This window comes from Antechinus flavipes, chromosome 5 (assembly GCF_016432865.1).
Source record: "Antechinus flavipes isolate AdamAnt ecotype Samford, QLD, Australia chromosome 5, AdamAnt_v2, whole genome shotgun sequence".
In the NCBI taxonomy this organism is placed as follows: Eukaryota; Metazoa; Chordata; class Mammalia; order Dasyuromorphia; family Dasyuridae; genus Antechinus; species Antechinus flavipes.
The window spans coordinates 224,942,192-225,013,817 of record NC_067402.1 but is presented as its reverse complement, the minus strand read 5'-3'; the positions used below and the strand labels follow the sequence as shown (position 1 = coordinate 225,013,817).

The 71,626-nt window shown below is 37.5% G+C and overlaps 3 protein-coding genes across 3 annotated transcripts; all 3 read right to left on the bottom strand.

Annotated features, from left to right (window-relative positions):
- Positions 1–11,624: 11,624 nt before the first annotated feature.
- Positions 11,625–23,205, bottom strand: KRT82 (keratin 82). The gene is made up of 9 exons (XM_052000444.1): positions 22,801–23,205; positions 19,444–19,652; positions 17,458–17,518; positions 16,415–16,510; positions 15,581–15,745; positions 14,242–14,367; positions 13,131–13,351; positions 12,854–12,885; positions 11,625–11,963 (listed from the first exon to the last, which is right to left on the bottom strand). Exons 1-9 carry the CDS (start codon positions 23,203–23,205, stop codon positions 11,716–11,718), a joined length of 1,563 nt encoding a protein of 520 aa, XP_051856404.1. The 3' UTR covers positions 11,625–11,715.
- A 3,274-nt stretch (positions 23,206–26,479) lies between these two features.
- On the bottom strand, positions 26,480–46,565 carry LOC127538711 (keratin, type II cytoskeletal cochleal-like). Its single transcript, XM_051962463.1, has 10 exons — positions 46,551–46,565; positions 45,632–46,072; positions 43,025–43,233; positions 38,100–38,160; positions 37,135–37,230; positions 34,623–34,787; positions 33,425–33,550; positions 32,323–32,543; positions 30,835–30,869; positions 26,480–28,412 (listed from the first exon to the last, which is right to left on the bottom strand). The coding sequence occupies exons 1-10, from the start codon at positions 46,563–46,565 to the stop codon at positions 28,210–28,212; spliced, it is 1,572 nt and encodes a 523-aa protein (XP_051818423.1). The 3' UTR covers positions 26,480–28,209.
- Positions 46,566–47,745: 1,180 nt separating this feature from the next.
- Positions 47,746–58,962, bottom strand: LOC127564893 (keratin, type II cytoskeletal 75-like). The gene is made up of 9 exons (XM_052001718.1): positions 58,401–58,962; positions 57,505–57,719; positions 55,450–55,510; positions 54,960–55,055; positions 53,103–53,267; positions 51,772–51,897; positions 50,842–51,062; positions 49,564–49,598; positions 47,746–48,645 (listed from the first exon to the last, which is right to left on the bottom strand). Exons 1-9 carry the CDS (start codon positions 58,905–58,907, stop codon positions 48,404–48,406), a joined length of 1,668 nt encoding a protein of 555 aa, XP_051857678.1. The 5' UTR covers positions 58,908–58,962; the 3' UTR covers positions 47,746–48,403.
- Positions 58,963–71,626: the final 12,664 nt, after the last annotated feature.

Below are 71,626 nucleotides of genomic sequence, written 5' to 3'. Positions count from 1 at the left end.
AAGTCCAGGGGTGTGTGTGTGTGTGTGTGTGTGTGTGTGTGTGTGTGTTTAAGCATAGGAGAGTATCCCCTATTCTTTCTATTTATGCTTAGCTTCTATTATTCCTTATCTCCCAACTCCATACCATACCTCTAGCTGTATCCCCCAGTGCCTCCTTACACAATCTCTCTCTCCTAATGATTCTTGACCTAACTCTAGTATTTTTATCATTTTATTTCCTAACCTTTATTTCTCTTCCTTATTTCTTAGTTGGAGAAGAGATTCTTCCAATCCCCTATCTGTCAAAATGTCCATTCACTTTCATTAAAATCTCATATGTCAATCTCTTAAATAAATATATATATATATATATATAATGTATATGTTTATGTATAAATATATATTGTACATAATTATTAAATAAATACAAAATATGTAAAATCTCATATAAATACAAACAAAAAAATCAAAAAGTTTTTTATTCTTTTTTGAATGATGAGAGAGACCAGATCTTTCCAGTTAGGACTATCTCTCATTTCTAATTATCTTTAATTTATTTTTGAAAGGATGTGTGTGTGTGTGTGTGTGTGTGTGTGTGTGTGTGTGTAAGTATGTTTCTATTCTAAGTCTCTTGGGGGAAGTATACTGGCTTTCAGGATTTCCAAGTTCAAAGTTCTCAGCTCCACACTGAAGCACTTCAAAACCTGGCTCGTTCCTTGTTTGCCAATTTTACACTTTATTCTCCTCTACTCATTCTAAGATCTAGTTATACTAATCTACTTTCTACTCCTTGCAATAAGGAAACTACTCTTTTAGTAAGATGAAATCAGAGAAGTCTGATTACAAGGCTGATGTGCCATCTTCTCGATTGTGTGAGGCTCATGATGGGTGAAACTTGCAAAACTGAGGTCTGGGCATCAATCTACTATGATAAGTTTATAATGAAGCATACATGTCACTTTGATAGACATGAAATGTTGGAAGTGGTGATAGGAGAAGGGAATAAGATACCCAATGGGAGGCTGAGAAACAAGCCCTTGTTAAGCACCTACTATGTACCAGGGTATTGTACTAAGTGCTTTAGAATTATCTCATTTGATCCTTACAACTATCCTTAGAGATAGGCATTATTCTAAATTTTTTATAGTATTTTATTTTTTCAATTACATGTAATAACTGTTTTCAACATACAATTTTTTGAAAGATTTTGGGTTCCAAATTTTTCTCCCTTTTCTTTCTCTTTCTCCAAGATGACAAGCAGTACATGTGCAATCATGGAAAACATATTTCCATATCAGTCATTTTGTGAAAGAAGAAACAGAAGGAAAAAAATTTAGTTGTAAGCCCAATTCATTGATGTTCTCTTTCTCTATTTTATACAAATAGGCCTCTAGAGATATGAAATCTCCCTTTATTACTACTTTGGCTGCATTCCATACATTTTGGTATGATGTCTCATTATTATCATTTTCTTGGGTGAAGTTATTAATTATGTCTATGATTTGCTGTTTCACCCAATCATTCTTTAGTATGAGATTATTTAGTTTCCAATTATTTTTTGGTCTACTTTCCCCTGGCTTTTTGTTGAATGTAATTTTCATTGCATCGTGGTCTGAAAAGGATGCATTTACTATTTTTGCCATACTGCATTTGAGTTTGAGGTTTTTATGTCCTAATATATGGTCAATTTTTGTGTAGATTCCATGAACTACTAAAAAGAAAGTGTATTCCTTTCTGTCTCCGTTACATTTTCTCCAGAGATTTATCATATCTAATTTTTCTAGTATTCTATTTACCTCTTTGACGTCTTTCTTATTTATTTTGTGGTTTGATTTATCTAATTCTGAGAGTGCAAGGTTGAGATCTCCCATTATTATAGTTTTGCTGTCTATTTCTTCTTTCAGCTCTCTTAATTTCTCTTTTAAGAATTTAGATGCTACACCACTTGGTGCATATATGTTTAATATTGATATTGCTTCATTATCCATGCTACCCTTTAGTAAGATATAGTGCCCTTCCTTATCTCTTTTAATTAGATCAATTTTTGCTTTTGCTTGATCTGAGATCAGGATGGCTTCCCCTGCTTTTTTGACTTCACCTGAAGCATAATAGATTTTGCTCCAACCTTTTACATTTAACCTGCATGTATCTCCCTGCTTCAGGTGTGTTTCCTGTAAACAACATACTGTAGGATTCTGGCATTTAATCCATTCTGCTAACCGCTTCCTCTTTATGGGGGAGTTTACCCCGTTCACATTTATGGTTAAAATGACCAATTCTGTATTACTTGCCATCTTGTTAAAAGTTTATGCTTTTCTCCCTTCTTTCCCCCTTTCCCCCTTCCCAGTATTAAGCTTGTGAGCACCACTTACTTCTCACAGCCCTCCCTTTTTAGTATTTCTCCCCCTGCCTTAGAGTTCCTCCCCCATCTTACCCTTTTCCCTCACAGTTTCCATATTCCCTTCCGCTTAGCTTATTCCTTCCCTTTTCACTTTTCCCTTCTCATTTTTCAATGAGGTGGGAGAAGTTTCACCATAAATTGAATATGTCTAAAATTTTTCTCTTAAAGCCAATTCTGAAGGCAGTAAGATACTCACTATATTCATCCCCCTCCATTCTTTCTCTCAGATATAATAGGTTGGAAGGAAAAAAAATTAATGAAATTCATATACTTCAATCTGCGTTCAGATTCCATCAATTATTTCTCTGGATGTGGATAGCATTTTCCATCATGAATCTTTTAGAATTGTCTTGGATTATTATATTGCTGAGAAGAACTAAGTCTATCATAATTGGTTCTGCTCACTTCACTCAGCATCAGTTCATGTAAGTCTTTCCAGGTTTTTCTGAAATATGCCTGCTTATCATAGTATTCCATCACATTCATATACGACAACTTATTTAACAATTCCTCAACTTGCTAAGAACTTTACTATCCCTATTTTACAGACAAGGAAACTAAGGAAGAAAAAAATAGGTTAGTGTTTTACTCACAATCATATTAATAACTTCCCATCTCTTAGCCTTTGCCAATGGCTGTTTCCCATATCTGATATATTCTCTTCCTTCGCCTCTTAGCTTCCTTGCCTTCCTTCAAAACATCTCAAGTTCTATCTTCTGCAGATATCCCCTAATCCATCTTAACTGTTAATGTCTTCTCCTTTAAGATTACTTTTCTATGCTCTGTGTGTGTGTGTATAATGTTGTTATCTTACCATTAGAGTGTGAGTTTTTTTGAGGGCAGAGACCTATAGCAGCAATTAGCATTGTGCTTAAATGACAAGCCCCTAATAAATATTTGCTGATTGTCTCACTACATTTCTCAGAAGCATGTGTGAGGCTTAGTAGCTTTCAGCACATCAATTTCAGAAGGGAAAAGGAATGAATGTCTTTTGATGAGATGGATAGTAGAGCCAGAAAGGGAGATGGAAGGAAGTGGCAGCTGAGGTCTGATCCTGATTTCCCATTTTGTCTCTTTAGTGTAATAGGAAAGCCACATTCCCCTCCGGGAAGACCTCCCTGTTAGAGTGCTAAGACCCACTGTAAATGTTTTTAGCCACAATCTATATTGTGATTCCCAGTACAAACAACACTGCTGTTGCTACAGACATTCACTGGCCATTTTGCCATGGGGAACTTGATGTTGTGCAATGTAAAACTGGGAGGAGAGTTTGAGAATTGAGCAGTTTTTGTCAAATAGTGAATTCTTATCCCCAAAGCTGAGGTCTTTAGGTTTGTCAACACCAAATTATTATAGTCTGACCATTTTGCCCTGTGAACCTAACCTTTTCCACTGATCAACTATCCTATTTCTTAGCCAATACCAAATAGTTTTGATGAACCGCTGCTTTATAATATAGTTTTAGGTCTGGTATAGCTAGGCCACCTTTATTTGCTTTTTTTTTTTTCATTAATTCTCTTGAATTCCAGATGAATTTTGTTGTTATTTTTTTCTAGGTCAGTAAGATAGTTTCTTGGGAGTTTGATTGGTATAGCACTAAATAAATAGATTAGTTTAGGTAGTATTGTCACCTGTATTACATTTGCTTGACCTATCCAAGAGCATTGATATTTTTCCAATTGTTTAGAACTGACTTTATTTGTGTGGAAAGTGTTTTGTAGTTTTGTTCATATAGTTTCTGACTTTCCTTTGGCAGACAGATTCCTAGATATTTTATGCTATTGACAATCATTTTATATGGAATTTCTCTTTGTACCTTTTGTTGTTGGATTTTGTTAGTGATGTATAAAAATGCTGATGATTTATGTAGATTTATTTTGTATCCTGCAACTTTGCTGAAGTTGTGAATTATTTCTAATAGTTTGTTAGTTGATTCTCTATAGTTCTGTAAGTATACCATCATATCATCTGCAAAGATTGATAATTTGATTTCCTCATGGCCTACTCTGATTCCTTTAATTTCTTTTTCTTCTCTTGTTGCCAGAGCTAACATTTCTAATAGAATATTGAATAGTAATGGTGATGGTGGGCAGCTTTGTTTCACTCCTGATCTTATTGGGAATGGTTCCAGATTATTCCCATTACATATGCTGCTTACTGATGGTTTTTAATAGATGCTACTGATTATTTTAAGGAAAAGTCCATTTGTTTCTTTGCTCTCTACTGTTTTTTAATAGGAATGGGTGTTGGATTTCATCAAATGCTTTTTCTGCATCTATTGAGATAATCATATGATTTTTGTTAGTTTGGTTATTGATATAGCCAATTATGTTAATAGTTTTCCTAATATTGAACCAGCCCTGCATTCCTGGTATAAATCCTATTTGGTCATAGTGTATTATCTTGGTCATGACTTTCTGTAATCTCATTGCTAATATTTTATTTAAGATTTTTGCATCAATATTCATTAGGGAAATTGGTCTATAATTTTCTTCCTCTGTTTTCATAATAGGGTTCTTTAAGTAATTACATTTAAAACATTTAGCATAATTTTTGGCACATAGTAGCTACTTAAAAGATTCTTCTTCCCCTTTCTTTCTCCCTTTCCCCCTTCCTCTATCTCTCTCTGTCTCTGTCTTTGTCTCTCTCTGTGTCTCAGTCTCTGTCTCTTTCTTTCTCTGTCTGTCTCTCTCTGTCTTTCTCCCCACCTCCTCTCTCTCCTCTCTCTCTGCCTCTATTTTATCTGTCTCTTTCCATTATATATACTCATATATGCATATATATATATATATATATACACACACACACACACACACACACACACACATATATATATGTATCTACATATAGATGTAGATAGATAGATAGATAATCAACCACATTCTCTTTAAAAAGTTAGATCCTTAAGCATCCTAAATTCTTAGGGAGCTTTCCCATTTATTTTAAGACTCACAATCCCAGAAATTCATCTAACTCCCACAGTGGGAACAGGAGGCACATCCATTGTTATTCATTCCTAACTTATAATATCATAGCCTCAGTGGGTTATCAGATAGGAATGTCCCAGGAAGGAGGCAAATATGATCCCTGATTTATTTCTTTTGGCTTTCTTCTGGCAACTTTTCACCCTTCTATGTATGAGTAGTGTCCAGAAGCATAGAGAAAGAAGCATGGCCTGGAATGTTCTCTTTTCTTCATATCCATCTCCTGGCTTCCCTCAAGACAATGGAAAGCCCCACCTTTTGCAAGATGTCTTTCCAACTGTTTGTATCTTCTTTGAAATCATCTCCAATTTACTTTGTAGTTCTTGTATATACATAGTTTTCTTTCCTGTTGTTTTCTCCATTAAAATATGAGCTTCATGAAATCAGAAGTCATGATTTGTTGTCATTGTTGTTTTGGTTCTTAGCCATTTTTTGTATCCCTAGGATTTAGTGCACTGCCTGGTACATAGTAATGTAATGTAATGCAGGAGAAACTGAGACAAGATAGAGATTAGAGAGTTTTTAATATTTTATTTGTGAGGGAGAGATTGTGCTGGGGGCATGTTTCCCCCAGGACTGATGTCTCAAAGCATCTAGCAGGGAATGTGAGGGTCCTGCGAAATATATAAATGCCCTTCCAAGCTCGGGTAGACAAAGGTGGGGTGGAATCCAAACTCTGGTGAGCGGGAATCTCCAAAAAGGGGACCATCAATCCAGTTCTGACAGATTGGGGGTAGGACCATAAATTCTTACAAATTGGGAGGACTTAGGAGGTGTCCAGCTAGAGTCAGAAAGTTTGAAACTTAGAGATATAGACAATGCAAATTAAGTATCTGAGATGGGACATCTAGAGTCTTATCTTTTGTAATGCCAGATCTCCACAACCCTAATTATCTCAGTTCTAAAGAGCAGAAAAGGGCATTGCTACCAGAGGACTGAGGCAGAACAATTCAAGGAACTGAGGCAGAACAATTTAGTTAAACTGAGGCAGGACCAGTTAGGGAAACTGAGTCAGGGCAATTCAGGGAAACTGAGACAGATCAATAAAAGGGAATTTTGGCACAACATTCCACAATCTCTCTTCTGAATATTCAAATCATTGAATTACCTTCCTCTAGATACCTGGAAGGTCTTAGCACCATAATTTTGACCAACCCTATGTGAAGCAAATAAACCTAGAAAAATGCAAGGACTTATGGCAAGGACAAGTCTCTCCCTGACAACCCCAGAGTTAATAGCAATACAAAGGCTCCCTGTTGAAAGCATGTCAGGTCCTCTGCAGTCCTGGCCAAGCAGTCCAGTTTGGGATGGACAATTCTATCTGAGTTAAATCTGTGGTTACTTGTGCCTCAACTCAGCCTCTACTTATAGAGGAAGGGCTGTCAGAAGTTCTGAGGGGGAAGGTTGAGTCCTCGAGTAGCTCCACCTATCCCAACTCAGAACAGACAGGTGCTACTACTAAGATACAGAAAGGATCCAGATTTCTGAGCAGAGTTATCAGAGAACGCAGTTAGACATCAAGGCAGGCAAACCCTGAACTTTAGAGGTCTTATATCAAAACTGCAATGTCCTTTGAGAATGATGAAATGCTAATTAAGGAACTGGCGTTACAGGACTGAAGAAATGGATCAGAGATATGGTCAGTCCCAAGGGATGTTTGCTTCAGCTGGAGATTCTTCTCTCACAGAATCCAAATGGAGCTTTTCTAAGCTTCCAACCCCCAGTTTGGTGCATTTCTCTGCCTTCACAGAGAATACCCAGAGATAATCAAATTGTGCTAAAAGACACTCAGAATCAGATAACCAGAAACAGAACCCAATGGTATCAACAGCTGCATCCAGGGTTAGCTCCCAGAATTTTACGATTCATTAGTCTAATATCTGGGGACCTGAAGCTAGCACAGATAGAACAGACAGAAAACCACTTACCCTGCAGGGATTTAAAACCCCTGAAGGGATTGAGTCTCTCCTTTGGCCAAATGGAGACATCTGAAGTAAATTTTGGCTGAGAAACTGTTTCCTTACCTGAGACTCTAAAGAAATCCAGAGGGCTAGCGGCTAGCCTTTCCAAACAAAGAGCCCAGATCTCAGCTGATTCAAGGCCCAAGGTAGAGACCTGAAGATCTCTAATCTCTAATCCTGCTCTCATTTCTAATATCTCTCCGGGAAGCCTCCAAATGTATTGCCAGAGAAACCAAGGCAAGATAGAGATTAGAAAGTAAGTTTTTAATATTTTATTTGAGAGGAAGAAATTGTGCTGGGGGCATGTTGCCCCCAGGGTTGATGTCTGAAAGCATCCAGCAAGGAATGTGAGGTAGGACAATACATTCTTACAAATTGGGAGGATTTAGGAAGTGTCCAACTAGACTCAAGAAGTCTGAAACTTAGAGATATAGACAATGCCAATTATGTATCTGAGATAGGGCATCTAGAGGCTTATCTTTTTGAAATGCCAGATCTCCACAACCTTAATTATCTCAGTTCTAATGAGCAGAAAAGGGGGATTGCTACCAGAGAGATTGAGGCAGAACAATTTAGGAAAACTGAGACAGAACCCTTAGGGAAACTGAGGCAGGACAATTCAGGGAAACTGAGGAGAACAATAAAAGGGAATTGTGACACAACAATAAATATATATTGATTTGACTTGACCCAATATATGTTTTATAGGTACAGAGTCGTTTTATGTTGTCTCCCCCATTAAAATTGGGTTTCATGAGGTAAGGGACTATGCCTTTGCTATTTTTTTTTTATCCTCAGAAATTAGCTCAATGCCTGGTATATAGTAGATGCTTAATAAATATTTGTTGACTTGATACTGTATATATCTCATATCTACAGTATTGTTTGTTTGTTGTCTCCCCATGAGGATGGTGGGGGGGATAAGGCTTTTCTTTGTATCTTCTGCATTTAGCACAATGACAGGTACATAGTGAGAGCTTCATAAATGCTTGCTGATTGCTTCCAGAATGCAAACTTGGCTTTATCATTCCATATCCATGCTCACCAATCAGACAACCACTGAATATTATTCGTTGCTCTTGTGACTCTGACTAGGTGGACACTACTCTGTGTTGAGTAAGCTGCCTGGTAAGATGAAGTTATTTAGCAATGACATAAGGGAAAGAGCTCTGAATTTGGAGCCTGAATACCCAAATTCCTATTTGCATTGCTTCTTATTAGCTGTGCAAATTTAAGAGTTTTGCTCCACTTCTCTGGGCCTCTATTTCCTTATTTAGTCAATAAGAGGATTAAATTAGATGATTTTTACAATCCCTTCCAATTCTGTGATTTTCTAAGGCATTCAGGGATCATGAACTTGGATTTAGAACTGGAAGGGTCCTTAGAGGTTACTGAGCCCTACCCCTTTGATTCTCAGATGGAGAGACAGAAACAAGTGATTTACCCAAAGTTACACAGCTGGGGAGTATCTGAAGTGGGATTGGAATCCATGTTTTCTTGATTCTAAATCCAGTGCTCCATCTTCTAGGATAGGTCAGGTCACTGTAAAGAAACTGTTATAGATTCAGGGCTCCCATCCCTCAGTGCTCTCTTCTAGAAGGAGCATCTATTGTATCCTAAACTCTTTATGAATATTATCTCATTTGATCCTCACAATAACTTCAAGAGTTATCTCCATTTTGCCAGAGAGGAAAACAAAGGTAAGTGGTTTTCTCAGGATCAACAAGAGCAGTAAATGCCTAAGACTGTGTTTGAAGTGAGATATTCCTGACTCCAGGCTCAGTCCTCAATCCACCATACCACCTAGCTGCCTAGGTATTTCCAACAGAGAAGTCTCTGAGATGAACTAGATCTGGGCTCTGGCTCTCTAGCACAATCTATCTTCTCCATTTCCTTCTCCCAGGATGAACACTTTAATCCCATAAAGAAAAATAGTGATGAGAGGTAAAAAGGAAGAGCTGAAGAGCCAGGGGCTGGACAGCTCTCAGGCAAGGCCATGTCATACCCTTGGAGATTTCATAAAGTTTTTCCCCACACAGATGAAATAGATAAAATATCAGAAGTTTGCATGGCACACGTTCATGGATTGCAAACAACTGAGGTATTATTTATACATTTTATATAAGTTCTGCATAGATGTATAAATATTGCTCATGCAGGATGGTTGATCAAGTGATCCCTTTTATACTCTTCAGTTCACTTGATGAAATTAAATGGATCTTTGTTAGAAAGAGCTGATACTGAACTCTTATCTAATCATCTTTCTGACAAAATCAATGCTCCACCTCCTTTATTCAGTTCTTTTATCGTGTCCAGCTCTTTTGTGTGACCTCATTTGTGGTTTTCTCAGCAAAGATACTGGAATGAGTTGCCGCGTCCTTCTCCAGCTCACTTTTTTTTTTTTTTTACAGATGAAGCAAACTGAGGCAAACAAGGTCAAATCCCACAGGATCACACAGTCAGTAAATAAGTATCTAAAGCCAGATTTGAATCCAGGAAGATGAGTCTTCTTGATTCTGCTCAATCTCTATCCACTGCCATAGGACTCTTTAGGAGATTTATATATCACTGATTATCCTTCATACATCTTTAAAAATACTTCTTCATCCATCAAAACAAAGAAGTTCCCCCCTTACTTTATTTTTGGGATGAATGACCCTGATCCCTGGATCCTTTGATGTTCATTTAATGGCTTATCTGTGTCGTAGATCAGAGTACCTTTGCACCAGAGTCTGTGCTCCAGAGACCTGGTAATGTAGGCAATTACTGGAGGCAGAACTCTTGCTCCAGACCTCCCTCAAGGCCTCACGGGAACATATTCTATTCTAGTCTGCTGGGGACATTCTGTTGGAGGAGGGATGGCCACAGGCAGAGATGAAGTATGAAGAAAGAATGGAAAGATTTAGTGTAATGTCCTTGGATATGCTATTCGGCAGATTAGCCACTTTGTCACCACAGAAACTATTTGTTAGATGCTGATCAGGCTTTCCTTAGCTTTTCCTGACTGCTTCAATCATCCCCTTACCATTAGTCAGTGTGTACTCAAACCCCATACATGTAGGAATAAGAAATAATTGCTCTAAACCTTCAGCAAAGCTAACAATATCGTGTAGAGTCAACTCTACATTTTATAAACCATCAGTAGGGAGAAAATATTCTTAAAGCCCTTTTTATAACCCAATGCTTCTCCTAAACCTCCATTCCTTATTTTGACTTAACTTGATACCATTGAGTTTACTTTCCTTGGGCCGGTTGAAAGATAAGGTGTTGGGGAGCCAATTGGTTATAATATAATATAACATAATTGTGGAGTTGGGGCAGGAATAAATAGTTGTATGGATAAAGAACTGAGCAAAATACATACTTCATTGTTTAGTGAAATGATCTTGTTTTGTGATAAGATTGGAGAGGCTATCTGCTATTTTTCTATTGTCTTTTGTTTATGTAAACAGTTGTCTAGTTAGCGTCAGCTCTTTGAAGGTTGAGTCTGTGCATTAATGTTCTTCAGATCTCATCAATCCCCTCTTTTCACCTTTATCCCTACAACAATATCTAGAACAATACAGATAAATAAATACATAGCATTATATGGAGAATCGGAAGTTTTCGTTACAATGAAGAGTAGTTTCAAATGAAAACACACCAAAAATATGTTATGAAAGGGTCGGTTTCAGAGAAACTTGGGAAAATTTGTATTAACTGTATAAAATGAAGGGAGAAAAAGCAGGAGAACAACTTGTTCAATTGCAATTACAGGTGGGGGCAAAGTGGATGGAGTACTGGGACTGAAGTAAAAAAGACCTTTCTTTGTGAATTCAAATATGGCCACTAGCTGTGTGAATCTGGACAAGTCACTTAACTCTGTCTCAGTTTCTTCATCTATAAAATGAATTGGAGAAGGAAATGGCAAAGTATCCCAGGATCTTTGCCAAGAAAATCCCAAAGAGGGTCATGAAGCATCATATGTAATTGAGCAACAACAATCACATTGTTTAAAAAAAATGGCTTTGAAAGACTAAGAAACTCTTATCAAAGAAATGACCAACTGTGACTCCAGAAAATCATCGAGAAGTTTGCTACCCACTTCCTGATTTAGAGAAAATGGACTCAAGAATGAAATGCATTTTGGACAGATCTAGTGTTGGAATAGGTTTTGTTTGATTATGCATATTTGTTAAGAGAATTTTCTTTTTCTTTTGTGGTGTTGGTGGTGATGGTGCAAAAGAGAAAAAAATGCTTGTTGATTGAAAAAAAAAGACACGTTTACAATAAAAAAAACACACACAAGGGCAATGCAGAAAGGTGTTTTGGAGCTTGTAATTATGCTGAAAGCTGATTGGGAATCCAGGACTGAGAAGACTGAGGAGTTTCCTAGCCAGATCACAGTATGTTAGCATTTATGGCTAGATGAGCCACCAGACACCAGCTTGATGTTTGAGTTCCGCCCACTCCCACAACTGAACCCACCCTGAGGGGCACAGGGAACATAGAGCTCGCCAGTGCCCACCACAATGCTACTGCCCATGGCGCCTGAGCTGCAGCCCCCACTGCTCCGAATGCCGCTTGAGCCCCCAGGGCAGAATTCTGTTCTCACCATGCAGGGCTCATACAGGATGGCACCTTTAGAACTGCTGACAGCTGTGAGGAACAAAAGGAGGGAAAGAATAGAGAATATTTATCCAGAACATAAAGTAGTTCTAGTAACCTCTAATGTTAAATTAAAAGGCTTTAGTTAGAGCTACAGTTCTTTTCTTCCACAATCTCCATTCCTCTGACTTCTAATGATCCTCTAGTCAAGTACACTTGCTCCCATTCTAACCCATACCTTTTCTTCCTACCCCCTAAGTTGTGAAAAGATCATTTCCCCAGCCTGGAGCAGAATCCCTCCATGTCTATCTAGCCCTGATTCTCCTCTCCTTCCCAACATTCTTTCACATTCCTCTCCAACAAATCAGATCCACTGGCACTGCACGCCCAAATCTCTTCCCATCCCACCAGCACTGAAGAAAAGACCTCTGACAAATGCACTCCCAGCCCTAACCTTCTCAATGTCTCTGCCTGTTGCTGCCTGTATCCCATCTCCTTTGTCAGAGTGGGTAAACTTGAAGGCAAAAGCAGTTTTCTCTTCCTTAAGTATATCCTCTGAAAATTCAGAAAGTGATTCCATCCAAAGGAGTGCTAGAACATAGAGCTATTTAAAAATATATATAATATAAATAATATGTAAAATATATAATATATTGAAAAATATATTATCTAAAATTAAAAATATAAAATATATATGGATCACATTTAATTCTTCCTATTTTCTGCAATTGGGGTTAAGTGACATGCAGAGGGCCACATAGCCAGTAAGTTTTAGGTGTCTGAAGCTGAATCTGAATTCAGGTACTCTTAACTTCAGGCCTGGTGCTCTGTCTACTTTTTTTGATGGGCAAATAGCAGATCTTGGCCAGAGCTTTTTGGACTCCAGCCAATACTTCAATTCCACACAATCTCATAACTACTTAGGACACTTGACTACTTACATATATTCACGGGTCCAACACCTTCACATAGCCTGGGAATAAGAGAGAGTAGAAAGGATGAAAAGACACAAATATCACAGTGAAAGAAGATGAAGAAGATTAAAAAACATCCCACCTCTATGTTCACTTCAGATTGAAAGGATAACACAAAAAAATCTACAGTTGACTGACAATGAAAATGGCTAAAATGATAGATGGAGGGAAAGAAAGCCCAAAACAGAAACCCTGGAAAATCTACAAGCTGGGTCTTTAACTAACTGCTAATGCCTCTGCTCACCTGTGCTCCTCTCCCTCTAGCAGCCTCCTGTAGGTGGCGATCTCGATATCCAGCCCCAACTTGGAGTTCATCACCTGCTGGTACTCCTTCAGCAGGCACGCCATGTCCTGTTTGGCCTTTTGCAGAGCCTCCTCCAGCCCTGCCAGCTTGCACTTGGCATCGTTCAGGGCAGCCTCACCCTGCTGCTCCGCGTCAGTTATGGCACCTTCGAGTTTGCAGCGCTGCAGCAGGACACAGAGAAGCGCTATTGGGGGTCACCAGCATCACCAGCAAAAATGGATAGGGTTCCCTGGATTCTAGAGAGAGCCTGGCAGTCTCTAAACTTCTCACTGAACTATTCCAAGAGCGTGCTAAGATTTCCTTTTTTGGAAGTGCTAAAATACTGCTTTGCAGGAAATGGAGCATGTCTAGTGATTGGTCTTCATTGGCTTGTAAGAATGAAGTTCATTTGATTTCACAACTTGTTGGAAAATCCCTACCAAACCTATAATCATAAGATCAAAGAATCTTAGCATTGAAAGAAAACCTAGAGGCCATCTATTCTCCTCCACCATCCTCCCATTCAGTGTAACAATCTCATTTATAGCAACCCTAACCAACAATCATCCAGACTGTTTGAATATTTCTAATAATAGGGAACTCACTTTCATGGCAGTGTATCCCATTTTTTTAGCCAGTTCTTTTTTATGTTGATCTAAAAATCTGCCTCCTTGCAAATTTTGTTTCTTAGTTCTAGTTCTACCTTCTGGAACAACCCAGAATAAGTTTTTTACTCTCTCTGTGGCAGTTCTTCTAATATTCCTGTAGAATATAGGTCTAGATTTCAAAAGAATGGAGTCAGAATATAGACTAATAATTCAAAATAGAACTGCAGTCAGAGATATGTTCAATTTTCATTATGGTGTGAGTATTTATGCTTTGGACATCAGCAAACACTACAAATTGTAGTGTGATTTGTTGTTTTATTGTCTACACTTAAGAAAATGTTAATAATAGAGGTTAAATTTAATATTAACTTATACATTTATTTTTCATGGAGAGCTGGCTGAAGAGCACTTTCCTATTTACAATATAAACAGTTTAGAGTCATGGTGTTGTCCCAGAGCCTCACCTGAGCTTTAGCATTCTCAATTTCTTGCTGTAGTCTTTGGATTAGTCGATTCATTTCCAGGATCTCATTCTTGCTGTTCCGTAGGTTTTCACAATGGTTTCCAGCTGTCAGTCTTAATTCTTCATACTGCCAAAGTGCAGAAGAAGTCAGATTCTCCAGGGCCCTAAACTGGGCTAATCCTAATAGTGTTATCTACCTTATCTAACATCTTTCTCTCTAAGTATTTGTATATTCAGTGGTTGCCCCAACTCAGAATATCTACTCCATCCATGGAAACCTGGCTTCTTTCTATCTTTCATCTCAGATCATTTAATCATTTCTTTTAAAAAACAAAAACTCTACAGTTCTTCCTTTAATTTCTTAACAATTAAAAATATCTTTGTTTTCTGGATCTAATTTTGAATCATGACTTTAATAGGAAGCAGTTTTCTAAATTCACATTAACTAACTTGAAATTCAGGCCACTCTAAATTTCCTGAATTTAATGGAAGCACAGAAGATATGATAGCACAGAAGCATATATGATATCAAATAATCCTAAAGGCAATTTCTCTCTGATTCTGAAACTCAGTGCTTTCCTCTATGATAATTATTTACTTTTTTAAAAAGTATTTTTGAATGATTTACTTTTTTATTTTGTTTAGCTGAAAAGAGAATGAGTACAGAAGTGTTTGTATCCCATAAATACATCCTGACAAAGGGCAGCCTAAGGGAATAGGGAGGACCCAAATTGGAATGAAACTTAGGCTAGTATGAACCACAGAATGGATAACTGAGATGACTTTTAAGACATTTCTCAATGTCTAAACCTCCCCCTTCAATATGCTATAGGCCTCTCTGCAAATGTTTATCTCACCTCCTACCCTGTTGGCGTCTAATTACCTGATTGCACAAATTGGTAGCCATATTAATCATTATTTCTGCTTGGCCATTAGTAACCATTCTATTCTGCCAGTCTCTCCCACGCCCAGTAAGTAGCCCACTAGCAAAAGCCAAATAGCATCACTATCATTGTCAAGTGGTATTTATTGAGGGCAATTTAGAAGCGGAAACTGGACTGGGAACAACCAATGAGTCTCAAGGTAAATAAAGCTTGGGCATCCATTGCTCCCTGATAATGGGTCTAGTCTGTTGAGCCAGTCTTCCTCCCACATGTCTCTCTTGGACTCAGTCCTCTAACAGCCAAAACCAACATTGTCTGGGATTTACAGAGCACCCTGTCACTTCATGGGGGCCTTGACACCTCATCAGCAAGCTTTATAGTGCTGTTAGGGGAAGTTTGCCCTCTCTTCTGTTTCCTTTCTCCCAGAAAAGACAGAGGAACCCCTGGCTCTCTCACCCGGCATTGGTACCAGGCTTCAGCCTCAGCCTTGCTCCGGCTGGCAATGTCATCATATTGAGCCTTAATCTCGCCAATGATGCCTTCCACATCCAGGTTCCGGCTGTTGTCCATCTTCACAATGACTGAGGTTTCAGAGATCTGAGATTGGAGCAAGCAGATCTCCTGGAAAATGAGAGAGAGAATTGTAAAGTTAATGAGGTCTTCAACGAAAGGGAGTTGGAGGAAAGGAAGAGAATGAATTTTAGATACTATACTGGGAAAAAATGTTCCCTTGAATGTTTAATGACTATATTTTTGTTGTCTTCTCAATTATCCTCTTACTGATTCATCTTCTCTATTCTTCACAAATAAGCCTCAACTTTGCTTATATTTAAATAGGAAAAACAAACAAACAAACAAAAACAAACAAACTATAAGCCCAGACCCTCAGAGATCCCCTGATCTCTGGTTGAAACCAATATTGAGGCTGAGAGAAAGACTCAGGAAAATTTTTTTTTTCTAGGAAGCTTATTGCCTAATATCCATTGGTTCTAATATCAATGAAATAAAAATTTTAGAACTCTATGCATGGAAATGTCCTCACTGGCTAGAACAAGGGTTCTTAACCTTTTTGTGTGTTTCATGTCCTCCTTTGACAAACTGGTAATTCTAAGGATCCCTTCTTAAAATTATATTTTAAAATGCACAAAATATATAGATTTACAAAGAAAATAAAAAAATTAGTGACATGCCTTTTCCCCATATAAGTTCATAGATCTCCTGAAATTTTCCCATGGCAAACTCTTGAACTAGATGATGAAATCATAATCAGCATAGTATGGGCTTATTTACCTCCTCATATAAGTTTCTCAGAAAATTGATCTCCTGAACCAGGGCTTCAACATTGGTCTCCAAGTCAGCTTTAATCAGAAAGGCTGTATCTACATCCTGAAGGAAGATAAGACATGTGAAATCCTAAAGCAAGGGCACTCCCAAGAATTTCTGAGTGTCTTCAAACCCTCTCAAAACTGAAGCCCCTCCTTCACTAACCAGAGCAGGTTTTTTTTTTTCATACTGTTAAGCAAAGGGAAGAAAGGGCCCTATGGTTCCTTCGTAGTAGATGGAGGAATGAAGGAATAATATAAATGGAATAAATAATATAAAAGGAAGAATCATTATCATTAGGGGTTCCATATATCACAGCTTGTTGGCATTAGGGAGGGAAGTAGGGACACACTATACCCTGACTAGGAAAAACTTTGGCAGGAGAGGGATTTGTGTTTGTTTTGTTTCTAAGGGATACTTATACTATAGTTCCCTGAAGCTTTGATTACTCTGACCTAATTGGAACTTCCTTGCTTGAAGTGTCTCTGCATTGTTGAAAAAGTATTAAGACACTTTTTATGTCTACACACCAACCTTCAATTATCTAAGTATCTCAGACAAAATAGGTTTGGGGTGGAGGAAGGGGCCTTTAAATTGATCCTAACATTAACTCAATTGTTAGCCTTACTTTGTAGGTGGCTTAAAAACTGCTTAACGAATTGAGAAAATTAAGACATCGGAAAATCTTAACACTTTAAGAAAGTTGTTTGAATTATTTATCAAACTATAAATTCTTCATTGCTTCTCTTCATCATCCATCAGAGTGCTCCAAACATAGTTGCTGTTTAATACATATTTTCAATTTAAAGGAATTTTGTAAATGGACACTGCCCAGCCCTTCCTTCATTGTAGAATGCTCACAGGAGCAAAGGAGCATTTGTTCAGCAACTTACCTTTGCTTTTGGTAGTAGGAAATGAGAGAAGTAATGATATTATTACTGGGCACTGGTATTCTGGGGAAATCTACCTGAAGGGTTCTAGGAAATTTTCTATGCCCCACCTTTCCTCACCTTTTTCAAGGCTACAAATTCATTCTCTGCACAGGGTCGCAGGGATAATTCTTCCTCATATCTGAAAAAGAAGGGAAAGAAAATGGTTTTCTCCTGGGTTGTCCCATTTGAAAGAGATTTCTTAGGATTATGGAATTCAGAATGGGAAGAGTCCTTAGTGATTAATTCTACTTTTTTGCTTTACAGAAGAAGAACCTGAAACTCAGAGAAAAAAAGTGATTTCTTTGAGGTCACTGAGATAGCATCAGCATGAAGACTCAAACACAATTCCAAATCTAATTCTCCTTCCTCCTCTTCTCTCTCTTCCTCCCTTTCCTCTCTTCTCCTCCCAAATGTAACATCTTTTAGTTCTAGGTAGAAGGATTTCTTGATACAAGAAATCTACCTCTAACCAATGGAAGCATTTAATAAAGATATTCCCTTAGTCCAGAGCCTTGTACATAGAATGTATTTCATAAGTGTTTATGGAATTGAATATCTTAAGGGGCATTCCATTTCCCTCTCGCCTGAAATGCTCTCTGTGCTTTCTTCTATGTCTTAGAATCTTTCTTCATCACTCAGCTTAGCATTTATTTCTTTAAGAAGCCAGCACTCACCCTTATTAATATCCTTAGACTCTTTAGGAAGCATTTCCTTATATGAACCCTAAGTACTGGGCTGAGGAAGGTCTTTTCATTCTGTTCTTTCTACTGAAGAGTTGAGTGGTTGCTATTGAGGAGGGGAAATCTGGTGAATGTAATCCTCTGTGTTGAAACTAACTATATAATTCCTGATTCTTACCAGCTGCCTCTCTCTACACACAGAGGGGAGTTGAGGGGTGTCACTTATTGGACCCATGTAATAACAGGTATCATCATTGTTTTCATTTAATTGAAGATTACAGTTTATAAAATATGTGCGTCACAACAACTCAGTGGGTAGGAAACATTGCTCCCATTTTATAGATGAGGGGACTCAGGTTTTGAAAGGTTAAGGGATTTTCCAAGTCCAGTGCTGTTTCTACTGGTCCAGTAGGAGATTTGAAACCTACTCACCTTCACCTGATTTATACTGGAATAAAATGGTTGAATTTGACTTCCATGTGACTCCAAAGATTAAAACAACTTCCTATCAAAATCTTTTCTCTCCAAACCAGTCCATAAGAAACTTCAAACACTGCTTCCTGATCAAAAGTCAATTGTGACTCTCTCCCTTTCATACATGACATCTAATCCAAGCTTTATTCAAACTTAACATTCTATTCACTACTTCTCCCTTATCTAACTAATATGACTTCTTGTGGTTCTTTTTTCAGGATGCTTATCCCCATCCATTCTTTGGTGTACATTATATACCATGTTCCTTTCCACTTGGCAAACTGACCTCTCCTTTGCACCATCAATCTCTCTCTCCTTCCACAATCTGTGACAGCCTCTCTATTTTCTCCATTTCCCTTCCTTTCCTAATTCCACTCGATATCATTACTTCCTGTCCTTAGTGCTGATCTACTCAATTTTATACCCTTCTTTGGCTCTTTTTTCTGTCTTTAAGCTTAGTCTGTGAGTATCCTTTCACTCTTAGCAGCCAAATGTCAGAGTGGATAGAGAGACTTGGAATTAAAGATATCTGAGTTTGAATCCTGAATCAAATACTTCTCTAGGCAATTCAACAGCCCTCTCCTGATCTATAAAATGGATATAATAATAGTATCATAGTGCTACTGTGAAACTCATATGAGATAATGGTGTTTCACAAATCTTTAAATAATTTATTAGTAGTATGAATTCTCACAGGAGAGGGATTAGGTTTTTTCTTATCCTCCTTGCCCCTCCATTCCATACACAAAACAGGACATTCTCTACACACAAAGGGTATTCAGGACTGACTAGACAGCTAGAGGATCTAGTTTGCAGTAAACATGGTACCCTTTCCATCTTATTTTTTTTGCACAGTGTCCTGGCTTCTATTTTTTTCCTTGCCTTGAATGAATAAGGAAGGCAAACTCACTTTCTCTTGTAGCTTTCCAGCACATCCTGCAAACCATTGAGTTCTGCCTCTAGTCGTATCCGGTCACCTGCCACACAATCCAACTGCTTCTGCAAAGTGCTGATGTAGGTATCAAAGATGGGCTCGATGTTGCTTTTGCAACATTTCTGTTGCTGCAGAAAGTTCCACTTGGTCTCCAATAGCTTGTTCTGCTGTTCTAGGAAGCGCACCTATCAACCAAAAAGCTAGGATGTTCATCTGGAGGACTCCAGGGAGGTCCTGGAGGACTATACCTCTTATGAGATATAACTTTGTGCTAGGAGCTAAAGAAGATACAAAATTTAGATCAGACTCATCATGGAGCTTACAGTCTAGGAGAGTCTATCAGCATAGATAACCATAATACACACTATTATACAACAAGAACAGTTATGATTATAACAATTTAATGGGGAAATCTTCAAGCAGGTCTTCAGTTCTGATCTCCCAATGTATCTTCAAACCAATGGAGGGAATTTCAGAAGTATCCTCAACATTTATCCTGGGTTTAGGGGCACCCAGAGAAGAAGTTTAGGTCAGATGAGTTCCTCCTGAGTCTTCTGGGCCACTATAGGCATCCTAGATCCACAAGTATCAAATATAGATTAGGATGTTATGGGGTATAGAGATTAGGGATCATTTAATATAATTCCCTCATAAGAAAACATGGAAGTTACTAATGTCTGAAAGGATCACCCGCCTTGTCTCATTCTTGTAGAAACCTGAATATCTTTAAAAGTGCAACTCAAAGCATGCACAATCTCTTATTGCCTTTCTCAATCCTTCTGTTCCTCACCCTCTACTTTACTCCTATTGTTTATTATTGTCAAATTAAATAACTTGACCAACATTCAACTAAAGCAGTGTAAGAACCAGAATCCATATCTCAAACTTCCAGTCCCATGCTCTTCCTAATAAAAAAAAGCAAGGCTTGCTTCTTTTCAGTGTAGTGAGAATGATGACAAAAGCTGATCTTTAGATAGTACTTTGAGTTTTGAATTTTGTTCTCACCCCACTCTGGGCCAAGGATTATTATCTCCACTTTACAGATAGGTAGATAGAGAGATGAATAGATAGAACTAACTAGTTAGATGGATAGATAATTTATTAAGCCCTAACTTACATATCCAGGCTACATGGAGAATTAGAAGTTTTTTTCCTGGGATCAGAACCAATTTTTCTAAGATTCTTTTTATGAAGCCATGATAGCTCCAGAAATACAGAGGCAATATGGCACAGGGTCATGGCTAGAATTGTGGATTGAAAAGTGAGAAATCTTCAGCCAAAATCTTGCCTTTTACAGCTGCTAGTTGCATAAGTTTTCCCATCTATAAAATGATGTGGTTGGATTTATGTTTTCAAAAGTCTCAGGAAGTTCAAACACAAGAGGGAGAAGGAAAAGTAACTTGAAAACCCACTGACTGTAATGTCATTTATCTGACCAACTGAGAAAGAGTCATTTCTCTTGTCTATAGCATCTCATTAATTTATTCATTTATACATTCATTCATTTTTCAGTATTTATCCCTTCTTGTCTCATTCTTGTAGAAAAAATTTTAAAAGCACAACCCAAAGCATGCACAACTTCCTCTACAGGGCCTTTCTCAATCCTTCTGTTCCCCACCCCCTTCTCTACTCCCATTGTTTATTATTATCAAATTAAATAATTTAGCCAACATTCAATTAAAGCAGAGTCAGAACCAGAACCAGAGTAGTTATTATATATGTTCATGGCACTAAGCTACATGCTTAAAAATGTCTGTTAGGGGAAAATCTTCCCCAAATATGTGCAAATAATAGTAAAAAAAAAAAAAGTTGATGGTTACATAAATTTAGAGCTAGTCACTTCACTTCCAAATGCGTTGGAAATACTGACAGATTACCTAGTCTAATCCGATTTTGCAACTGAAGTAACAGATTCAGAGATGTGACTGCCCAAATTCACTTCAGTCAGTCAGTAAACAATTTTAAGTACCTACTCTATGCTAAGTGCTAAGGATATAAAGAAAGGCAAAAACAATCCCTATTCTTGAAGAACTCACAATCTAATGGGGGTAACAATATACAAACAATTCTAAGCAAACAAGCTAGATACAGGATAAATAAGAAATAATTAACAGAAGGAAGGCACTAAAAGTGAGAGGAGCTGGTAAAGGTTTCTTGTAGGACGTTAGCTGGGACTTTGAAATCCAGGAGGCAGCGATAAAAAGGGAGACCATTCCCTTAGAGTCAGAGGAAGGATTAATATTCTGTGAGAGTGAGAGTGGTGAAGGCAGTTTTAGGCTAACATACCCAAACAAATTACTTTTGTGAACAGTTCTTCTTTGGCATTAAGGTTAGGCTGAAGACATTTAATATATTGGATTATTTGTGGGGATTTTCTTTTGCTAAATGGAAATAACAATTCCTACCCGTCTCCTAGGATTGTGATACTCACATAAGAGACATTGTATACAAGTGTTTTGTCAACGAAAAATACAAGTGTGACATAATATTATCACTATCACCTTTATCCAGCTGATTCCTATATTATTCCCCATCTCTTCTAGCCCCATGATATGAATAATGGAAAGCTGTGTCTCCTAGACTGTGGTCTTGGTTTTTCAAGCCTTGGTTGGTCTATTGTTAATTTGTCAATTTGTATACCTTTAGGACTATAAAGACAACTCAGTCCAAATACATCATTTATAGAACTGAAAACTGTTTCAGAGGGGATGAGTAAACCGGAAATCAAGGAAATAGTAAATGACAATTAAATTCAACTGATATCTCCTATGGGAGGTTTTTCTTGAACCCTTCCATTGTTATTCCTTTTTCTCCTCCTTGAAATTTTGGAGAAGTATAGTTTGTATTTACTTACTTGTATATGTTATCTCCCCCTCAATAGAATATATCCCATTCTCTATTTTCTGTATATTTGTATATTTTATATATTTCCTTATTTTTTAACATGTTTCTACAACTTGACTGGCATGTAGTAGGCATTCAAATGTTTTTTGAATGAAAAATGAGCCAGGTTGAACTTAGATCTTCTGATTCCAAACATTAGGATTTCTCTCACTAAACTACAAATACTTTAATGACCACCTTTGTCTTCCCAAAGGTCTCTGTTTTCCATAGCACCCATGGAAAATGCTTGGCACATAGTAGGTGCTCAGTATATTCTGTCTAAAGCTCTGCCCTGGTTTCTTTATGAGTTGATAGGGTTGAGAGAGGAGCAATCATTGGTTATGTTTATGTGAGGATCAATCAGGCTTCTTCTAGGACCATAGCTAAGGTAGAACCTAATGAGGATTCCCCACCCAAGATATATAGCCAGCCCTACCTCAATTTTCTCACCTTATTGATGAATGAAGCAAACCGATTATTGAGACATTTGATCTGTTCCTTCTCATTCCTCTTCAGTTGCTGCACACTAGGGTCTATATCCAGCTCCAGAGGGATTAGCAGGCTCTCGTTGACCGTGACTGGGGTGATGCAGGGGGGAAGTCCACAGGCTGCTCCAACCCGGTAGCCAAAGCTGGGCAAGCTGCACCTGGAGGCAATTCGGGGCTTTCCACAACCCACGTTGCAGAGACTTCTGGAGCCAAAGCAGCCCAGCCATCGGAGGGTGCCTGTGCCCCCTACCTTGTATGGCCCCTTATTCATGGAGGAATAAGTCACTGTTCGAGGAATAACAGCAGAACAGGAACTGAAACTCCGGTTGCCACATCTGGAGCCCATTTGAAAGGAGCGGCAAGACATGGCAAGAGAGATACAAGTGACCAGGTCTAAGGTAGGAACAGTGAGACCAGATATCGGGTCAATTCAAAATCAAGTCACTATGGAGTTTTCCCCCCTTTTTATCTGAATGTGGGTTGGATCGTTGGACTAGATTAAATCCTAAATAGCTATTAAATGACTTTTATGAGCTTGGGACATTGGTAACTGCTAAATCCCAAGCTAGATAATTAAGAATGGAGAGAAGAAGCCAATGGCCAGGGTGGATGAACCTCTTCCCTATTTATGAGAGTGATGAAGGGAGCTGACTAGACAGGTGCGTTTGATGTGTGGATGCAAAGCCCCAAGGAAAGTGAGAGTTGCAGGTTTACCCCCAATTTATAGGAGGTGAAGAAGTAGGAGACTAGCTCTTTACTTGGATGATTATATGCCTCAGCTTTCTGAGACCTCAGGGAAATTAAATATATCCCAAAGTGCCCTGTCCATTTCCCTAATGAAATTGCTGAGGTCTTCTCTGTGTTTTCCCAGATCCAAGTGGTCCCAAAGAAAGTGACTTTTACCTGAGTAGGATAACTTTCCCAAAACATTCAGGTATATCCCCAGGAAACCAGTTGTCACCAAACAGTTGAGACCCAAAATATCCCTGCTAATATTACAAAGGGAACAGGTTACCTAAGAGGTCCCAGATACAGATGAGGGATATCTACCCAACTTATCTGAAGGTAGGCTGGCTAGGAATGGTCTTAGAATGAGGAGTATAGAAAGAACATTCAGGGATGTGGACAGACCTTTGGCCTATATGTCTAAAGAAAATAAAAATAATTTTGGACCATGAGCTAAATGGAAAACATATACATATGCAAACACATACATACATACAAATACACAGATATGTATGTAAATACATTTGTGTGTGTGTGTGTGTGTGTGTATGTATGTCACACAGTTTCTCTTCTCAGGATTCCCCAAATTAGGATCAACATTTGCCTATGCTTAATGATAATAATAGCTAATATTTTCTTATTAAGTGACAAAGACTAAGCTGAGCACCTTACAATTATTATCTCGACCCTCACATCAACTCTGCGAAGTGGGTGCTATTATTATCCCCATTTTACAGATGAGGAAACTGTGACAGAGATTTAAAATTTTGTCTAGCATCACACAGCTAGAAAGTATGTGAGGCTATATTTGAACTCAGACCTTCCTAATTCTAGGTCCAGAGTTCTATCTACCATGCCCGCAGCTGCCTTTACTTTGTAACTGCCATGTACTTCATAAGAGTTTCAGCTGAAAATAGAGTATCCAGTTCTCCAGTTTATAGATAAGAAAACTGTTTCAAAGAGGAAAGAGATTTGTTTCTTCAAAGCAACTGGGGATGCTACTTCTATTGTTGAATTATTTCAATCTTTTCTGACTATGACCCCATTTGGGGTTTTCTTGGCAAAAATACAGGAGTGGTCTATCATTTCCTTTTCCAGTTTATTTTATAGATAAGAAACCAAAACAAAGAAGATTGACTTTCTGAGGATCACACAGTTAATCAGTGCTTGAGGATAAATTTGAATTGTTATTTTTCTCCACATAGTGACAATATGAGTCAGAGAATCTGAGAGTTTAGGCCATAGTTGCTCCTTCCCTTGAAAAGTATAGCTCTCTCTGTAAGCCCTGGTCCTAAGGATTTCTAGGGAAACCTCACTCTATTCGTGCAGCTCAGAAATTTGGGGAGACCCTGGAACTTCCTTCAAATTTATTCTAACTAGGCCTGGCCATTTTGCTTAAGCATCTAAGGAGTGTCCTGGGCCAAGTCTATCTCTCCTAAAACTGCCTCGGGGCCATGGAAGCTCCTGGTTTCACCTAGAGACCAGGAAAGCAAATTGAGAGATTTTGCTATATCTTTATTTATAAAAACGAGCCCTGAACCTTATAATTATTGGAACTGGGAGCCATAAACTCCAGGTTTGAATTTCTCCTGGCATTGTTAATTGTTCTGTGATCTTGGGAAAGTCAATCCTTCCATACAGAACTTTGTTCACTAAGCTGTTAGTGAAAAGATTGAGTCAGTGGATTCAACTTTCTTGCTTTATGAGGAAGAAATTAAGCCATTTTCTAAGTTTCTTCCCCATATTCTTAGGTTTTTTTCCCTTTAAAAAGAAAAAAAAAAGCCTTCCCTGAACCCTGGGGAAAAAACTAAAAAGAAAAGAAATGGAAGTGATGCCTGTCCTCATGAGCTTCCACTCTAATAGGGAAGAGGAAATCGACCTTTTGTGGTCCCACACACTAATTTTGAGTTTTGAGTTGACTGAGGAGGATGGTGCAAACAATAACAAAACAATAATAGCATGCTCTCCCAAGGTAGTCCCGTGGAAGGACTCCTGGGTTTGAAGTCAGGATACGCAACTACTAGTCCTGGATTTGCTAATAACTAAATTTGTGGCTTGGATCAGGTTCTTAAAATTTTTGGCTTAAGCTTCAGTTTTCTTATATATTAAATGAGGAGAATTATCTTCTATTCCTTCAGATCAAGACTCCTGGGATTCTTTCTGAGAAAAAGCCCTGGAAATTTAACAGTTGTATAGAGGAAACCTCATTTGTTGGAGTAATCTATGTGACTTTTGGACAACTATCTATATATCTCTGGGCCTCAGTTTGCACATAGCATTCGTCTATTCCATATTTCTTAATAGCTAAAACAGGTCACATATTTCTTAAAACTTTGAATACGTTGTTATTTAACATTGTTGTTTAAAACATTGTTGGTGGAGAGAGATGTGTCAGTCAGCCTTAGAGGTATTAGCGGAATTGTGATAGTGATCAGGAGACATACAAGATGAGGGATAATTCTTCTATAGTCTAGGAAGGAACTTGCCTCTATCTAAATAAATGTTACAAAAAGGGGCCTAGTGGGTGTCAGGAATAGTGTGATAAGCCCACTCAGAGGATCTTAGTGTTCTGGTGAGTTCTGAGATACTTCAAAGGTAATTAATGAAGCATAGATAAGGTCCCTTTACAACAGGTAGAAATAGACTGGAAGAAGTTAGGTACTGGAAGAAAATGCAAAGATGAGAATTACCAGAAATCTTGAGTAATAGAAAAAAGCCTATATTAACTAACAAAGGAAAGTGTCCTCCAAAACAGGGAAACCCAGTCCCAAATTGGCAAATATATGGAGATGAAATAGCAGAAATGGTAGAAGGTATAATCTGGAGACTGACTTAGGAGATGGACTACAGATTGTGTGTTTTTCATTAGAGCACATGAAACAAAAATCAGTCTTGACCAGACAGTTTGACTGCCTTTTATTCAAGCTCTTTGAGCAAATGGATCTGGATGGGGGAGTACAGGAGAAGGACCTGAAACAAGGTAGGTTAACAGTTACCTCTGGAATCTATACTAGTGGAAGAACAGTAAATATGCAAAAATATTCATTCTTTCTGCTAGTTTTGAGAATTACATCCATCTTGTTTTGGTCTTAAACATAGACATTATGGGAATTCACAATGCAAACCAACACAATTTCATCATGAGCACCAATCACAGAAAGGCCCCATTTTCCCAATCTTTTCTTTTCTATTCTTCCTAGATTCCAATTTCTTATGAAGAATGAGAAATAAACAGCATCATCTTTCAGTGATTCCTAGCACCAGCCTATGCTGCATCCTGTTTGTTGTCCTTGTTGGACCACACCTTCCTTGTGGGGTGAGTGAGTTGATGAATTTGTTTCAAAGTCCTCCTAGACTGGCCAGTGTTGGGTTGCAGGTTGCATCTCAAAGTCCAAGTCAATGACAACAGTGGTGATACCAACAAAAGAGTTAAGCTCAGGAACAAACTAGAGAGGAAGAGACAAATAGGGCACAGAAGGAGATAGGATTTGAACTTTCAAACAGATTGAGAAAGAAGGTGGAAGGGATATACACAAGTAGAGAAGAAGAGAAAGGAAAGCAAAGATCCAGATAAAGGTTGAGTTAGATAAAGAATGGGAAGAAAAGATGAAAGAGAGAAATAAAAGGAGACAGAGACAGAAACAGAGAAATAGAGAAATAGAGAAAAGAAAATAAAACTGTACAAGCAGCAATAGAAATCACTAGTCCCAGACCTTATTTCTGTAGGATAGGATGGTAAGGTGAGGGGAGATAATGATGTTGAACAAAAAGACATCTAACACATAACACATTTGATTCTCTATTTATGTATTATCAAATGTTTCATACCAGGCTGACTCCCATCAATTAATATTTCATAAGGCAAATCATTTATAATACCAATATTTTTTTAAGGATAAACAAAAATAGAATATGGAATCTGCTTTGAAATATTATTTACTGCCTTCCAAACATTCAGGCAGAATTGTCCAATTATCTGCTTATTAATGTGGATAATTGATATATTCTAAAATCCTGATTTTTTTAGATGAAAAAAACTGGTGAAACAGGGGAACCTAAGAAGCTGAAGTTTATTATGGAGATTGTGTTGGGCCAAATGTCCATTGGCTCATGGTGATGGACTTGGGGCAAAGGAGGCAATGTTTAGTGATGAATTTGTTGCTAAGGCATCTTGCCATCTATTTTTTCCTTCTGTTTTTCCCTGCTCTGAGAGAATCTGCTGGAATTTTGTTTATTTTATAGTAATAATCAAATAGATTAAAAGCCCAACTCCAGAGATATCAATTTTTTTGCTGAGACCCAGAAATGGAGAAACCAGGAAAGAAAGAAAAATGATTTAAGTAAATGCAACATGACAACTTGGGTGTAGATAGAATTTTTTAGCCATTATGAGTAGTAAGCCCTAGGAGAGGCACTTACATACCCTGGAGGACTTTGTGAACAAGCACCACTCTTCACCTAAGGAATGGTCTTAGTGGGGACCTGCTTGGAAGCTGAAGGATGGACAAGATGGCCCTGGGAGACTTATGTACCCTTTGTTACTATGTCTGACTATACAAATGAAATTGCTTTCTGGGTTTTTATCAGAGTATCAGGCCTTAGGGAAGCTGGGTTGGGGAAGGGTGGGCAGTCAAGGAGAGAAGTTTTAGCTCCGATAGCTTTTCTTAGTAGATGATGTCTTGGAGATGATGCGCATGCTGGAGCTGCTGCCCCCCATGCTGCGCCCGCTGGTGGAGCTGAAGCCTCCAACCCCACTTCCATAGCAGAGACTGCTGCTGAGACCACCTCCACCCATACAGACGCCACCACTGCCTCCATAGCCAGTGCTCCCTGCAGAAGTAACCACAGCTGTGGGGAGAAAAAGGAATTATGATGGATAATATGGATTTACAGCTCTTTTTCAGAATAAATACAACAGCATCTCAGCTTTTGTCTCATGCCTTTAAGTGTCTCCTAGTCATTAATTTTTTTCCTCCCCATTCCAAATCCTTTCCCCTGGTGCTTCTCTCTCAAGTATCTCAATAGACCATTCAAGTTTTCCCTATTTCACTGGGAAAGACAGAAGAAAACACATTGAAAGAAAGTGGATATGGCCAGCTGATGCTAATACCTGATCTCCATATGGTGATTTACGATTATCAACTTGCTTTCATGTTGGGCATGCATCTCATTTTATACAATAACTTCATTAGGTAGACAGAGCAATATTATATTCCCATTTTAAAGATTGAGAGGGATTAACAATGCTAACAAGAACAACAACAATAATAGAATTTATATATTTAAGCTTTTATATACATTTTATGTTTATCACATGTTAATTATATAATATATGATGTGATTATATTTTATCCACTATATTATATCAATATGTTATTGTATAATATATTATTATATTTATTAATATTATTATATTTATTAATATTAATTTTATTTTTTATTAATATTATATTTATAAATATCATATGTGTTTATATATTTGAGCTTTACAAAGTGTTTTATATATATTACCATATTTAATGCTCACAAAAAGCTTGGGAAGTAGGTATTATCATTACCTCTATTTTACAGATGAGGAAACAGGCAGACAAAGGTTAAATGACTTGCCCACACAGCTAGTAAGTATCTGAAATTAGATATCTTTCTGACTCCAAAGCTGGATTTTAATACACTATAGCATGCTAGATGTTAATTTAATTGAGCTGAAATCAGTCTCCCAACTTCCCTTTTGAGGTCACAGTTCTCCTTTCTAGAACAAACTAGAATACATCTTCTCCTTCTTCAACATGAAAAATTCTTTAAAAAAGAGATTGGGTCTTTCTTGAAGGCTTGTCTTCTTGAGATTAAATGCCCAATGTTCTTTCAACTATTCCTCATAGAAACAAGATGAACATATTCCTCACTAACTTACTTTGCCACTGTCCCTCTTAAAGCATGACAGCCAGAAGTGAATACAATCTATTTACAGAATACTGTAGAGATGATCTGATCTAGGAAAAACATGAATCACAACAGATGGCACACTAGAATTCCAATACTGACCTTCACTAGCAATGTGACAATGACAAGTCATTGAATCTCTCTGGGATTTAGAGTGTTAAAATAATCTATAAAAATATTACATAGTTCTCATGTCACAGGCTTAATGTGATGATCACATTGGATAAATAGAGTAAAATAATTGATGGACTTTAAAGTGTTATGCTATCATCTATCAGCATGATTATAATACAACCTAAAATTATGTTGACTTCTGGATTTTTTTTTCTGTTTCTTTTTTGTTTTGTTTTATTCTTAGCAGTTGTATTATACTATTGGGCAGCTAGGTGGTACAGTAGATAGAGTACTGGCAATGGAGTTGGGAAGACTCATCTTCTTAGTTTAAATCTGATCTCAGTTTTCTCATCTGTAAAATAAGCTCCAGAAGGAAATGGCAAACTACTCTAATATTTTTGCAAAGAAAACACCAAATGGGTTCATGAAGAGTCGGTCACAATTGAAATAAATGACTGAACAACAACAAGAAGTTACACTTTTGGTTCCTATTTGGTCATAGCTGATCATTCTAAGCTGCCATCTTTTTCACATGTTAGGTTACCAAGTCAAGTATCTGTTTCTCATCCAATACTGGTGCAAATTTCTTAATACAGGACATACATTCTGACTGATTTGGACTCAGGGTTTCAGACAGAGTTGGGATGAAGGATTGATCATGCAGGCTGTAGTCACACACACATATATATATAGTTATTATTATTATAAGCATGTGCTTTCAGCTTATTCTCTTACCTATTTGACTTGCCAAAATTCACAATTTGAGGGTGAATTCATGATTGTAAGGACTTCTTCATTAGGTGGTAGGATTTATTCTTAGAAGATTGAAAATAACCTGAGCCTTTGAGGATATTTTTCCACCTGTGGAAAAATCCATTTCCAATCCATCCCTTGTTGTTATTCAGTCATATTTTACTCTTGATGACCTCATTACTAGTGTGGGATGTCACTCTTCAGGGATTTGATTTTCCTCATCATCTCCCCAAAATTCATTTCGTTACTGGGCCTAGAATCCTTAACATTTCTTTGTCTGATTAGGAAGAAGTGTCCAAAGAAATGGGGACTTTGCAGGAAATTATTTTTAGAGGAATATCCATCACACCGTGCTGATAACTATTGACAAAGATCCTTCTCCAAACCATCAGGTACTACATAAACTACATTCTTCTTCCCATATTCACCCACTGTTGAATAGTATCTTAGAGATATTACTCACATATATTCACAGGTCCAACACCCTCTCCAGTGAGTCTATAGGGAAAAAAGAAAGACATTCTGATTGAGAAACTGAATAATTTTCTTGGCTCCCTTTTTCTTTCATATTATGCATACATATGTATGTATATGTATATATGTGTGTATATGTATATTTATAGAGAGACATAGACAAAAACAGACAGAAAGAGGAGAGAGAGAGAGAGAGAGAGAGAGAGAGATACAGAGACAGAGGCATAGAGACACAGAGACAGAGACAGAGATAGAGGCAGAGAGACAGAGGAAGGGAGGATGGGAAAGAAGGAGGGAGGTTGAAGCACATAGATTTTTCTACATAAAAAGAAACAGATGGTAAAGAGGGAAAAATAGAGAAACTGAAGAAGTAAAGAGAGAGAAGGAAGGAAAAAATATTGAGAAAGGGACAGATAGAAATAAGAGAATAAAAAAATAAGAGGGAATGAAAGCAAAAGCTAGAGAAAAATGACAGAAACAAAGACCAAAATAGAGACAGACTGAGAAAGGAAATAGCCCTTAATGATACATGTAGTCATTGAGAGTTATAAATAGTGAGGTAGCTCCAGGTATTATAGCTCCTTTCCCTGAAGGGATAGTTAGAATAATGAGCCTCCAAAATTAGGCACTATTTTAAAGAAGAAGCTTGAGGCACAATGTGAATTCCCTTGAACATGTCTTTTTCTTTTTCTTTTCTTTTTTTACATTTTTATTATAGCTTTTTATTTACAAGATATATGCATAGGTAATTTTTCAACATTGACAGTTACAAATCCTTTTGTTCCAACTTTTTGCTACTTCCCCCCATCCCTTCCCCCAGATGGCAAGTTGACCAATACAGAACATGTCTTTATCTTAAGGGCCAATGTAAAAATGTCCAAGGCAAGCAATTATGTCTGAGATATCATGAATGATCAAGAGCAAGCAATTCTTTTGACAATGATTTTAGAGCCCTTTTATCAAAAGAAACCAATGGTTTGTCAGCCAAGCCAGGACTTTTCACTTCCTCAGGAATGGTGGATATTTCCGAGCTATCCTGCATGCCTGAAACACTCTCTCCCTTCTTGTCTAACTATAGACTTCCTGAGCTTCCTAAGTAAAATCTCACTTTCTACAGGAAGCCTTCCCCAATACCCCTTAATTCTAATGTCTTCCTTCTGCTAAATATTTCCTATTTATCCTGTATAGAGTTTATTTTGTATATATTTATTTGCATGTTCTCTCCCCTAATAGATTGTAAGTACTCTGAGGGCAGGACTATCTTTTGCCTCTTTTTGTATCCCCAGTTCTTAGCCCAGTGCCTGGCACATTAAAGGTACCTAATAAATATTTGTTGATTAATTGATTGATTTAGTTTCTGGAAATTCAAATAACTCGCTTAATGCTGTTAGGGTGATATCTAGCCTTATTGTGAAATGATCATACTACTATGATGGTGCTGTTTAGGTTATGGGATAAGGAGGAGCTGATTACCCACCTGCACTCCTCTCCCTCCAGCAGCTTCCTGTAGGTGGCAATCTCAATGTCCAGGGCCAGCTTGACATTCATCAGTTCCTGGTACTCACGCAGCTGCCGAGCCATGTCCTGTTTGGCCTTCTGCAGGGCATCTTCCAGCTCAGCCAGTTTGGCTCGAGCATCCTTGAGAGCCAGTTCCCCACGCTGCTCAGCATCAGCTATGGCAGCCTGAAGAGTGGCGCACTGTGGGAGAAGGTGATGTGATTTTTTTAAAAAGTGCCTAACCTCACAGAAGATTATCAAGAATTAATTCTGCCTCTAATTAGTCATATAGTCTTACAAATGTTTTTATTTTCCAGATTTTATTTCCTGGACTTATAAAATGAGTAGTATAGATTAAATAATCTTTTAAAATTTAATTTTAAAATTATATGATGTTATAATATAAAATAAAATTATAATGAGACATTTAAGTTAGACTTCAGGAAGCAAGTCCTAACAATGGGCATCAATCCAAGGGAATTGGGCTTCTCCAATCCTGAGAATCAGAATGACAATATCAACCTGAATGTTTAAGTATTGACCTGTTTTTGAACATCCTTTTCTCCTCTGGAATTCTCTGGATAATAAATAAGAAAGCAACTGATCTGTGACATAGAATGTAACTTATTTAACTTGAAATAGTGGTCAGTTTTCTCTGTATAGCAGCAGGAATTGAGGTTAATAACAATAAAAATTAGGTAGCATTTATAGAGTCCTTTAAGAGTTGCAGTGTTTTACATGATATTTTATTTACTCACAACAACCCTGGAATTTATTATTCTCATTTCAGATGGAGAAATAAAGGCACTGAGCCTTGCTCAAGGTCACAAAGCATGTTAGTGTCTAAAGCACATTTGAATTCAGTTCTTCTTGATTAAACGTCCAGCATTCCAAACACTGGCCCACTTACTTATTTAATTTCCAGAAGATGATTTTGATATCCTAGGTTTGGGAGGAAAATTATTGAATTGAAATTATGGCATCTTATTTCTGGGAGGCTTTTAAGTTCTATTTTTGGTTAGGTATGGGTGGTTTAGAAGTCAAGATAATGGCTAAGGTGACTCCTGTGAGCCTTACTATACCTGCTTCTTTAAATTGTCAATCTCAGAACGCAGCCTCTGGATCATCCGATTCAATTCTGAGATCTCCATTCTGGTGGTACGGAGGTCATCTCCATGTCTACCAGCAGAAAGCTGCAGTTCCTCATACTGTGAAGAAAAAAAAAGCACCAAATATTGGTAGCATTAAAGGAACAGGGACAACGGAGACTAGAAATAAAAAGCCTGAAATTTTGTGATACCCTAAAAGTTTGTGAATTGTCATATTGATAACTAGTTCATTTATATTTCCCTCACCCAAAAATTATCAAACCCGGTTGCTACACTATTTCTTAGCCCTTTCCCATTCTGTCTCTTTCTACACCATCACTCTAATCTTGTCATCCTCACCACATTCTACATGGCCATGGTGACATTCTCACTTATTTCCTGATGACCAACCTTTCATTCCAGAATTATATCTTCTTTTTTTGTAGTTTTATCAAATTTTATTGAAAAAAACAAAATTTGCCTTTTCTTTGTCTGAACACGTTTTCTTCATTTCTTTTTTTGACATGTAATCATTTATTTATTTATTTTTCAAGATTATCTTTTTTTTTTTTATAGCTCAGAATTATACCTTCTACCATCTTCTGCAAGCACTATCTTAATCCCATTCCTTCCAAGTTCACAGTCTGCTTCCTATTGTCTATGACAGTAGATTCAAAATCATGTCCCTCATTTTTACTGAATCATCTCATATCTGCCCTTATTGTCTCCTAAGACTCCCTGGTTTAGAATTTCTGCTCCAATTGATCAATTGATCCTTGTTCTATCACATCAAAAATACAGTTATGCTATTCTCTTTTCCTTATTGAATGCACATTTGCTTTTTCCATTTAGCCTTGTCCCCCTCTTATGTTAAGATCTTGTTCCACATTATTTTTATCTTTGGAAAACCTAACTTTCACTTGTTTCTCCCCCAATACTGACATCTTAGTTCAGTCACTTCTCATCTCCTTGACCTCTTGGCTCTATCTCTTTGTTATCAGTGTATAACCCATTTCTTTTTACAGACTAAAAGATCCCTTAGGGATTGACTGACTACTTTTTACATTCCTTCTATTTCTTCCCCAAGTTCCCAGAACTAGATTCTACCACATACAAGGCTAATTTAAAACCAAGGAATGAATTAGACAGTGACTATTTTCTGGCTCCAACCTATTTCTTCTTAACTCCTCACCTTTGACTGGTACCAGGACTCTGCTTCAGCCCGACTTCGGTTGGCGATGTCCTCATATTGAGCTTTGACCTCAGCAATGATGCTATCCAGGTCTAGCTTACGATTGTTATCCATGGACAGAACCACTGAGGTTTCTGAGATCTGAGCTTGAAGCTGAGCCAGCTCCTGCAATTAGACACAAGTATAGAAATATGGGAATTCAGAAATGTGTGTGAGTATGTGTGTAAAAGAGAGTCAGAAAAAGATAGAAACAAGGAAAAAAAAGAAAAAGAAAGGAAAGAAATGGAAGGGGGAGGGAAAGAAAAGAGAGAAAGACAGAGATGGAAATTTTTCAAATTCCTTTAGGAATTGAAAGACCACAGGACTATGTTTTAGCATCTAAAATAGCATTTATCACTGAATGAGTGCCATCAATGTTCTGTATCTGAGGGATGCCTTTTTAGTTGAAAGGAATGAGAGGGGCTAGGTTTTAACTCCTGACTGCCACTTTACAGTATGACCTTGGAGAAGTCATCTTGCAATAAATTTACTTCTTCTATAAAATGAAAGGATTAGATTAGAAAATCTATATTTATCCTTTTCAACTTAAATCCATATTCTACATGAATAGAATTATAACTGATTCTTTTATCTGTGCTAATGAGAAGGGGCAATAGTATGCATAATCTTAAATGAATTTTCTAAAAGAAATTACTATGTTTTTGAAATGTACTTACACGGAAGGTATATTCTTGCTAGTCATTGGTTTAAATAACATTTACTGGGTAAATGCCCAAAGCCCTAGTTTGTATAAGATGAATAGGACAAGGATTATATCATTTAGCAAGAGAGAGAAAGCTCACAAGTAATTCAATCATAAAGTGGAAATATGATAAGTGCTCTAAAAGACACTTAAACAAGAGTGATTCAAAGATAGGAAAAGTCATCTCTTACTCAGATGCAAAATACCAGTCTAAGTAAAGCATCTTTTTCCCTCTCCACTTTTGAAAATTATGTATTGCCTCTACATCTAAAATTAAGTATTTTCGTTCGATCTTTTCTGTTTCCTGATGTAAGCTGACTTGCCAGACCATGGCTTTAATCACAATAAGTGGCAGCAGAAAGCTGAAAAACCATTGAGTAGAGTAAGATAACAAAAGACAGCTTAAATAACTTCTACTGGGAGTCACATTTTTATCCCGCTTTGTTGAGCCATATCACAAAGTAGTAGAAAGAATACTAGACTAAAAGTAACTTCAATTTGGGTTCCATTTAAGTACTACTTACTTGATACACTTCTTTCAGCAAGTCACTTAGCCACTCTGAGATTATCTCTTTATCTGCAGTAATATTTACACTATCCAACTCATGAAGCTTTGATAAATGAGATAATGTAAAAAGGCATTTTGCAACCCCAAATTCTATATTAAATGGATGTTATTACTATGTCACCTAAATGTTTTTGAATAATTGGTTTTTTAAATTGATTACTGGCCCTAATCTTCTACAGGTAGAACTAACAAAAAGCGTGTTGCTTGTATCCAGTAGAATGAATTATTAATTATTTTCTGGTTGATATGCTTGGATTGCCCTGCAGATTCAGGAAACACTATCTTTTCTGGGTTTAAATGAATTAGATAACATCATTTATGAAACTATCTGCTCTCACAAAAACAATTAAAAACAACAACTGGAAATTAAATGATGTGAAATTATAATATCAAATTGACCCAAAGAAGAGATGTAAGAATGTACTCTCTCTATTTATTACATAAGAGAAGGACTATGGGTGTGAAATACTACACACAATTTTATTTGGATTGCTTAATTTTTTTTATTCTTGTTTTTAATTTTTATTCTAAGGGATGGCTTTCTTGGAAAGAGGGGAGATATTAGAAAATGAAAGTTACATAAAACAAAAATTATTAGTTAAAATTTAAATTAAAAAGAAGTAATTTGTTCTCAATGATACACATCTACCCCTCATCTCCTCAGATTTCACTTTGCCTATAAGGAGACTAGAAATACACAAACTATAATAGTATGGGAGAAAAGGAAATGGCAGCCTTAGTCCTGTAATTTTCCAGATTCCTCACCCTCAATCTGACATGCCCTCTTTCCTTGGTACCTTCATTCATCATTGTAGATTGATACCAATGATTATCTGTGACTTCCCACTCTCAATTTGTTGAATCACAGCCATGGATGGCAGAGAGAATGAACTCACCAGATGAGGGGACAGAGGTTGGCTTTCCCAGACCTTGCAATATCCTCCATGTTAAAAGAAGAATTATAAACTTAAGAGAATGACAAATAGCCTCTCCTCTCCTCTCTGCTTTTTAAAAAGACCTTCTCTGAAAAGAAGAATGAGTCTGTGAATGCAGGTTCTCATGATCTCCAAGTTCAAAGGCGAAGGAGAGGAGGTGGCATCTTCCATACTCCAGGAATCAAGTCAGCAAGGAATTCCAAGAGATAGACAAGAGTGAAATAAAAAGGGAGAGAGAAAGAGAGGAAGGACTAAAGCCCTCCTTACCGCCTCATAGAAAGCCCTCAGAAAGTTGATTTCATCTGTCAGGGCATCAACTTTAGCCTCCAGTTCCACTTTGTTCATGTAAGCTGCATCCACATCCTGAAATGCAAAATCGGAAACTATTATTCTAATTCTTGTCCTTCCCAGATTTAATTCCCCCCTCAGGCCCACAAGTCTGGTTGAACTACTTATATTCAGCTGGGTGAGGAAATTTTCAAATGCCAGGCAACAGAGTATAGTTTAGGGGTGGGAATTCTGAGGGTGAGGCTTGGTGATTATTTGGGTGATATTATTTTGGGGTTGTGCTGTTCTCTTTAGGTTAAGAGGTTCTTAACTTGGGAGTCAGGGTATCCATGATCTTGGATAAGAAAAAAAAATATTTATTTTCACTAACCTCTAATTGAAATTTAGCATTTCCTTCCATTATTTAACTACATGATTTAGAGAAGGGTATGAAGCCTTCACAAAACTATCTAAGGAATCTATGGCACAAGTTAAGATTAAGAAACTCTCTGTTCTAGACAAGTCCTCTTCATGATTGCACTAAGATCCTCATTTCCCAAACATCATTCCCTGTTTGGCCTCTGAAATTTCCCATAGGCTCTTCCTTCTTCCTCTATTTCCTTTTTCACAATGCTGTGCCACAACCTCCTAAGCCTACTTCACAACCCATTTTGGTCCTCCCAGCATTGCTGTACAAACCAATATCCATATGCTTTTGCTTTTGATTTCCTCCTCCATTGCTCTATTTATGTCCTGGACAGGTGATCTCTTTCCCCCATCAGAATAGAAGCCTCTCTCCTCCCCTTGTTACCATCACCCATCAGCCCAGCACTGGGGAGTCAGATCTAGAGTTTCCTTCCTTATTCCATCTTAGAAAACTCTGAGCTAATTGGGCATTTCCCCTTAAGGGAATGATGTTGGGCAGAGCAGAGTCAGTCTTAGAGCCTCTTTTTCCCCCTTTTCACCTTCTTGAGCACCACAAATTCATTCTCTGCTGCTGTGCGTCTGTTGATTTCATCTTCATATCTGTTGTAATGAACCAAATGTTAAGTTGCATTAAGATCAAAGAATCTGAGCATTAAAAAATGAAACTTTTCTTTTATTTGTTTAAAACATTTCTATAACGTAATATAATAAAAGATGATTGTACATAAAACTACAAATCTGTTGTGTACAACTTGCTGTTCCTTTTAAATACGTAATAAATTTATCAGCCACTAGATAGAAAGTAATATTAAGGAAGACCTGAGACCTTAGGCAACATTATCCACAACTCAGGATTAAAACTTGATTATAATAATAAGCTATTAAAATAAAATAAAATAAAAATGAGTAAGCAAAAGAAAAAGAACCCGACCACAGATAGCTACTTTGATGTAAAAGAATATACGGTTTGATATTCAAAAGAAGATAATGAAGCTAAAAAAAAAAAAAAAAAGCTACTCCTACCCCAAAGAGTAATAATGACAAATGGTCACAAGCCCCAGAAAACTTTCCGAAGAACTTGAAAAGGAATCCAAAAATCAAGTAAGAAGGATCAAGGAAAAATTAGGGAAAAAAAATAAAAGCAATCCAAGAAAACTATAAAAAGAAAATTAACTAAATAGAAAAAGAGATACAAAATCTTAAGGAAGAATTAACTCCTTGAACTCTAGACATGGACAAGTGGAATCAAATGACATTATAAGATACAAAGAAATATAGAAAAAACTAGAAGAAAACCTGAAACATCTTAGAAAAACAAAGTTCTGAAGGACAAATTGAGGAGAGGCAACAAGAATTGTTGGCTATCCAAAAAAGAAGCTTTTTAGGTGAGCAGGGTAAAATGGCTGCTCTAAAACAAATTGGTCAAGTTTCATGATATTAAACCACTGTGCAGGGGAGACTACTTGTTAAGATTTTTTTTAAAAGGCAGAGGGGGTGGGGAGGAGATTACACCACAGCCAACGAACTCCATTGTTCTGGACCAGAGAAACCAGACTTTAATTCCCACTCCACCCTGATTTTCTGTGACATCAGACAAAGCATGTAATGTCTCTGGATTACTTTCCTTACCTCTGACAGGGGAGTCGGCAGATCCCCCACTTTCTGTTCCCTCTTACTGGGAGATGTCAGAAAGGCTAATTATATTGTTTTCCTTACTGAAATGTCTCTCTGGGCAACCTTCCAGAATCCCACAGAATGAATAGTCTGTCCCCTGACTCCCAGTCTCTTTACCACATCTTTGTGGAATGAGTCCAGGGACCAAGCCTTCCCATCCCCCTCTCCACCTGAGGCAATAAAGGGAACAGCAGAGAGCTAAAAAGCATTATAAGCTTCCTTTCTTGGGTATTCCCAGAGATCCACAGAAAGATCTTGTGAGTTCCTGGCTCTTCTCCAGGCAAGGTGGAAGATTCCTTTGAGTTCATTCACTTCCCCCAAATCATAGAGTGGAATTAAGAAGGGAAAGTTGTGCAGCCAAAAAGAAGTGGTAGATGTAGAGATAGGAAGAAAAAAAAACACACACCAAAAAACCTCAAGCTCAAATCTCAGCCACTTATGACCTGTGTAACTTTAGGCAAATCAATTAACTTCTCTGAACTTCAATTTCTTCACATGTTACAAGAATGACTAGTTAACCTACCTGTAAGGTCTCTTTAACTCTGACTCTAAGGTGATTAAATAAACCCTAAAGGTTAATCATCTGGGCTGTTCCTCTGCCTTTAGGCACGTCTCCTAACTCAGGGATTAATAGAAAGCTTGTCAATTATTCTGAATCTTAAGGAAAGAAGTTTCCAGTTACTCTACTGTGTCCTAACATCCTTGTCTAGGATACTCCTCACACACACACGCTCCAGCCCAATTTTTTCTTAGTGTATGTTCAGCAAACAGTTCACACTATCTCAGACTTAAGGTCTTAATAAAGCACCTCCTGGTACTTTCTTCTCTGGGTTCACTGATTAACATTTTCTCTTAATTTCCTCATTAAATCTCTATCAATTCCAAATTCCTCATTAAAGTTTCAAGGTTCCTCTACCCAACACCTTTCTTCCAGTGACTCTTGTCTCCCATCATGTTTCAGTTTAAACTCAGAATCATTGGAATTTAGAACTGGGATGGTCCCCACAGACTTACTTTTTCCTTGTTTGCTCTGTGCCCCCCACACCCTAACCCCATTCTAATCCCATTCTAGCCAATGATCCCTAGCAGTCCCAAAAGAAGAAAGTAAAAAAAAAATATTGACATTGTTTAACTCAAACCTGCCAAAAAATAGGATATCAGTTCTGGATTATCCTTTGGCAATAGAGGGTCTTCTCTGCAGGTTATCACATTGCTAATATTTAATACCAGACAAGCTTCCTACTGCTTTCTGCCTTTAGGCTTTGCCTTCCAATCCCATGATATCCTCAGGGAATTTTAATATATGTTATTTTTTTTCCTGAGGCACTTGGGGTTAAGTGATTTGCCCAGGGTCACACAGCTAGGAAGTGTTAAGTATCTGAGGTCATATTTGAATTAAGGTCCTCCTGAAACTAGGGCTGGTACTCTATCCACTGTATCACCTAGCTGCCCCTATATGCGTTATTTTTAATATATATCTCGCAGAAAAAGAAAAAGTCTCTTTCAAGCTCTGGCTCTGACAATTGTGGAATTTGAGTCAAGTCATTTCATTTTGCTGTTTCTCAGTTTCTTCCACTGTAAAATCAGTGGGTTGGGTTGGACTGATCCTGAACTTCTTTAATTTTGAGTTGTAACTCCATATGGAGTCTCATGATTGAATGTGGGGGATACAAAATTATGATTTATTATCAGTAAATGTTTGATGTGTACCTATTTTATATATCTATATACTTGGGGTCACATAAAAATTTCTCAGTTGAGGTATCACAAATAGAAAAACTTTAAGAAGCCCTGGACTAGACAACTCCCCAAAATGCTTTCTAGATCTAACATCAATGAGGCTAAAGTAAGCAAAATTAGGAAGATAAATCTGTAATTTATGCCAAAGGTCAACAGAAAGGACTTTTGGATAACCCTCTTTTTGGGGATTATCTATGGCTTACTTCCCACAGAGGTCTTTCAAGGATCACAGGATGAAAATTTGGAAGCACCCTTAAAGATCACCTACTCTACATCCCTCATTTTACTATAAGGAAACCAAGGTCCTGAAGGGATGAAAACTCATATAATGAGTGAGGGGCAGGACTGGAATTCAAATCCAGATCTTAAATCTAAATGTAGTAATCTTTCCACAACATTAAATTCTTCCCTCTTCACTGCCCCTATGATAATCTGCTCCCAAATTCTGCATAAATTTCTTATTCCCTTTAGGACATTCTACAAATCTATCTAGATTGAGCTCTGTCTGCTGCACCTGTATTAATTCATTGATCCAAAATACTTTCCTCACCTTTCCCCATTTAACCCTGTGTTTTCCTTTAACCCTAATTTGATTTATAAGCAGGACCCATCCAGGAAAATGACTCTGTCCACCCCAGTATTTAGCATCCTCTAAGCAGAAATCTCTGTCTCTGTCTGTCTCTCTCTCTGTCTCTATCTTGCTCTCTCTTTTTCTCCCCCTCTTTGCCTCACATTCCTTACTTATAAATTGGAATATTAACCTCTGCCCATCCACCTCATAGGCTATTGTCAAAATCAGAGAATAACTGTTTCTGAGAATTAGAAGGCCCTTAGCAGTCATTTAAACCAGTTGAAAGTTTAAAAGGAATTCCTACTTTAAATATTAAACAGCAGGTTCTGCTTGAAGACCTCCCCAAAGAGGGAATCCATCACTTCTCAAAGAAGCTCATTCTGCTTTTGAACACATTTAATTGTTGAGAGGGTCCCTCCCCCAAAAAACAAGCCTAAATTATTACACCAATTAATTGCTCTTGATTGTTTTCCCTGGGGCTAAACATAACAAATCTAATCTTTCCTCTTTATGACATACCTTCAAATACTTGAAAACAACTATCAAATGAGGTAATATTTTCAAAGAGTTTTGTAATCATAAGATGATATATATGTGGATGTATATTATTCCAAAATAATTAATAAATGCTTGTTTGATAAATTTGTTGAATGAAAAACATCATTTTATGCATTTTATATATTAGCTATGGGCCATAAATTAAAAAAAAACTTTTAATAATAACTCACATTTTATATATATTTATGTGTGTGTGTGTTTCATAGTTCCAAAATTATTATACCACCACTCAAAGAATCCGGATACATAGAAACTAAATGACTTGTCCAGGGTCATATAACTAATCAATGCAGAAGGTGGGTTGAACCCCAGTCTTTTCTGTCTTTTAGCCCAAAATCATAACATCCTTTCTTCAAATATTGCTATCCATAAAAGGAGAATTTAAGCAAAATCAGATAATTCCTTTTCTTTATAGTCATAAATATATTGGGATCTCCTGTACTGTATTCTGTGTGTGCTGTGCATATGTACATTATAGGTATTTGTTGCTTTCTTCATCATATTGAGAGTTGGCCAAGATAATATTTTCTTCTGGATTTATTTTCACATGCTCTTATTCCATGCTCCCCAAAGCTATATTCTATGAACAGTAGCTATATTACCCAATGCAAAAAAAGCCAGTTTTATAAGACATTTAAGATTGGGGAAGATAAATGGAAATAGCATAAACACATTTTTCTGAACCAATTTCAATTCCTTTCCTCTCCCTAATGATATCTGTCTAGCCCTCTGCCCAGCTTCTTGAATCTGTCCTATTCTTTTTCTAGAGTGTCTCTGGCCTCTTCCACCTGCTTGGGCAATTCCTAGATTCAACAGCTATATCTTCTAGTTCAGGGTCTTCTCTGAAATTATGCTGGGCATGAGAGGTGCTCAGGACAAAAAAATAAATGAGATTGTGGCTTGTGTTCCTTTCACACTTACTTGTTCTTGAAGTCTTCCACCACATCCTGCATGCTCTTTAGTTCAGTTTCTAATCTCCCTCTTTCCCCACCTAGGCATTCCAACTGTCTCCTCAGGTTGCTGATATAGGTTTCAAACAAGGGATCAATGTTGGCTTTGGTAGTCTTATGGTCCTGGAGAATGCTCCATTTGGTCTCCAAGACCTTATTCTGCTGCTCTAGAAAGCGAACCTATATTCCCCAGAGAGAAGAGAACTGTAAGCATTCAAAACAAATTCCCTTTGATAGAACACATGAAAAAATTGTCTAATGTTAACAGCAAAGTAGAAATGGTAAAGATTAAAAAACAAATCTCATGCTCTGTTCCATTTCTGAAAAGAAGTTAGTATTAAACATTTTTTTGGTAGTGGTTCTGCATGGGAGATGAAATAAGAGAACTTTTTATTTAAATGAAGCAATGAATGAAACAGAAACTGAATAAATCAAAGCTATTTTGAATGTCCAAGAGAAGAAAAACTTTTGTCTCATCCCCAAAATATTTGTCTCTCTTCACCAAATAAATACTTGACAGGAAAGAAGAATATACCAAGTTTACTCTTAAAATTTTATCTAATTCATGTTATATATCCAAATTTATATGGAATCCCTGTTATTCAGGAAATTGGAAAGAGAAAGTGAAATGCAGAGCTAAAACTAGGATTGAGCAGCTGAGACATTGCTCCAACTGCTAGAATTTTGGAGGTTGGGACGTGAGCTTTCTCCCTACTATGTGTGTGGGGGAGGAACATCTTATACTCCTCTGAGAGTTGACCCCCGTCGGCGTTGTATGGAATGAAGGCAGTCCCTTTAAGGAAGTGTAAGAATGTAGTCTTAGGTTGAGGAGGGAAAGGACATGAATAATCCTTTCTCTCATGATTCCATCTTCAATTAGGTTATCTTACAGAAGTCCATTGGCTTTCTATTTCAACCCCCTTTGGGGTACAGTCTTAGACTCTTTGGGATTCTCTTTCACCCAAACTCAAATTTGTTCCAGGAATCAACATTCCTAGTTGCAACGTTGGTGAAATAAAATGGAAATCCTACCAAACTCTGAGCCAGAAGAACTGAGTTTCAGTACCTGTTTTCCTTCTTAAACTAGATGGATATGGAGTTATTACTCCATATTATGTCTAGATTTCCATATCTGTCATATACTGGATTGGCCATTCTAACTCTAGATCTAACATTCTAGAATTCTTTTAGCTTTCTAGATTTAGTCAAGATCTTGACTAATATCTTGAACCAATGTAATCAGTAGCTTCTAATATCAATCAATCTTTGGGGACTTGTCCTGAGAGATTTAGAAGATAGGTTTTAATTATTCCTACCTCTAAAGAACATTTCTCAAACCAAGCATGGTGGGAGTGAGAATGGGTCAGAAGACAAAATTGGCTGAGGCTCTATTAGTTTTTTGGTAGTTATGGCCATGGCTCCATTCCTCCATTTAAACTCATACATGATTTTAGAAGATTAAAAAGGTCTTAGAAGTCATTTCTTCTGAGTAACTCATTTTATAGATGAGTGAATTGAGGCACAAATGTGGACAAGTGACTTATGCTTAAATTCATTACGAAAAGCAAAAGATAGGATGTGGTTCTACTGATCAAGGGTTCCTTTATTATAATTTGTTGCTAATCATTAATAGCATGACATCTGACATGCCCCATTTTCCATTTATTATCAAATAATGATAGAACCACATGACCACACCCTGATTTTTCCTCAGACCAACTAAACTTCTAACACCCTCTTCTCAAATGCCATGGAAGTCTGGAAGTAAAAGCAAAAGGAAAAATGCAGGATGGGATATGCTCTGTTGTAAGATGAAAAAGTGATATAGCTTACCCAGACAAGGCCCTGGGCAAATGACACAAACATTTTACAGAATTACTGACTTCTAGACTTGAAAGAATTCTTAGCAATCATGTGTCACATGGGTAATTAGAGAGGCAGATTGAAGAATAGAATCAGAGTTCTTAAATTTTAGTTTCTGCCACATCACAGGTTTAGAAGAACTTAATTATTCAGATAATTTTCTGTCATTTCTTGAATAAGCAACCCAGATATTAAATGGAGATTGAGGAAGATAGAAGGTATAAAAACATGAGATGATCATAAAATTGAAATTAGAAGAAATATCCAAGGAACTAACAAGTGTGTACAGGGATTCAAAAAGCTATTCCATCATGAAAGAAGGACTAAAACCTTTACTCTCCACATCCTTCTTGAACCTCTAGACAGATGCCCCATTGTCCTTAGGCAGACATTCATCCTAGTCCAAGCTTATAATTATTTCATCTTATTTTTTAGCTTTATCTGGTCTAGGTTTCTGTCAGCCAAAAATCCATTTCATTCTCAGTCATCATACCGTGAGAAAGAAATGACCTGATTATGGGTTAGGGACTTCTGAACATGCTGTCAAACTAACAGCATTGATCATGAATATGAAAGTTCAAAGAACACTGAGAAAAATATTCTTGGAGTAGAGCTCACTCTCTCTTCCCAGCTTTTACCCTCAATAAAAGTATAAAAATTACAGACTGACCAATACAACATTATGGAGTTTCCTACTCCATGTAGGAGTTCTTACCTTGTCTATGAAGGAGGCAAATTTGTTATTGAGAGTCTTGATCTGCTCTTTCTCTTCCTTCCGAACCTTCTGGAGGGATGGGTCAATCTCCAGGTTGAGGGGAGCCAGTAGGCTCTGATTGACTGTAACTTCATGGATGCCTCCAGATCCTGCCATCATTCCCCCTCCAAATCCATATCCCCCAGCTCTGTATCCTATGCCCCCATATCCCAAACCACAGGCACCCCCATAGCCAGCTCTGCCAGAGCGGTATGCCCCACTGACAGAGATCCTTTTGCCGCCTACAAGGTTGTGGAGGCTCCTGGTCCCAAAACTACCCCCCAGACGACTCCCACTCTTCCCTCCCTGGGATACAGACACAGAGCTGAAGCTGGTCCGGCAGCCCGGGAGCAGTGACGCCGAAGAGGCGCTGAAGCTCCGGCTGCCCCAGAGGACTTGATGCTGACCGATCGTTGAGCCATCAGGGAAGTGGGTGCAGAAAGATTAGAGAATTGGGACTGTCAAAGAAAGGAACAGAGATCCTTCTCAATCTCGCTCTCTAGAATTCTAGGTTTATATTCTCTTTGAAAACTGGGCTTGGCCAGAGAAGATCACAGACCACTGCATTGAATTCATCTCCTTGGCATTTCTGGCTTCAGTCCATTTTTCATGTCCCACTAATAATCACTGAGGAAATCATGCACACACCTACTAGAGGCAGGACCAGACCTGGGGATTTCTGACACTCAACATTATCCTGTTCCATATCCAGTAAATTTCTTCCCTATTCCTTGTTCTTGTAACTGTAATTCTTCATCTTCATGATGCAAACAGATCCTTCCCATTTTGGATGTTTATCTCTCACATCTCTCATTCTTTTAAAAAAATTTATTGTTATCTTTTTTAACATTTGTTTTTCCACACTATCTCTTCCCTGTACCCGGCAGAGAACCATCCCTTATTACATTGAATACAAAACAAAGAAAAATAGTCCAATAAAACTGACCAACAAAGTCACCAAATCTGACATCACTTGCAGTGTTCTACATCCATAATTACCCACCTCTACAAAAAAAGGAAGGATGTGCATTCTTACATCCCTTATTTAGAGCCAAGGTTGCCATTACCATTTCATAGTATTCAGTTTTGACTGTTTTCTTGATGTTCTATCTTTTTGTTCTTACTCCTTTATTTGTTACCCATGGGGATTGAAAGAATATTTGAAAATTTTCCTTAGAGGTGTATGAATTATATTTCACTTCATTTCCAACAACACACACACACACACACACACACACACACACACACACTTTTGTCCTTGGTCATTTAATATTTTTCTCATTTCAATTCTTTTTCTATCCCCTACTTTTAGGAATATCCCTCTCATTCCTACAGTCCCTCAAGATGAGAAGCCCCTGATGATTTTGACTCCAGCCCTCTGTCCATCACTACAACCACTATCCTGGAGGTTATTCCATTTTAACCACACCCATGACCAAACCCTAATGAAAGGGTCAGAGAAGCTTGTAAAATAAGGAATTTGCTGGATTCCCGGATATATCTAACAATTAAGGACCTAAACTCTTTTGCAAAAACTTTGCCCCTGGGGTTGGCTTTTAACTCTTCTCCCTGGTCTATTATTTCTCCATTCCTGTTGACATGTTGGAAGCTGTCTTGGAACAATCTGTCCCTTTGCTATTTCTCTAAAGCAGAGGGCTGGGCCACCCCACATCAGCTGTTATGGAACATATTTTCTGTTTGGGAGGGGAATAGAATCCTGCCCTTAACCTGGAATGCTTTGTGAGATAGGAGATGTTTCTGTTCTAGGACAATGCCATCTTCAGTGAGATATGGGGAATCAGGAAGATAGAAAGGGTGAGATAAGGAATATGTGAATACGAGGGAAGACTTGCAGAGATGGGTCTTTATACCAATCATTGCTTTTCCCTGAAATAACTTCCCACTTCTCTGTCCATCCACATCTCTCTCCTCCTCCTCTGAACCCTTCATGTCTTGGAAGAACAAGTAGGATATCGCTTATCTAGCCAGATTTTGCATCTTAGAATGAGAACTGACCCACCATAGTTTCCCTTAGTGATGCTTTTCACCTTCCAAACAGAATCCACGAGCCTCTATTTAGATGGTATACATGCATTTTAATAGACAATTTCCTAGAAGTTAAAGGAAGGAGGGGATACCCTCAGAGAGCAGCTCATATACACCACAGGATGGAGCAACCAACAAAATGACATTTGTGGAATCAGCAAGACAGACTTCCTAGAAGAGGAAGCCATCTGAAAACACTTGTGGAAATGACATTGAAGAAATGGTATCGGAACTCAAATTCCCCTTATCTTCTTACACATAGAGAAGACTTAAGCGAATCTTCTGAAACTGAATTAGAACTTGGACATCCCAGGAATCAGCTCTCTTTCTTACACATATCAAAGGCTTGTTGAACTGAGTTGCCTTGAATGAGAGTAGCTTTGGCACTGTATCTTGGACAGCAGAACTAAGCTTCTATGAGTACAATTAGACTTATCTGAGAAGCAAAGGCTGGACTAGGGGTAAGAGGCCTAGGTGTGATTGTGGTTCCCAGCTCCTCAGCAACACCAAAAATACATCAAAATGGATAGATGGATGGCTTAGCTGACCACTAAGGGAGAGATAAGAATACCCCAAAGATCTAGGCATCTGGGAGTAGAGAGATGACCCCTGAATGTGGACAGTAGTAAAAGGCTAGGTCCAGATCCAGAATGAAGTAAAATTGGGAGAGATATTGATGGAGAACATCTAATGCTTATAGCTCTTTCTAGAGGAGGTGGTGGAGATAAACTTAACACTGGAATTACTGCCACTGCCTCCCAGCCCTCGGCCACTGCTAGCACTGAAACCAGTGCTCCCCAGCCCCCCACCCAGGCTGTGCCCACCACTGGTAGTATAGGAATAGCTGGTACTCCCACCCAAACCCAGGCCAGTGCCGCCAACACCACCGCCACTGCCGTAGCCGCTGGAGAGGGTGGAAGTGACCACAGCTGTCAAAGAAAAAAGAGACAATCAGAAGTGGAGTCAGCTTAAAACTTAAGGTCATTTGGGCAAGTGTCCAGAGGCTAAGATGACTCTTGTTTTAGAACTTCTTGAATTCTGCTTTGAGTTTATGGGAAGAAAATCCAACTGGAATTGAATTTTATTCTGATTTGAGGCTAGAATCAGATTAGCTCTAAACTAGGACCCTAAGGCATTAGAAAGGGTTCCAAGAAGAAAATATCTTGGTGCTAAAGAATTCCACCTTCCAGAAAATGTGGAGGTAAAATAATCAGTTACTTTTTAAATAATAATAATAATACTAATTAGTATAATAGACATTTGGATAGCATTTTAAATCTTGAAAATTATCTAACTTTACATAGATTATCTAAGTTTAATCTCACAACAATTTTGTGGGATTAGGTCCTAGATGTATTGCTATTCCTATTTTATCATTGAAGTAAAGAATTTGAATCTGGATCTATTAAATTCTAACTATAGCACTTTCCACTATGCCATAATGCCTCAGATAGATGTCATTAAATAAAAGATAGGTAATATTTACTTAATATTTTCCCATTTATAAGGCCTTTTATAAACAGTTTATCTTATGTAATCCTCACAGAACCCCTAAAGCAAGTGTGAATAGTTCCATTTTATAGGGGACAAAAGTAAAGTTCAGCATGGCTAGATCAGGGATTGAACTAGGAACAAAATCCAGGTTTTTGGATTCCAAAGGCTATATTGTTTCCACCTCTCTGCATGACACATACTGATTTTTTCCACAATCTCCTAACCTTCAAGGCATCAACAAAAATTGCAAGAAGAAAACCCTGTGCAAATTAATTAACTGGCTAATACCCTCCACTACCAACTCTTAAAGAGGTGCACAGGATTGGAACTTAATGAAAGGAGAGTATACTCACAGATATTAACTGGTGCAACTCCCTCTCCACTCAACCTGAGAAGAACAAAAATAAGAAATGTTATAGCTTGTGTTCAGCAGATGGTGGCCTCTTAGCATGATCCAAATACTAGAAATTAAAATAACAATAATAATCATACAATAATTGAAATAATATGTGGATTGGAGACATAAAAGGAAAGGCAATAGTTTGGGCAATGGAATTTTATTTTCATATAAACTTGTCAAACACCTCATGGACTGGGTCATTAGTCATATGTTGGCATCCAGGCAGAAGGTGAGACTTCTGGAAACCTGTCACATAAGGAGGGAACTTTTTGTCTTAATAATGAGCTATTGTCAGGTACTTGACTAATGTTCAGGCTGGTATAATATATTAGGAGAATACTCTGAGCAACAACAAAATCCAGAAGTAAATTACAATGCCACCTATATAATGGAGTCCATTTTTCCTTTTGAAAAAAGAGCTTGTGATTTCTTTGATTATATGAAAGGATATTGATAAAATACTTAGCATAGTGCTTGATTTATAAATGCTATTCCCTCCCTCCTCCCTTACCCTTTATAAACAAAGACTTCCCTTATGCCCCTTCATTTAACTGGTCACCCTTTTGTGTCATTATTTCTTTGAGTTGACTGCACATTCATTTCTGCACCTATCATTAGACTCTTATCAGACCAAATAGGCCCCCTACAACTCCTTTTTTTTTTTTCCAAGTCATGGCTTATTTTAGCCATGAAATGGTTCTACATGAGAACATTAAGGAGATCCTTTGCATCTCTAAAGAAATAGAAACCAAATAAGGGAAAGGGACTTGCCCAATGCCACACAGGGAGCCATGGCAGGAGTTGAGCCTTGTACCCATGTTGCTTGACTTCTATCTCAGTGTTTTTTTTCCACACTTACTGCCTCCCACATCTGGAAACTTCTCAGGCAGCTAGGAATTTTTTTTCCTTTTATAAGAGCCAGAGATTAGGTTGAAGGTGAGGTCTGGATTCTATGCCAATAGAAATCAGATTTGAAGTGCTAATAAGAAATCATTTTGGCAACAAGGACAGAACTCAGTCCCAGCTTTTTCCCTTAGAAGGGACTTAGGGAAGAAAAAAGCATACTATTGTTATTAGTCATTCTGTGGGATTTTCCAGAAGATCTCTGGGATCTGTGGGATTTTATACGCGTCAGTGAACTGAATCCTTGAAAACTCTGCTTTGTCACCAGGCATTAGCAGGTAATGGCCATTCTGCCTTGGGGACAAATATGGTTAGTAAGTTTGCCTACCTGCATTCTTCTCCTTCCAGCAACTTCCTGTAGGTGGCAATCTCGATATCCAGGGCCAACTTGACATTCATTAGTTCTTGGTACTCCCGAAGCTGACGTGCCATATCTTGTTTGGCTTTCTGCAGGGCATCTTCAAGGTCCACCAATTTGGCTCGGGCATCCTTGAGAGCCATCTCACCACGCTGTTCAGCATCAGCAATGGCTGTCTGCAAAGTGGCACACTGTGGGGAGAATATAGGGCACGCATTATGAAATTTCAGAACTACCTTTAAAAGACCTTAAAAAAAAAAAAAAAGGCAGCCTAACCCGTTTGTTCTGCAATTAAGGAAAATTTACCTCTAGGAAAAAAATTGACTTAAGCAAGATAGCAAAACAAGAAATGGATGAGCTGAGATTGAAGCCCCACTCCTGTTTCCCAGATTAGCACTCATTTCACCAGAGCACACTGATTTACTTTGTACATAACTCACAAGGGCTTTCATGCTTCTTGAATGGAAATCCCATAAATAGTCAAGGATAACTCCAGAAAGAAAACAACCTTTTCATAGAAGCTTATAAAAATATTAAATCTACCCTTTTTGTGATTTCTTTTTATTTAGTCTACTAAGTGCTCAATTATTGTTTTCTTTTGAATTGAATTGCATTTGCCTAAAAAAGAAAGACTAAATATTACTTGAATCTATTGATATCATCTCCAATATTTTGGAGATGTTCTCCAGACCTATTTAAGAATCTTGTACAATTCAAAGGGGAGGAGAAACAGTGACCAAAAGTGAGTTCTACCCATCCTCACTCTGTCCTTGAGGCATGACATATGGCATAGACCATACCAGCCCTGGAGATCCAGCTCAAAAGACTGCACTGAGGTTCAATTTGTACGTATTATTGTCCAGTGGGCCAGGAGATCTTTTAGAGCAGCTAAGACCTTACCTGCTTCTTGGCGCTGTCAATCTCGGCTCTCAGCCTCTGGATCATTCTATTCATCTCAGCAATCTCATGCTTGGTGTTGCGGAGGTCATCTCCATGACGTCCAGCTGTGACCTGAAGCTCCTCATACTAGAACCACAAAAGCAGACTCAGTTTGTCAACTAGCATCCCTGCCCTGAGCACTCTCTGGATGATAAATTTTATTTGGGGCATTGATAAGATCGTAGAATAGTAGATTTAAAGCTTTGAGGAATCTTAGGTGTTTTCTAGACCAATGGTTCTCAAAAGGTGGCCCAGAGAATACTGTGGACCTCTGACACTCTTTAAGAGAGCCTACAAATTAAATATTCATTTTTAATTTCTAATATGAAAAATTATCTATAAGTATAACCCACATAAAATAAAAGTCTTTGGACATATCCTCAGTAATTTTTAATAGTACAAAGATACTGAGAACACAAGTTTGAGAAACATTGCTCTAGATCAATCCTTTCACTTTACAGTTGAGTTATCTGAAGCCCAGGGTCACACAGGTAGTAAGTGACTGAACTTTCATTAGACATCCAGCATCCTTTCCTTTGTAGCATGCTTCCTTCAAGATTCAATAAAACTATAATATACAGCCTTTCCCCTAGAAATGAGGATAATCAGTTTAATGGAGGAGCTGGGTTACATAACCAAGTTGTGGACAGAATGACATGTCCAGAATCAGAAATGACAAGAGACCATGAACACCATTGCTAGAGAAAAAAGTCCAGAAAGAATGGATATAGGGAAAGCTCCTATTTTCTCTGATTATGTCTCCTCATCCTTCCCCTTGCATTATTATAACCACTCATTTATATCTCTACTTTTATACTCTTTTTCAAGTGGGTCTTTTAAAAATACCCTTGTATTCTTCCTAGTTTGCATGGTGTCTGGAACACAGTAGGTGCTTCATAAGCATTTCTTGAGTTGTTGTTTGATTCATATTTCTTTCTCTTCCTTACCTTTAATCTAGACTTTTAGCAGGCCATAAGCTATGTCCTTTTCCCCATTACACTTTCACATAGCATATATAACACAGTGCCCTCACCCACAAAGTCTTGTTCCCAATAACTTAAAAACAATCTACTGTCACCATGGACAATTATGTGCTGAATTATGAGGATGGCTCATTTGGTTGCCTTTGGCGGGAATGTTTTCAAACATTTTTATAAAAATCAGAGGTGCCAAATTTCAAATGAATTGGTATAGCTGTCTATGTATTGTGACTTTATTATTGTGATGTTTGTGTGAGAATTTGGGAGAAGAGAATTCATTGGAACCCCATTGCTGAAGCATCCATTACTCACCTTAGTCTGGTACCAAGACTCTGCCTCTGCCCGGCTGCGATTAGCAATGTCCTCATACTGAGCTCTGACCTCAGCAATGATGCTATCCAGGTCTAAGCTTCGATTGTTGTCCATAGAAAGCACCACAGAAGTGTCTGAGATCTGAGTTTGCATCTGGGACAGCTCCTGCCAAATTAAAAAATCTAGCAACTTAGCACCTCATAACTGGAGACTACCCTCAAACCCAGTATAATATTACATTTTATAACAGTTCTGACAGATGGTCATGTAGTCTTGACTAGAGGTTCTAATGACAAATGTCTAGGAACACATGTTTCTCCTTTGGATTTTTTTTTTTAGATTTTAATTTTTTTCAGTGAACAAAATTCTGTTTTTTCTTTTCTTCTCACCACCCCTTACTTTAAAAAAAAAAGAAAAGATAATGAAATCCTCATAGCAAATATACATAATCATGCAAATTCCCACATTGACCATTTACAAAAAATAGCCGTCTCATTCTGCACACTGAGTCCAAGACTTTTCTATAAGGGTGTCATCCTTTTAAATTTCTAGTCCAGAGGAAGAATTGATAAATAGAAGTATGTATAGAACACTTTTTCACATGATCTATACCTATCTAATAGGTATAATAATAATAACTATTATGTATTTAAAAGAAATATCAGGTAGCACAAAAGAGATTTGCAGTTTCATGTGCAATCCTTTTTTTATCATACTATGGAAATACTTATTTTATTCTATATAAATTAAAAACAAAACACGTTTTTAAAAATATATTTGTGTTTTCTTCATTGTCCCTCCAAAATTCCCAGAGAAACTTTCTCAGGCATTGGCTAAAATTAGATAAAAAGTGCTTGATAGTTTAAAGTAATAAATGTCAATTGTCATTCTTATTGTTTTTGGTATTGTTATTATTACTATTATTATAATTGTTAGGAGAAGACTTAGACTTCAGACATACTTGGGATTAAAACAAAAGTGCTTACCGTTCCCTTCCTAGGGATCATTTCTATGTACAAATGCTGGGATTCAGAAGAAAATATGATTTGCATTCATCTATAGTGATTTCCATGTATTCTTTGCTCTTACCTTGAAGGTTTCCTTTCTTCTTAGACAATATTAAGAATAAGATTCTCTATTTCCTGCATCTCTCTTCCCTCTCACTGACTTGAGTTCCTAACTACAGAAAGGGGCTTAGAATGGGGTTTCTTCAGAGACCAGTGACTGGAAGAATCAGTGATGACCTGAGTTCTCCAGAATAATGCCCGGGACTGTGGCATTTGGGGAACTGTTCTTCTTGCCTGGTGGAAGTTATCCTACTTCGAAGGAAAGGCATTCAGAATAGGATACATAAAGGACTCAAGGTATCCTCCCAGGGGTATCTCCAATGTCTGCTTGGAGAGTGCTAGATCATCTGTGCTGTGCAAGATGTCCCCTGGATATTCATTTAGCTTATAGTCTCATTGATTAGGATCTCAAATCACGGATTTAAAACTGGAATGGTTCCAATCTCTTTATTTTAAAGAAGTAGAAAATGCAGCTTTGAGAACTGTCCAACGTAATTATTTAAAGTCATGTAGGTAATAAAGACATAGATAGGATTTGAATCCAAGTCACCTGACTCCAAAGTCAGTACTTTTTGCTCTGAATCATGCTCGCTTCCTCTTCTCTGTCTTCAGGTAGGAAATATGTGTGTGTGTATATATATATTCATATAACTACATATACATGTGTATATTCATATAACTACATTCATACATATTATGTATACATTGTACATATATATACACACTAATAATATTTTCTATCTGAAATATATATAATACATATATATATATACAAAAAAATGTTTCTTACCATTTCATATAATGTCCGGAGAAAGTTTATCTCTTCAATCAAGATATCGATGTTGACCTCCAACTCCCTCTTCTTCATATAGGCAGCATCAACATCCTGAAAAGTTACCATTGAATGCTTAGTCACTGACCTGTGTCCATAGCCTCAAAGGAAATTGTAAGCCTCCCTTTTTATGGGGATTTCCATTGTGTGTGTGTGTGTGTGTGTGTGTATAGAGGATAGAGGGAGAAGGTACAAAAAGCACAATTTGAACACTGTCATCCTTTGAACTGAGAGATGGGAAGAGCTGAAGGAGAATAATTGTGACCAAGTCAATCTGATAATGGTGGGCTTCTGGGCAGATCAGGTGCTTTTCTTGTTTGTTTTAGAACTAGTTTTAGAAGGGGCTGCACAATTTGTTCACTTCTCAGGTATTGAGGGTTGAATGGAGATGTCCAGAGCCAAAGCATAATTTTTTTTCCTTTTTTTAAGATTAGATTCTGACTCTCACCTTTTTCAGAGTCACAAACTCATTCTCAGCAGCAGTACGTTTGTTAATTTCATCTTCAAACCTGTTGGGAAAGAGGAGAGATAGTTGGGCAAGTGGACCCATATGAAGGGAGATGGTTGGGCAAATGGACCCATCTGACTCGAGGATGTTGCAATTCATTAAGTTGGATGTTATGGTGGGTTAAGATTCGGGTCAGGTATCAAGCTCATTCTTTCTACCAAATCAATATGAGATTCTGGAGGAGTTATACATTCCTAGCTTCTTCCTTTATAAAAGGAGAATGAGTTCTATAATCAGAAGGTTTTATAAGAACAGAAGATATGCGTGAAGTTCATTGGATTAAAAGTACAGGTATGATTTCTCCCCTTTCTAAAATTCGGCCTCCCTGCTCAATTTTTACTTTGGACTATCTCTCCGCCTAGTGCTTGCTGTATCTGGGGAAGGAATTGAGACTTCCATTGAGAATCTATTGAAGGAACTGAAGCAAAGATGTTTAGCTTTATTGGAGAGAAAACTTATATAGGAAGTTGATTTGACTTCCACTCCATTTTATACGGCAGGACTAGGAACAATGAAGGAAAAATGCTGAAAGTCAGGTTTCTGTTTTGTATTAGACAAATAAACCATAAGAACTCTCTGAAAAAGTTGGTTTAAAAGTGAGGGAAGAGGAGAATAATAATTTATTAATTACCTACCATGTATCAGGCACTATGCTAGGTGCCTTACAAATATTACCTCATTTGATTTTCACAACAACCCTGGAAGTAGGTGCTTATATTATCCCTGTTTTGTGGATGAGAAAACTGAGACAGACAGAGATTAGGTGGGTTACCCAGGGCCACTCCAGGATCTACTTACCTGGAAGAGGTCCTATAGTCTACCTTTCAGTTTTACAGATGAGAAAACTGAGGCTCAGAGAAATTAACTTTCCTTGCCAAAAGCCATACAAATAGTGACTTCCCTATTACTCAAAATTCAAAAATTCTGGACGATGACTTGTTGAGGTTGAGGTACAGGGCATTTCTATAACTCAAATGAAAAAGTGTCCTAGACTCAAATGACCTGACTTTGCAACAAGTAGACAATCCTTGGTTAGGACAAACCAAGGGTCCTGTCTCTATTAGACTTGAATATATTGTTGTAAGGCACAGTGGTTGCTAGATACCTTAAAATAATCTTCCATGGTCTTTGTAACACAGACAAAATAAAACTGGCTGGAAAGCTTCTTTTCTAATCTCAGTAATCTCACACCACACATCTAGGTACCAATGGAGTACTGAATCTGGAGTCAGGAAAACCCGAGTTCAAAACTGACCCCAAATTTTCCAGCAGTTTGATCCTAAGTAAGACCCTAGCCTGCTTCAACTTCCTCACCTGTAAAATGGAGTAATGAAGGTACATTGAGAATGATCTTGTGAAACACTTTGTAATTTTAGAACACTATCTAAATGTGGTTGTTGTTATTGTCATCCATAGGGGATAAACACTGTCTCCTCATTGACTTCTGTATATTCATAAACTTGAGTGTCAGAAAAGATTTGCTCATCTGAACCCCTGATTTTTCAGATGAGAGTACTGAGTTGTGAGCAAGTGACTTTTATAAAGTCTTAAGAGTTTTCAAGATACAAAACAAGATCAGAACCTGTAAGAATCCAAAACCAACACTTCCCACTGAACCTTTAAAAAACTGTTTCCCACTGCATTGTAAAAGTTCTTTTAATAGTATAACCTGTGTCTCACAAAAGCACAAAGTCACAGCTATAATCAGAAAATTATCTTGTGCATCCCAAAATCAGGGTACAGTGGTGATAAGAGTATCTTATTTTGGAAAATTAGTGGTAGTAGCAATACTTTTCTGGTTATGATTAATAATCAATGTTGGCCCGCAGAAAGGGGCCCCAGAATTGGGCCACCATTGTTGCTGTCCCAAGCCTGGTAGTTTCCAACTTATCTCGAAAAGTTCCACAAGCCCCCATGTTATCATCACGTAATTCTCTCCTCCCCCAGGAGAAGGATAGTGTTGGATAGCTGGTTGTGGGTATACTCTCTACTTACTTGATTTTATGATCTTCCACAACATCCTGCATGTTTCTCAGTTCAGAGTCAAGCCTCCCTCTTTCATTCTTGACAACATCTAATTGTCGGTGGAGATTACTAATATAGCTTTCAAATAATGGCTCCAGATTCTGTTTCACAGTCTTCACACCCTGCTCCTGAAGCAGTGTCCATTTTGTATCCAGCACCTTGTTTTGCTGTTCAAGGAACCGCACCTGGAGGTTGTACAAACAAGATGAAGTACGGAGAAGTGAGTGTTTCTATGTTCTCTATCCATCTCTGTAGATAGTTTCCACCTAAAACCTTCTGGAGAAAATACATTAGTCACAACCCCAACTCAAATCAGAGAAGATTCTGAAGAAACTTTCCAAATCTTTGGCAGAGCCAGTATGAAAGTATTAGTGTGAAACCTAGTGGCTTATGGGAGAAACTATTGTTTGGATGCTTTGAGGCAAGTTCAGGAACATAAATCGAACCCAGTGGGCAAAGGTCCTGAGAGAATTGTACACTGTGAAGTTTTCTTACTCTACAAACAACAAACACCCCCACTCATCCTTCCCCAGTCTTATCATCTGGATCATATGGTTTTCATCCAAAAATAGTTGAAACCAAGCTCCACAAACTCATCAAATGGTAAGATAGAGACATGGGATTGGAAGACAATGGAGTATTTCCCCAGTGGCATATAAGGTAAGTATATAGTAGGTGCTCCATAACTACTTATAGAATGAGTGAATCTGAATTTTTATACCTTCCCAAGAAAAGAAAGTAGCATTAACAGCCTGAATCAATTAGAAGTGTGCCCAGTACAATGTCCAAGTACGACGGGGATATGGCTGATCTTTTTAGTAGCGTTCACTGAACCTTTCTGAGCAGAAGCAAATCTTGTATCTCACCTTGTCAATGAAGGAGGCAAACTTGTTGTTGAGGGACTTGATTTGCTCCCGTTCCTCCTTCCTCACTCTCTGGATGGTGGGGTCAATTTGCAGGTTGAGAGGAGCCAGTAGACTCTGGTTCACAGTGACCTCTTGAATTCCACCAGGGGGGCAAACAGGGAACCCAACACCCCCATAACCACTTCCAACCCCAGCTCCAAAACCTAGTCCATTTTTAATGCCACTACCAAAGCCATATCCACCTGCTCTCCCACCAAATCCACTCCGAAAGACATTATTGGCCCCACTGATAGAGATTCTCTTTGACCCATCCAGACTGTAGAGACTTCGACTGCCAAAGCCAGTTCCCACACCACTGATCCTCCCTAATCCTCCATGGCCTCCTGATGAGCGAACCATGGAGACAGAGCTGAAGCGGGAACGTCCAGCAGCAGGGGTGGTGGCTGAGGCAGCACTGAAGCCCCTTCGGTTCCCCGACTTAAAGGAGACAGTGGACTGACGAGACATGGTGGGATGAAATAGGATGGCCAGAAGAAGTGCTGAGTGTGAAAGCAGAAAGAGAGGAGACACTGTGGTTGAGAAGCTAGAGGTCCTCTTGGTTTTTATGGATGAGTAGTAGGAGGCGGGGTATTACTAAATGAAGGAGAGCTTGCTGATGGCATCTTCTTGGCATTTGCCAACATTGAGCTCACACTCAACTCCTGGTTAGAAATGGGGCAAAAAACACTGGTGTCTTGGCGATCTGCCCTCATGTGGAAACTGACTTCCAGTCTCAACATGATCTGGAGACAAATAAGAGGCATGCTAATTGCTTTCAGTCATGTCCCAGTCATGCACTCTATAATGAAGACAACAAATACAACTGTTAACACAACTAAGATGCCTTATTACTGAGCTGCTTTCTTAGGTCTGAAACTGACTCCCTTCTGTTCAAACAAACTATGTCAATACAAGCCATTATTACTAGTTATTTCCTGTTTGCTCTATTCCCTATTTCTGAAGATTCTTCTGATTTTTCCTGTCCAGTTCCTCTGATCTGGGAAGGAGGAGGCCATCCACTTTCCCATCCACCTCAACTCTTTGCTTCAATTTATTCTATATTTAAAAAAAATATATCCTTCCTTGCAGACTATAATCTACACTGTTTCCATAGGAAAGTGCCTGATCTTTTCTGATGCTTTAATATTGCAAACTCCCAATATTTAGCTTACTTTGTCTGCCATATTTGCATCTATTCCTCTTTTAAATAGTTTTGGAAGAGTATAGGGTGTACCTATATGCAAATGCATGCATATGAACATCTTTCAAATACTGATTGGGAATCAGAAGACTTGAAGTTGTATGTTTATTCTTCCACTGATTATCTATATGACTTTGTGCAATTCATTTCCTTTTTCTGAACCTATTTTTCTTAAAATAGAAATGTTAATATATGTACCACCAGTCTCAATGTCATTCTGAAGATGAAGTGTGTTGAAGTATATAAAGTATTTTGTAAACCACAAAGTTTTACATGTATTTATATGTGTTTGTATGTGTGAGCTATAATGATCTCATTATTGTAGCTTAGAATGAATGGACTTCAAGAATAAAAACCAAGTTTTCTCTTTGCAAACTAGCCTTCAGCAATGTATCTCCTGAATGCTATTTTCTCAGTCCCATATATTGATCGGGGCTCTGAAGAATACCAAAGAAGTCTTAGATGTGGTCTCTATTTCCAAGAAGCTAATAATCTCCTTAAGGAAGACTTAAGGAGGAGAGAGAAATAATCAAATACACACTTCTGATATTTCCTAGTCTTCTCTTCCTATAAATCATAATACCATTAAGAGCTGCAAAGGACTTCAAAGACCATCAAGTCCAACCTGGTCTTCAATAATTATTAATAAGCATTTATTAAGCACCTACTTATGTGCCAGAAACTGTGCTAAATTGCAGTAGAACGAAGACAAAAAAGAGATAATCCCTATATGCATTGAGTTTAAATGAGGGAGAAAACAAATACATATAAAAATACATTTCACATTAATATAAAATTAACAAATAGACATGTGTATATACATATACATATACACAAAGTAGTGAGATATAAGCCACTTTGTAAGAAAAGATATATACTGTTGGGGGTTGGGGTTGGGAATCAGGAAAGACTTACACAGAATATGGTACCTGAAGATGTCTTAAGAGAAGACTCTATAAGGCAGAGGTAGAGAGTCAGTGCCTGCCAGGTATGGTGGATAACCAGTGCAGAGGCACTTATTACACAAAGGAGGAAACTGAAGTTAAAGGAAGCTAAATGACTTGTTCTAAATTACTCATTGAATAAAATTTCAGGCAGTATTAAATTCAGTTTCTTGGATATCAATTAAAATTTAACTGTATCAAGAAGCATTCTCTGTTAAACTCCATTCTTTTCTGGAGGCCCCCCTTATTATTTCCTTATCTAAGTTCCCTAGATTTAACACAGGCAGGGACCTTAGAAGTCATCTAGTCTAACCCACTTATATAACAGATAAAGAAAAGCCACAGAGTAAATAGTAAAACAAGAGTACTGCAGTTTAACACAGTTTCTGGCACATAGTAGAGATTTAAGGCCAAGTTGCTCCCCATTCTAACCTTGTCTCTTCCAAAATTCTGTGTCCTGTACCTTAAGGTTCATTTTTCCCCTTTCTACTTCACTAATTAAAGTGGAAGCTGCCTGAAAGTAAAAGGCCTTATATTTATTTCCCCAGGAACCTGCCCTAGGGCAGAGGGAACAGGCCTTTTCTGATGCTGACCTTTTGGTACCCTCTCCTTAGGAAATAATGGCCTAGCAGAAGGGCGTTGGCAAAAGATGATCCGGTAGGATTCTCCATCAATCAATAGAGTAATGAGACATCCTTATGGATGGTTTTCTCCTCAGGGATGAGACCAAAGGGGATTTTCTCCTCCACACTGCTTTGTGAAATCCTCTCCTGCCACAGGGAACCTATGAATCATAGCATCTGTTGATACAGGCCATAAAGAACCACAGAGCATCTCTCATCTTGTTGTTAATGTATCTTGAGTCTCACCAAACCACCATAAAGGGGGTGGTGTGTGTTGCCTGAGTGGAAATAATAATTGTCTTTGTTTTCTAAAGGCCTCGTTATCAGGGTTAATCTTTCTCCCCAAAGAAGGAACATTTGTTTCCTGAGAAGTACTGACTAGCTACATGAAAAAATTTCCATGGAACAAAGACAGGTAGAGGGTTAAAAGCAGAAAGTAGCTCGGCTTAATTATCTCATCTTATCTGGCATGCCTATCAGATGGGAGACAGCTGCAGTATCCTCCCAACTGATTCTTCCGTGTGGGAATCTGGCTGGGATTGGGCCTCTTTCTGGGTTATCCTGCTTCTTTCCTGGACCTTCTCCTAAGATCCCTGTTCCCAAGCATTGTGTCCTGGGTATTCCTCAAGTGTCACCTTCAAGGTGGGGTGAGATCTCCTTTTAGTAATATGGAAAGATTTTCCACCAAGAACGTCATTTGCCCATTTCAATCTTATTTCACTCACCAATGGAAATAAATAGACAAGCTTTTTACCTATCCTCATTTTTAATGGCATTTTATTTTTAATTATACCTAAAGACAATTTCTAACATTCATTTCCTTTTTTATTTTACTTTTCTTTTTTCAATAATAGCTTTTTATTTCTCAAAATATATGCAAAGATAGCTTTTAACATTCATCCTTGCAAAACCTTATGTTCTAAATTTTTCTCCCTTCCTCCCTTATCCCCACATAGAGCAAGTAATCCAATATAGATTAAACAGATGCAATTCTTTTAAACATATTTCTCCAATTATTGTGCTGCACACACAAAAAAATCAGATCCAAAAGGAGAAAAAATGAGAAAGAAAAAAAAAACCAAGTAATCAAACAACAATAAAAAAAGGTAAAAATACTATATTGTGATCCACATTCAGTCCTTGCTCAGGATGCAGATGTCACAAGTCTATTGGAATTGTCCTGAATCATCTCATTATCAAAAAGAGCCAAGCCCATCAGAATTGATCATCATATAATCTTGTTGTGGCTGTGTACAATATTCTCTTGATTCTACTCACTTTACTTAGCATCAGTTCATATAAGTCTTTATGGCTTTTCTGAAATTATCTTGCTGATTATTCTTATGGAACAATAATTTTCCATGACATTCATAAGCTATAACTTATTCAGCTATTCCTCCACTGATAAGCATTCACTCAGTTTCCAGTTCCTTACTGATACAAAAAGAGCTGTTACAAACATTTTTGCATATGTGGGTCCTTTTTCCTTTTTTATGATCTCTTTGGGATACAGACCTACTAGAGATACTCCTGAATCAAAAGGTTGTACCTTTATAAGGATATTTCTTTATAAGATTTTAAGTTTCAATGTTTTTCCCTTTCTCCCTTCTATGTCCTTCTCAAGTTATATTTATTATCTATTATTTCTCAGCTCTCTCTCTCTCTTTCTCTCTCTTTCTCTTTCTGTTTTTCTCTCTCTCTCTCTCTCTTTGTGCATGTGTGTGTGTCTTGGATCTTTGTTTTATCTTCATAGGACAAGACTTTCCTTTTTCTTCTGGAAAGTCAGCACCTTGGATAGGGTTCTGAGCTGGGAGAGGGAAGAATTCAATCTAGGTCAAAAGTTCTTAATCTTTTTAGGGATTAGTGATCCTTCTATCAGTCTGATGAAGCCTATAAATCCTTTTAAGAATAATATTTTTTATGTTTGTGGCAGCCCTGTTTGTAGTGGCTAGAAGCTGTAAAATGAATGGATGCCCATCAATTGGAGAATGGTTGAGTAAATTGTGGTATATGAACGTTCTGGAATATTATTGTTCTGTAAGGAATGACCAGCAGGATGAATACAGAGAGGCTTAGAGAATTACATGAACTGATGCTAAATGAAATAAGCAGGACCAGGAGATCATTATATACCTCAACAATGATACTGTTTGAGGATGTATTCTGATGGAAGTGGATCTCTTCGATAAAGAGAGCTAATTCAGTTTCAATTGATCAAAGATGGGCAGAAGCAGCTATACCCAAAGAAAGAATACTGGGAGATGAATATAAACTGCTTGCATTTTTGTTTTTCCTCCCAGATTATTTATACCTTCTGAATTCAATTCTCCCTGTGCAACAAGAAAACTGTTCGGTTCTGCACATATATATTGTATCCAGGATATACTGTAACCTCTTCAACATGTAAAGAATTGCTTGCCATCTGGGGAAGGGGGTGGAGGGAGGGAGGGGAAAAATTGGAACAGAAGTGAATGCAAGGGATAATGCTGTAAAAAATTACCCTGGCATGAGTTCTATCAATAAAAAGTTATTTTAAAAAAGAATAATATTGTTTAAATAAAATGAGATAGTACTAATGAAAACAATAATAATAACAGGCTAGCATCTATAGAGCACTAAAAAGTTTCCATTCTACAGACATTTCATTTGATACCCGTACATACACAGACACCTATATATATATATATATATAGATAGATAGATAGATAGGTATATAGATATATAGATCTATAATCCCTATTTACAGATGAGAAAACTGAAGCAGACAGATTTAGAGATTTGATCAGAGTCACATAATTAGTAAATATCTGAAGCTGTATTTGGACTCGAGCCCTCTTTACTGTAGGTCCAGTGCTGTACCCACTGAGCTACTTAGATATAAAGCACTTTGCAAACCTTAAAGGACTGTATAAGTATAAATGATTACAAAGAAAATCAGTTATATAGTAACATCTACCTCCCAGAATTGTTGTGAGGATCAAATTAGATAATATATATATATATTTTAAATTAGGTCAGTGTCTGGCATATAGTAGACACTCAAGAAATACCTGTTTCTTTTCTTCCTTATATGAAACTATAGTTTTCAAAATACATTTCCCATCCAATTTCATGGGTGCTCTAAAATCTACCCATTAATTCTTTGGATATCTATCTATAAACCCCAGGCTAAGAATCACTGATCTAAATTGTTGACTATATAACAAGACAAGCTCCAAATTCTGACAATTATAATCTTCTTGAGAGTCAAAACTCATTCTTTTCTTCTATATCTCATTACTATCTAGTCTATTATAGAGATGTATTTGGGACTACTTATCTCCACAGACTGATTTTATTGAATGGATGTAAAGTTGGAGGAATATTTTATATGCCTTGGGGGTGCCACATTAAGAGAGTCATATTCTCTTCTCATCTCCTCCCACTCGAAGGATTTTAAGTATCCCAAGTAGTTTGGAGAGCTCTACCAGGCCACCATGGAGCTTGGGAAAGAGGGCAAAAGAAGATAAGACTTCAACTGGGCTGCCCTCCTAGAGGGTTGAGTGGGTGGGGGGGAAGTGTAGGTATTCTGAAATAGTAACTATGACTTTATGATCTAGGTGAGTGGGAACACTGAACTGAAGATAATGTGCATTGAAAAGAGACTTTCTTCTAGGCTCATAAGCTCTTATAAGCTCCCCTAATCTCTGAGAGAAGTTCTAGCTTCCAGAAAACTTATAAATTTTGCTCAACTCCCTGTGAAAAGATGAAAAAAATTGGAAATGCAGAGATTGCAAAGGCTAGTGATGGTTGTGGGATAATTTCCTAGTTTTCACCTATACAACTAAGAGCCAAGGAAATTAGTTCTACATTGAAAAAGCAGGACTATTTCAACCAAAGATAGCTTCTTCCTCTTGAATTCACTGTGTAGAGTAGCCACATCCCATAACACCTGACATCTCCAAATAGATAAATCCTGAACATCCTATCTATGAACTTGTCATTATCTAAACTCTGTCTTTGAACATGAAACTTAATGAACAGATAGACTTACAGATATCTGAGGGGAAGGCTCAGTTGAGTCATTTTTCCAATGTATAATCTCACCTTCCCAAGGACCCACATATGCAAACTGTTTGCGGCAGTCCTTTTGTAGTGGTAAAAGGAACTGGAAATGGACTGGATGCCCATCAGTTGGGGAATGGCTGAGCAGGTTGATTTCAGAGAAGCTTGGAGAGACTTACATGAACTGATGCTGAGTGAAGTAAGTAGAACCAAGAAAACATTGTATACAGCAATAATAAGATTATATAATGATCAATTATGATGGATGTGGCTCTTTTCAACAGTGAGATGATTCAGGCATATTCCAATGGTGAGAGCCATCTGCACCCAGAGAGAAAACTGTGAGGACAGAGTGTGGGTCACAACATAGTATTTTCACCTTTTTATTGTGTTTCCTTCATTTTGTTTTCTTTCTCACTTTTTTCCTTTTTGATCTGATTTTTCTTGTGTAGCATAATTGTGGAAATATATATGAATGGCTCCCTATTACTTCAAAGATAAAATATAGATTATTCTCTCTGATGCTTAAAATTCTCTGCTATCTGGCTCCAACTAATCCTTCTAACCTTATTTCATAGTTCTCCCCTTTATAACCTCTATGTTCCAATAAAATTATACTGGACAAACAAAGCTGTTAGTCAAACTTGGCATTCCATTTGCCAACACTATGCCCCTATGTGAACTAATGCTCTCACTCCTAACTCCAGCCTCCCAGAAGTCTCTGCTTGGGTATAACCTCTTATATGAGGCATTCCTTGATTTTCTCAGTCACTAGTCTCTCTCTGCTCAAATTATCTTGTATCTACCAACCTTTGGTCACTCATGTTGCACTCTTTTATACCAGGGGTTCTTAACCTTTTTCTGTGTCTTGGACCCCTTGGGCAAACTGGTGATTTTTCTCAAACCAATGTTTTTAAATGAATAAAACAATTACAAAGTAGACCGATTAAATTAATGTGTAGTTTTCAATAGTTTGTAAAAGTCACTGTCTGGGTATGATGGCATTCTATCTATAATCCCTGCTACTAGAGGAAGCTGAGGTTGATCAATGGTTTGAGTTATAGAGTTCTGAGCTACTATTTGCCTATAGTTAATTGATGTTCACATTGAATCTGGAAGAATACAGTTGGGATTTAGATAAAAAAAGAATCAACTATTTTATTAGCAAGAGCAACTAGGTGGTGCAATGGATGAAGTGCTGAGCCTGGAATCAGAAAGACTCATCTTCCTGAGTTAAAATTTGATTTCAGACACTTACTAGTTATGTTTTCCTGGGCAAGTCACTTAATCCTGTGTGCCTCAGTTTCTCATTTTATAAAATGGGCTGGAAGAGGAAATGGCAAACCACTCCAGTATCTTTGCCAAAAAAAAATCCCAAATCTGGACATGTCTGAAACAACTGAAGAGCAGTGATAACTAACACTTATACTGGGGTAGCAAGGTGGCACAGTGGATAGAGTACTGAGTCTGGAATCAGGAAGACCAATTTCAAATATTTACTATCTATGTGATCCTGGGTATGTCATATAACCCTGTTTGCCTCAGTTTCCTCCACTTTAAAATGAACTAGAGAAGAAAATGGTAAACCATTTCAGTATCTTTTCCAATCCCAAATGGAGTCATGAATAACTAGACATGATTGAAAGGACTAAATAACAACAACTTTACTTGTGTTCTTGATTTTTGTGTCTTTCAGATAACCAATTTGTTAGAATAGCAGTTCTCAGGGATGGAAGACTAGGAGGAGCATCATCCCATAAGACAAGGGAGGCCTCAGGAGCACAGGGCTATCTGGCAGCCTTGAAAGATGCAATCCAGATCAGGTTAGAACTGGAGTGGGTAAATCTTCCCTATTGAATACCATTGTGACGGAGTGAGTCTGTAGCCCTGATGAGATAGGGAGACCAAATCTCAGGGGGGAAAAGTTTTTGGTATGTATCCAAGTTACAAGTATGGTAACTCTCCCATCTAGGGAGAGGTAGCTGTCTCTGGGTTTGGGGTGTCACTGTATGAAGAAATCATCATTGAAGAGGTATTCTCCTTCCCATATCTAAGTATAGGTCTGGGACTTTCTCAGACAGTATTTCATGAATTTTGACAACCCCTGTATCTTATCTCCTTCTTGACTATTTAATAATTACTGTCATTTAAACAGAATTACAAAGTTTACAAAATTCTTTACATAATATACACAGTGTCTTGCACACAGTTATCAAATGCTGTTTTTTGAATTAATTGAATTTGTTATGGAGTCATTATCTTTTTTAGCCAAACATTTTCTAAAAGTCAAATATGCTGGGAAGGGGAACAGTCTTCTAGGGCAAGTATTTTTTTTACATCAGTTTTCAAGAATATTAATATATATTTGTTATAGTCAGAATTTTGAGTTAGTTTGGGGAAAAAGAGGAATACAAAATACTAGGAGTCAGTCCTTGTTCCTAAGTAGTTTGTAATCTTTTTGTAGAGAAAGATTACAGATACACAGGTACACATTATATATATCTGCAGAAAAAAATCTTTTTTCAAAATTTTAGAACATTTATTTTTATTTCCTTTTAAAAATTTTAATAGCATTTTATTTTTCCAGATATATGCAGATAGTTTTTAGCATCTACCTTTGCAAAACCTTGTGTTCCAAATTTTCCTCCCATTCTTCCCCTTTAGCCCCTCCCCAAGCAATCCAATATAGGTTAAACAGTACAATTCTTTTACATATATTTCCATATTCATCATTCTGTGCAAGAAAAATCAAATCAAAAGGGCAAAAAAAAAAACAAAGGAAAAAACCAAACAACAACAAAAAGTTGAAAAATATTATGCTTTGATTTACATTCAGTCTCCATAGTTATCTAACAGAAAAAATATTTTACAAAAACTCAGATATTCTAGCAATATCTACAGAGAGCTTAAATGCCATGGGAAGGTGGAGTCAGAAGAATTCTTCGCCTATGTGGCATTATTGAGGCTCTATGTAAAGACAGAAGATTGAAGGAAATTACTTTGACATTCTCTGCATTACATCATGAGTGAAAAGAGCTGGATTTAAACAAGAAAGAATTAAAAGCATCATTGGAGGCAGAGCAAACAAATCCTTGTCATTCAGCTTAATCTTTCAATTGATTCCAGGGTTTGGGATGCTCCAGTCTTTTTGAAAAGAAGCAGCCAAACAGAGAGTCTATTGAGAAAGAAGTGGTGCCTCCTCTTTTGGGAACAAATGGAAAGCTTTTTTGCTGGTCTTATTTTCTGGGTGGGAATGGAGAGACTGTCTGTTAAAGAGTTGTAACATAATCCCTAGAAATCTCTGCATGGTAAATGCAGAAATGTAGCAGCAACAGCCCTGTGGATAGTTCCAGTTAGGTGGGCTGGGTGATACTGCTGTAGCCTGGGGACACTGCTGACACCATCCTATTGGCTTGTTATCATGTAAGGAGTTAGCTGTCTCTGGGGGTTGGGGTATGTGTCACTGTATGAAGAAATCATTATTGAAGGAGGTATTCTCATCCCCATACCTATGTATAATATAGCTCTGGGACTTTCTCAGACAGTATTTCATGAACTTTGACAACCCCTGTATCTTATCTCCTTCTTGATTATCTAATAATAAGTGTCATTTATACTGAACTCCAAAGTTTACAAAATCCTTTACATACATTATCTCATTTGTGCCTCACCTCATCTCTGAGACAGGTACTTACAGGTTTATTTTCACTTCACAGATGAGAGAATTGAAGTTCAAAAAGGTTAAGGGATTTGTTTATGGTCACATAGCTATTAAATGTAAAAGGCAAGTTTTATCTGACTCTTCCTGACTCCAGGTCCAGCAGGATTCTATCCACTGTACCAAAAATTGGTTTACCCGCTCCAACCTTCACCTTCAAATCAGATAAAGGTTTCTACCATGGGCCTTCAAACCAGATGAAATTATCTCTTCCAAAAAGGTGGAAAAATGAACATGATGATATACCATAGGGCAGTGTATCTACTAAGGTTATGGATCATTATTGCTCTGCCTTACTTCTATGATCCTCTGGAAAAGGATACAAAGGGAAATTAATCTCACCGAAGTACTGGGGAAATGTCCTATATTTTTCTGAGAGGATGGAAAAACTCATCTTTTCTTAAAATCTACTAACAGTTAGCCCGACCTATCTATTAGATCTTGGGCTCTTCCCAAATTTACTTTTCATTCCAGATAATTTTTTTGGCCTTATTCCTCTTCTTCCTATGACTACTCCTTGTTTTCTTGTGCCTTTTACTCAAACTGTCTCAAAATTCAGGAAGGGCTCCATCTATCACAACCCCTCCTTTATCTCCTCTTTACTGCTTTCTATGCCTCTTATTCTCATTAGAGAATACTGTCTTTCATTTTGCCAAGAAAACTGAGGTGATATACTGAGATCTATATGCACTCTTACTCCATGCCTGAGAACCCAGTCACCAATGGGTGTTTTCTCATGTTTCAGTTACTAATTAAGAAGTGGTCCAGAATTTTTAACAAAGCCAAATAGTATGTTGGTGTCCTTGATTTTAAAGTCTCTTACATATGACTAAGATCAGTTAGAACAACAATTTTTGAAGGTGGAAGGTAATAAGAAGCATTGCCCCACAAAACAGAGGGAAGTAGTGAAGAATAATTTTTAAAAGTTTGATAAGAAATCCAACTAAGAAAATCCCAAAGATATTATAAAAATTCAAAGTAGAATGACAAAAACAAGGAAAATGTCTAAAATTGTTTTTAGTTCCAGACTACTCTCTTCAAGAAGAGCAGCAGTGTTAATACTTTTAGACTTTAACATCACAAAGCCAGGTGTGCTATAGAGGATCCATAAATAGCACTAACGAGAACAAAGATGAGAAAATCAATTACATGACAGGGGGCATACATAAAGGACATTGTTGGGAGTAAAATTCAACAAAGGTAGACTGAAGAGCGTTTTCTCTTTTTTTTTTTTTTGGAAGAGTATTTTCTCTGAGCAAAATAGCATTTTATTAATAGGGCATACACTTATCAATAAAATAGGTCTAATGACTGATTCAATTAGTCAAAAGACCCCCCCAAAACTCAGTTCCTTTTTATAAGATCAGAACAAAGAACAGAACAGGGAGGTGGGGAAATAATACAGTTGGCTTTATGATTGATAACAAAGGGTTGAAAACAACATGATTGGTTACATAGCTGAGGCATGGGGAAACAATATGATTGATTGGAAGTTAAGAATGAGGTTTATCAACAAACCTCTCTTTCTCTTTGTGACTATTCAGTATTCATTGTTTGAGTCCACTTATAAGGATAGTGGTCTGGACTTCTTTGGATAGCAAACCAATATCTTTGAAGGATAGTTTGGTGATATAAAATTATTAGAATATACTTCTTAGTGTGTACCCTCAATGCCCAAGGATAGCACATTTCTTCAAAGCAAAACCATAGCATAGATTAGCAAGAGAACTGGATTTCTAAGCTTCACTTATTATAGACCAGCTGAATTTTAAACTAAATTTAGGAACCAAAAAAAAAAAAAAACCATGACAGTTACAGGACAAAACTAATTAACTATAAGTAGAATGAATTTTAAAATTATATAAATTAACTTAATCTTCTCAACATCTAAGCTAAAAGCATCATGGTTGTAAGGGTACTGAAGGATCTAAAGGAGAGAAATGTGAATGCAATCATAGGATGGGGGGCAGGGCAGGAATTTTAGATCAACTTATGAAATAGTATACAGTGGGAAAAGATAAGAAGGCCCAGGACAGAACACTGTGGGATAACCAATGGTTAGGTTAGGTTAAAATATAGAAAAGGAGATTATGGGATGACCATATAGAGAGGAGAACCAGGAGGGAGTAGTGTCTCAAAAGCTATATTAAATAGAATGTGAAAAAGAATCTGCCTTGGTGCTGGAGAGCTTAGAACATGATATTCTGGATGGCAAAGGAACTGGTATTACAACCAACAATCACCTTCTCAGCAAAACGGACTATAATCCTTCAGCAGGAAAATGGATATTCAGTGAAATAGGGGACTTTCAAGCATTGTTGATGAAAAGATCAGAGCCAATTAGAAAATTTGGGTTTCAAATCCAATTCTCAAGAGAAGCATAAAAAGGAAAACTATAAGGGATTTAATAAGGTTAAAGTATTTATATTCCTATATAAGAATATGAGGTTTTCAACTCCTAAGAACTTTCTCATTATTAGGGCATTTAGAAGAAGTATATGTAGACAGAGGGCACAGGTGTGAGTTAAATATGAAGGATTAATATCTAAAAACATATAATTAAAGTGAGGAATGTACTTGGAGAAAGGGAAAGGGAGAGGTAGAATAAGGCACATTTTTTCAAATATAAGAGTTACAGTGGAGAGAAGGAAAGGGAA

What these genes read in the sequence shown, in the direction of transcription:
- LOC127564893 (XM_052001718.1), bottom strand. Translation starts at nt 58,907, where the DNA reads ATGTCTCGTCAGTCCACTGTCTCCTTTAAGTCGGGGAACCGAAGGGGC. An exon ending in GTGGAAGATCATAAAATCAA is followed by an intron (nt 55,511 to 57,504) that starts GTAAGTAGAGAG and finishes CTTTCCCAACAG; the next exon opens with GTTTGAAGATGAAATTAACA. An exon ending in TTGACAGCGCCAAGAAGCAG is followed by an intron (nt 51,063 to 51,771) that starts GTAAGGTCTTAG and finishes TTCTCCCCACAG; the next exon opens with TGTGCCACTTTGCAGACAGC.
- KRT82 (XM_052000444.1), bottom strand. Translation starts at nt 23,205, where the DNA reads ATGTCTTGCCGCTCCTTTCAAATGGGCTCCAGATGTGGCAACCGGAGT. An exon ending in AAGCCTGGTACCAATGCCGG is followed by an intron (nt 14,368 to 15,580) that starts GTGAGAGAGCCA and finishes GCACTTTGGCAG; the next exon opens with TATGAAGAATTAAGACTGAC. An exon ending in CTAGAGGGAGAGGAGCACAG is followed by an intron (nt 12,886 to 13,130) that starts GTGAGCAGAGGC and finishes TCTTATTCCCAG; the next exon opens with GCTATGTGAAGGTGTTGGAC.
- LOC127538711 (XM_051962463.1), bottom strand. An exon ending in AATTTGTGGTGCTCAAGAAG is followed by an intron (nt 37,231 to 38,099) that starts GTGAAAAGGGGG and finishes TTTGCATTTCAG; the next exon opens with GATGTGGATGCAGCTTACAT. An exon ending in TGAGGGCTTTCTATGAGGCG is followed by an intron (nt 34,788 to 37,134) that starts GTAAGGAGGGCT and finishes GTCTAATTGCAG; the next exon opens with GAGCTGGCTCAGCTTCAAGC.